General features: G+C 48.8%; 1 long non-coding RNA gene and 1 pseudogene across 2 annotated transcripts; one reads left to right on the forward strand and one right to left on the reverse strand.

Moving 5' to 3' along the window:
* Positions 1 to 21,863: 21,863 nt before the first annotated feature.
* Positions 21,864 to 21,982, reverse strand: LOC134953903 (5S ribosomal RNA; annotated as a pseudogene).
* Positions 21,983 to 24,653: 2,671 nt separating this feature from the next.
* Positions 24,654 to 54,242, forward strand: LOC134947848 (uncharacterized). Of its 2 annotated transcripts, none has more exons than XR_010182815.1 (2): positions 24,654 to 24,743; positions 54,014 to 54,242. It is a non-coding gene; the product is annotated as an uncharacterized LOC134947848 (long non-coding RNA). The 2 variants fall into 2 exon arrangements; XR_010182814.1 differs by lacking the exon at positions 24,654 to 24,743 and adding an exon at positions 26,975 to 27,247.
* The last annotated feature ends 17,847 nt before the right edge of the window (positions 54,243 to 72,089 follow it).

Raw genomic sequence — 72,089 nt, forward strand, 5'->3', positions numbered from 1 at the left:
TACAAACAAGTACATATTTCAAATTTCGACAAGGGGGTAATTGAATGAAGTCAATCTGTATTACTTGGAAAGGGCCGCCTGCAGGTGGGATATGAGATGGTTCTGTTGGTATTGCCTTTCCGATGTTCTTTCTCAAACAGGTAAGGCATGACATTGCTCTCTTACTTGCATGAGATGAAAATCCTGGGGCGCACCAATATGCTCTTACCAACTTGCACATTCCTTCCTTGCCCAGATGAGTCAGCCCGTGTGCTGCCTCAGCTAAACATGGAAGATATGCTCTGGGGGCCACCGGTTTACCTTGTCCATCCGTCCAGAGTCCTGAGGACTCCTGGCCATATCCCTTTGCCTTCCAGACTGCCTTTTCCTGTGTGGAACACAAATTTTGCATTTCACACAACTTCTGTGTGTTGATGGTATTAAATACCATCAGTTGCGTGGTGTCTGTCTGTCTGGGGGTACCAGCTGCTAACTTAGCTGCTTCATCTGCTCGGCTGTTACCAAGTGATACTGGGTCCTGGCTATATGTGTGTGCTTTACACTTGATAACAGCCACTCTGTCGGGTTCCTGTATCGCTGTTAGAAGCCTTTTGATGTGAGCTGCATGCGCTATCGGTGTACCAGCTGCCGTCATGAAATTTCTGAGGTGCCATAGGGCTCCGAAATCATGGACTACCCCGAATGCGTATCTAGAATCGGTGTAGATATTGGCTGATTTGCCCTTAGCCAATTCACATGCTCTGGTTAGGGCGACCAGTTCAGCAACCTGGGCTGAGTGAGGTGGGCCTAGCGGTTCCGCTTCTATGGTGCCTTGGTCATCTACGACTGCGTATCCAGTACACAAGTCTCCCGAGTCTGACTGTCTGTGACAACTACCGTCCGTGTAGAAAGTTAGATCTACATCTTCCAGTGGGTTGTCACTGATGTCAGGCCTTGCGGTAAAATTTTGGGTCAAATATTCCATACAATCATGTGTGTCTTCCTTTGTGTTAAATTCTCCTTCCCCACCACTCTCATCCTCCACCCTTTGTGCCTGTCCAGGCACACCTGGGAGATATGTTGCAGGATTTAATGCACTGCATCTCCTTATGGTGATGTTTACGGGGGCCATTAGTGCCAATTCCCATCTTGTAAACCGCGCTGATGAGACGTGCCTGGTTTGGGCAGAATTTAGCAAGGCTGACACTGCATGAGGTGTATGAATTGTGAGGTTGTGGCCTAGCACTACATCTTCGCTTTTCGTTACTAGCAATGCTATCGCAGCAACGCTTCGCAAGCATGTGGGGAGGGATCGCGCTACCGTGTCTAGCTGAGCGCTGTAGTATGCTACTGGCCTGCTGGCATCACCGTGCTTTTGGGTTAAGACGCCTGCCGCGCAACCAGCACTTTCTGTTCCGTACAGCTCAAAGGGTTTCCCATAGTCTGGCATACCTAATGCTGGTGCCTGCGTTAGGCACTGTTTAAGTCTCTCAAATGCCATCTCGGACACGTCTGTATGCGAAATCCGATCAGGTTTGTTTGAGGAGACCATCTCCTGCAAAGGTAACGCTAGAATGGAAAATCCTGGGATCCAGTTACGGCAATACCCACACATTCCTAAAAATGTTCTGATCTGTTGCTGGGTTTTTGGCAGAGTCATGTCTCTAATTGCTTGAATTCTATCAGCGGTCAGGTGTCTCAGTCCTTGTGTTAGACAGTGTCCCAAATATTTTACCTTAGTTTGGCATAATTGCAACTTGTCTTTGGAAACCTTGTGTCCTGTGTCTGAAAGATGAAACAGGAGCTGTTTCGTATCCTTCAGGGATGCTTCCAATGAATCAGAACACAGTAGTAGATCATCCACGTACTGTATTAATACTGATCCACTCTCTGGTTGGAAAGACTGTAAACAATCATGCAAAGCCTGGGAAAAGATACTTGGACTGTCTATGAACCCTTGTGGTAATCGAGTCCATGTGTATTGGACTCCTCTGTATGTGAATGCAAACAAATATTGGCTGTCAGGGTGCAGAGGTACCGAAAAGAAAGCGGAGCAGAGGTCAATAACAGTGAAAAATTTCGCAGTGGGAGGGATTTGCATAAGGATGACAGCTGGATTTGGCACTACGGGGAACTGACTCTCAACTATTTTGTTAATCCCCCTTAGATCCTGCACTAGCCGGTAACCCCTCCCCCCACTCTTTTTAACAGGGAAGATGGGACTATTGGCAGTGCTGGACGTTCTTACCAGAATGCCCTGTTGTAGCAAGCGCTCTATTACGGGATACACTCCTAACCCCACCTCTGGCTTCAGAGGGTACTGTGGGATTTTTGGAGCTATCCTACCATCTTTTACTTGTACAACTACCGGAGCTACGTTTGCCATTAATCCAGTGTCCTGTCCATCTTTAGTCCAAAGTGACTCTGGTATCTGGGATGTCATTTCCTCTACTTGGGATGGAGTCCTATTTGTCATAATGGTATGTGACATTAATTTTGACGGGGAGTCTAACATGTCTCGCACTTCCTGAGCGTGATTCTCAGGTATGTCCAAGAATACACCTTCAGGAGTACAATAAATGACGCACCCCATTTTGCACAATAAGTCTCTTCCCAGGAGATTAGTCGGTGCCGATGCAGCCAGCAAAAAGGAATGCTTGGTATGTAACGGCCCTACTGTAATCTCGGCTGGTTTGCTAACAGGGTAGTGCTGGACTACTCCTGTTACTCCTATGGCTGGAATTGTCTTACCAGTGGTTCTCATGCCCACTGTCGAATTTATCACTGATTTGGCCGCCCCTGTGTCTACAAGAAAGTTTAACGATTTACCAGCTACATTGATTGCAATTTCTGGTTCACTCCCAAGACTTGCAATCAATTTTACTGGCTGCAGATTACAGGTATGGCCACACCCCTATTGGGTATGGTGACCTCCCTGAATCCCGCTGGCAGCAACTACTTGTGAAGGGGTGAAATGGGAACTACCAGTGGCTTGCCAGTCTCTGTTCGGGGGGTATCTTTTTGTTTCCCCTGTATGTGGCTCATAACTCCGTCTCTGCGGACCTTGCTCCCAATGTCGTGTGTCGTGTCGTTGTCTAGGGGGTTGGTATGATCTTTGCAAATTTTTCGCTCTACAGTCTCGTGCTATGTGTCCCTGTTTATGACAAAAATAACATGTTACCACCTTTGACTTACCCACAGGGTTTGGTGATATAAACACAGGCTGTTTTGTGGTCAGGGCCTGTATACTTACTGACATTAACTTATCACCTTGCGACTCCCTGTGTCTGGTGATATTCCGGTCGTGATCAATAGCAGCCTCTCTCAAAGTAGCCACCGACAGACCTCGCCAACATGGTTGTGTGGTCTGTACCCTGGTCTTTAATGCCTCTTTTAAACCATCCATTAGCACAGATACTGCTACTTCTTGATGATTTGCATTGGTCCTAATGTCCTCTATGCCAGTGTACTTTGCCATTTCTAACAATGCCCGGTGAAAATAATCAGCAGCTCTTTCTGACTCTTTTTGTTTAATGGAAAAAATTCTATTCCATTTGGCTACAGCTGGGAAATACTCCTTTAACTGTGAATTTATTCTTTTTACGTTATCTTTTTTGTACACATCTGTAAGAGGTACATCCTGATCCAGTCCACAGTCAGCTAAAAATTGAGCTGCGTCGACATTGGAGGGTAAACATGCCCTCAGCAATACCTGCCAATCTTTGTTATTGGGCTCTAAAGTGTTTCCTAGGTCTCTGATGTATTTTTGGCTAGCAACTAAGTCTTTTCTGGGGTCAGGGAATTCAGACACTATGGTCCTTAATTCCATTCGGGAAAACGGGCTGTACATGGCAATGTTCCTAACAGGAGTGACTCCTGAAGTGTCCGTTTTCCCATTTGGCACTACTATTACCTTAACAGGATTAATTCTAACAACATCATTCTGTGTAGATTCTACAGCCTGTGGTGAAATAGTTTCAGCATAGTGTATGGTGCCGTACTTACCCGTTGATACGACCTCACCTGTCCCTCCGCTAGGGGGCTTTGTTACTAATCTTATGGGTTGGGCCGTGCCTACTGTCGTTTCTGATATGGTGGCTGCTAGAGAGAGCGCCGATATTGTTGCCGATTCGTCTTCCTGATCACACTCCTGGGGAAAGTTCAAAACAGGGTACAACTTGCACGGGTTAATACTTGCATGGGTTAACTTATTAACATTATCCTTAACATTTATACAGTTGCTAAGTGCCTGTTTGTTACCCCCTGATGCGTCATTCTCCGCAACCAATTTCTCTCCTGATATGTATGGTGGCGGCGGGGCCGTGGCTATCAGTTTTCTGATAGGGCCAGATCCCGCCGCCTGAGCCAATCCTCTCTGTATTTCACCCTCCTGTTGCCATAGCTGCAAATAATCATAATGTTGGATTCGTCTCTTTGCTGATTTAATGAGACATATCCTTCTCCTTAAATTCATTAACACTTCTGGGCTGAAGCTACCTACTCTTGGGAATTTCTCCCCGTCATGTACAGTCATTTTCTCCCATTCATCACATAAAATTTCTGTGTGCCTTCCGTATTTTTCACACATTACGTACCTTGCCGACCCGACTGGTCGGTTTACAGAATCAACCCGAACCGAGGTTGATCGCCCCCTTCTTGAACAACTGGCCCCCATAATTTGCAGGTGTTGCTAACCCTTAAAAAACCAAAATATTCAAAGATAGGTTGACGGTGAAGTTTACCGAGCACCTCACTCACTCGCCCATGCCGACCAATATGCCCACACACTGATATAGTGCTGGCGTACTCGACCCAGGGCCCCTATTAACCTGAGTTTACTGGAACATGTGGGTGTGATCCGAAGAGCATTAACCCTTTCCAGTAAAGGTGGGGTTGTCGGATAATTCCCGAGTGACCAGAGAATTTCCCTTTTTGGTTAAAATAAAAAATTACACAAATCACGTTAGAATGTACAAATAGCGTTTATGACCGGGTTTGTACACAAATGGTACTGGTCAGGTTACTAACTAATGCACACAATTACGTGCGGTACAATCGTTCAGTACATAAGCAACTAATCTTATGTACGGAGCGACCAGTGGAATCGACATTCAGCAGCTGCGAATTCCTTCTGCCTGAGCTTTATTTTCCTATATGGGTGTCGCACCAACCCTTCTTTGGTGTTGTGCCTTGTCTCTATAGCGGACTTCCTTGTCTGCTGTACCTGGACCTCCTGGTCTGTTATGCGACCTCCTGGTCTGACCTCCTGGTCTGTTACAGTATGACCTCCTGGTCTGCTACACTCTAATGCTCAAATTTTTATATATGTTTAACCAGAGATGCCTCCCTAGCCACCATGTATGTCACTTACACGTATGTACCTTCACGAGAACTCGATGATTTCTGTGGTTCAATCCCCAAAATTGTAAAACTTAAAAACACTCACTCATCACATACACACTTTTGTTTCTATTTCTATTTCTGCGCAGAAATTTTTCTTTAGACCAGATGTGTTGTAAATTTGGAGAAGGATCTGTTAATTTAAATTTCGGATTTAAAATAGATTTGCGCTACTTATCGCCTGATGCGCTACTTATCGCCTTTTTGCGCTACTTATCGCCTGTTGCGCTACTTATCGCGCCTGTTGCGCTATTTAAAAATCAACACTATCGTGTGACTTGAGTTACGTGGGCGTACCCAGACGCTCCGTTGCGTAATTTACGCTGCGTGCGTCGGCCTTTGCGTACGCGAGTCTCAGTCCTTTGTTAGAGACACGTGTACACAAAACCAATGTCCACCGTAACACAACTAACACGTTTATCAATGTAGATTATCCTCGATCGTCTACCGCGCAACACACCAATCTCTCCTTTTACCTTTAGGTAGAGCTGTGTGTGCTTTACACTTTATCCCTTAACGCATTACTTTTACACTTTAACTATGAAATAGCGACAAATCTCTCTTAGCACGTTTTATCAATTATAAAATGGCAAACAGGAGAGTGATATATGAAAATACACGAATGAAAAAGAAATGCAGATATGTGCGTGTGTACGCAAGACAGAAATAAACAGTTTTAAAAGACACTATGTTGTTCTTACCTCCGGTTCCGGATTCCTTCAGCACCCTTTACTAAGCGAAGCAGACGCTTATCCCGTCAGCACTGCGAAGAATATGATCTCCCGCCCTTTGCTGATGGATAATGTCTGCTGAAATTACCTAGCAGAGATATGTGAAGGACAGGACGAGCCGCCAATTGATAAAGCTAAATATTTATCTTATATAAAACCCTTTATGAGGTCTAAGAACACTGTACGCTATTTACGTATGGAGTACCGTAAAGGTACGCTCGTTGCGTAACAATCGCTTAGCCGTGGTCGAGACGCTCAAGCGTCACGTTCGCTCACGGCCAAGAGATCACAGGCAGGCACGCTATTGGCTGCCGACTAACGTAATGGTTCACTATAGCGTAACGGACGCTGTATCGGGAGCGGGCTGCTCGAGCGATACAGACGCTCACGAGAATACGCTGTTGGTATCGGGCACACTTATAGGTGAGCGACTACCGTAATGCTACGCTATCAGCGTAGCGGACGCTCGAGACCACGAGGAGATCACGAGCGGCGCAGACGCTCACAATGTTAAACTTTTATATCTAAACCATAAACAATGTAATATGCTGTAAAACCTTAGTGTAGAGATAGGGTGTAGATGCAACACAGTGTAACCTTATTAACTTAAAAGCTGTTTGAGCGTCACCGACGCTCTGAGAATACTTAACACTATAAGAAATACACAGATACCGTGCTTAGGGTCCAACGCCTAATATATATATTATGAATGTTATACTTGCAAAAGAATTAATACAATACAAGTCATACACTACAATATAACATAGACTACCTAACCAGATAACTACACATGAAATACAATACAATACTATTACGTTTAAGAGAATACGAGAGAAAGAGAAGAGAGAGAGATATGGCCCACAACAACAAGAAAGACAATATGATTGCGGAGAAAACTTACGCACAAAGGAAACGATCGCATGCGCCTCTGGACATCCAGCTCCCGATTTTCAGCAATGATAACCGTTGAAGAGTGAGAGCTGGATGTGATCGGCTTGTCTATTTATGCCCCACACACAATACAATTCAATGGTCCCTACAATCTCATTGTTCATTGGACACAGGAATTCCTCCTCGCATTATAACAAAAGGTCATAGGTTGATTCATACAGGTGGGCTGTGACGATTTCCAACTGCTCAGGTGGGTGGGAAACTGGGTTTCCCGCCGCATGGATAATTAAGTGCAAATAATAGTAAATGGACATAAACTTCTTATGTCCATAATTATTCGCACAAGCGATTAATCCGCTTCAAACCAACACCGGAATATTGCTAATTAAATACTCTTCCGATGGATACTAAACACCACTGTATTACTCCTGTCTGACCCTTCGTATCAAACAAAGGGGGATTTCTCTGTTCATGAACATTCTACATTAACCAAACTTTCAGATTCTATCAAAGGGACTATGATCTACAAAATACATTATATAGTGGAAATATGTAACGATTGAGTCGCACGCTACGAACACATGAACTCTACCGTAAATGCACATACCGCGCGCCCGCGGGTGCCCGCAACAGCGAGTATGTGCACGCACGGGAGAGCGCACGCATGCGCAGCGCAGACCTGTGTGAGGTGCAAATATGGCAGTGTGCATCGTGATATTTTTCTGACTTTGACACATACAATGCATCCAGTACAATATACAGTTAGTAATTCCACTCCTGTATCAGTGCAATAATAAGGGTGTAGTGTGTTATGCCGGCGGACGGCTCCTGGCGGGCAACATACTGGCGCCGGAATCCCGACTGCTGGCATACCGACAGCTGGGTGAGTGAAAATGAGCCTCTTGCGTGCTCGCTGCGCTCGCCATGCTGCGGGCATGGTGGAGCGCTATGCGTGCCACGCTATCGATTCTCCCTCCAGGGGGGTCGTGGACCCCCAAGAGGGAGAAAAGCTGTTGGTATGCTGGCGGTTGGGATTCCGGCACTGGTATGCTGGTCGTCGGGAGCCCGGCCGCCGGCAAACTGAAGACCACCCCAATAATAAGAACCCATAAATTTGTGTATAGCATCAAAAAAGTATATAAACGTTTTTATACCAATCCATCGGATATATGAGCAGTAATATAAAAACCTAATTTGCATATGACTCAATCTTCATTGCAATCGAATGTCTGAGATAATTTGCATATAATTCAGTTTGGTGTCTGAGCAAAAAGATTTTTTTAAATAATTGCATACATTTGCTTAGTAAAGTGCCGTGCAAGACAGTCACTTGTTACTCTGTAAAATACTATGGGAACATACACAATTATAGAGCTGCGGCATATAGTAAATTGTGACAGTATCTGCATATATCTTATAACAGTGCCATTTATAACAGGACTTACCTGGTGTGGTTAGTGAGGCAGTGACATTGTCCCTGTTTGCTGGTGTAATAACAGCGGCTGTGTGTACTCAGCGCGGCACCCTGCATGATGTCTGTTAGTGGGAGGCAGCATCTAGGTTCCCGGTCTCAGTAACGGTGGTGGCGTGCACGAGCGCAATCTGACGTGCATGTTTTGCATGGGCGGCCTTGGGGGTCATTCCGAGTTGATCGTAGCTGTGCTAAATTTAGCACAGCTACGATCATGTTCCCAGACATGCGGGTGTACACCCAGCACAGGGCTAGCCTGCCCCGCATGTCTCTCCGCCCCCCCCCCCCCACACACACAAGTACAAAAGCATCGCACAGCGGTGATGCTTTTGTACTTTTTGAGTAACTCCCGGCCAACGCAGCTCCTGCGGCTGGCCGGGAGTTGCTCGTCGCTGCCCCTGGTCGCAGCGGCTGCGTGTGACGTCATGCAGCTGCTGCGGTCCTCCCTCCACGCGGTCCGGCCACGCCTATGTTGGCCAGACCACGCCCCCATAATGGCAGCCAAACGCCACCGTGCTGCCCCCTCCCGCCCAGCGACCACCTCTGCCTGTCAATCAGGCAGAGGCGATCGCTAGGGAACAACGGCCTTCGGCCGCCCGGCATGCGCCAGCGCACTGCGGCACCGGCGCATGCGCCAGCGCATTGCGGCACCGGCGCATGCGCAGTTCCGACCTGATCGCTGCGCTGCGATAAACTGCAGCAAGCGATCGGGTCGGAATGACCCCCTTTGTCTGGGACTGTGATGTTTGTAATAGAGGAAACGTACTTGGTAACAAATGTTTATGTCTATCGGTTTACATTTGTAACAATAGCCATTTGGATCTTACACAGCTGCCTAGTAAAGCAATATATTGATATATTGTAACCATTCACAGATACAACAACAAGTATATGGAGAGTATAATTCCATATGTCCCAGGTTTTTAGACCCTAAGATATATATATATATATATATATATATGTTAGCCACAATAGATTCAATACTGTTTATTGGAGTAAAATTAGCATTGAAACGTACATTTACATCAGGGAGTACCAGAGGCACACCAGTATATAATAACTAGGTGATTCATCGCGCCCTACGGGCGCTCTTCACACCGTCGTTAGGGGCTACGCCCCGTTAACCTCTGCACGCCTTTGAACATACGCAGGGCGGTAGATAACAGAATCAGAAACGCAGGGCAGTATAGAGCGCATATAGAAATGGTGTCCGGTTGAGATAAGATAGAGATGCGTAGGGGGAGAGAAAGGGAATGTACAGAAACGCTGTGCGATCGGTAAAGGATAGGGAGAGGCAGGGTGGTAGGGAGAGGATAAAGAGAGGGAAGGTGTTAGACAGAAAATACCGTTGCAAGGGGCTACGATCCATTATCCCCTGCACGGGCTTCAGCTGTGCTATAATTGTTATTATATGGAGTATTACCTGGTTTTTTTTTATGGCAGTGGGTAAATATTGTAAGGGGGGAGGGCGTGCGATTGTCAAGGGGGCGTAGGCCTTTGTGAGGGCGTGCAGAGTGGCCGCAGGGCACAATGAATAACATAGTGTAGAGTGTAGTATATATTGCTAGTGTCTGCATTATGAAGTACCAGATGAGTAACAGCAATGCACTGTAGATAAGATACGAAGGTGCTCTGGCCACAGGTAGCAGAGCCGCTTATACACACAATGGCCACAGGTAGCTGAGCCGCTTATACACTCAATACCCACAGGTAGCAGAACCGCTTATACACACAATGGCCACAGGTAGCAGAGCCGCTTATACACACAGTGGCCACAGGTAGCAGAGCCGCTTATACACACAATACCCACAGGGGGCAAAGGCGCTTATACACACAGTGCCCACAGATAGCAGAGCCGCTTATACACACAATACCCACAGGTAGCAGAACCGCTTATACACACAATACCCACAGGTAGCAGAACCGCTTATACACACAATACCCACAGGGGGCAGAGGCGCTTATACACACAGTGCCCACAGATAGCAGAGCCGCTTATACACACAATACCCACAGGTAGCAGAACCGCTTATACACACAATACCCACAGGTAGCAGAACCGCTTATACACACAATACCCACAGGGGGCAGAGGCGCTTATACACACAGTGCCCACAGGTAGCAGAGCCGCTTATACACACAATACCCACAGGAGGCAGAGGCGCTTATACACACAGTGCCCACAGGTAGCAGAAGGGCTTATACACACAGTGCCCAGAGGTAACAGAGGCGCTTATACACACAATACCCACAGGTAGCAGAGCCGCTTATACACACAATGGCCACAGGTAGCAGAGCCGCTTATACACACAATACCCACAGGTAGCAGAGGCGCCTATACACACAGTGGCCACAGGTAGCAGAGCCGCTTATACACACAATGCCCACAGGTAGCAGAGCCGCTTATACACACAATACCCACAGGTAGCAGAGCCACTTATACACACATTACCCACAGGTAGCAGAACCGATTATACACACAATACCCACAGGGGCAGAGGCGCTTATACACACAGTGACCACAGGTAGCAGAGGGGCTTATACACACAATGGGCACAGGTAGCAGAGCCACATGTACACACATTACCCACAGGTAGCAGAACCGCTTATACACACAATACCCACAGGGGGCAGAGACGCTTATACACACAGTGTCCACAGCTAGCTGAGCCGCTTATACACACAATACCCCCAGGTAGCAGAGGCGCTTATACACAGTGCCCACAGGTAGCAGAGGTGCTTATACACACAATGGGCACAGGTAGCAGAGCCACGTGTACACACAATACCCACAGGTAGCAGAGCGGCATATACACACAATACCCACAGGTAGCAAAGCCGCTTATACACACAGTGACCACAGGTAGCAGAGCCGCTTATACACACAGTGTGCACAGGTAGCAGCGCCACTTATACACAATGGGCACAGGTAGCAGTCTTGCTTATACACATAATGGCCACAGTATTAGTGTTTCTAATTAATCCAATGTCCATTGGTAGCAACTATACTCACAAAAGTTTGGGGGGTTTGGAAAGGGGGTGGGTTCAGTGAGGTTCCTATCCATGGGAATCACTTGTAGCGGCTGTGGATGGTGATTCAAGGTGCTACGTGTGGTGGAGGGTTGGGTGTGGGAGGGGGTCCAGAGGTGTTGTGGGTGGCGGAGGGGTGGGTGCAGGGGCATGGATGGCGTAAAGGGTGCAGAGGTCCTGTGGGTGGGGGAGGGGGAGGTGTAGAGGGGGCACGGATGGGGAGTGTAGTTGCTGTTGGTGGGGGAGGGGGACTGTGGATGAAGGAGGGGGTATGGAGGTGATGTGTGCGGGAGGGGCGATGTAGGGGTGTGCGTTTGGAGGTGCAGGGGGGGTGAGCTTAGGTGATGGGTTTCAGAAGTGCTGTGGGTGGGGGAGGTGTGGGATGGCACGGATGGGGGATGTAGATGTTGTGGATGGGTGGATGCGGGGGAGCTGTGGATGGGGGAGGGAGTCCAGAGGTGGTTCGGGTGGTGGTCCAGAGGTGTTGCGGGTGGGGGAGGGGCAGGTGTGGGAGGTCCGCAGATGTGGAGGGTGCCTGTAGATAATGCGGGCGGGTAGGTGCTGTGGTTGTGGGAGTGGAAGGGGTGTTGCGGGTGGGGTACGTGATCTGGATGGGGTAGGTGATGTGGATGTGCGTTAGCTAGGGGAGGTGGCGGGTGCGGGGATGGCACGGATGGGGGAGGGGGTCCGTGGGCGCTGTGGATGATTGAGTGGTGGGTGTGGGGTTACGGCGGTTGTGGTGGGCCAGGTGTGCTGCTGCAGTGGGTGGGGGAGGGTGCCGGTGCAGGGATACCGCAGTTGGGGTAGGGCGGTTGGTGCAGCTGCGGCGGGTAGGGGAGGGGCAGGGGAGGGGGTGCGGCGGTGGGGAAGGGGCGGGTGTGAGGATGCTGCGGGTGGGGTGGGGTGGGGCGGGAGGGGGTGTGGATGGGGTCTGTAGATGCTGGTGGTGAAGGGGCAGGTGCAGGAGGCTGTGGATGAAGGAGGGGGTCTGGAGGTGCTGTGTGTGGGGTAGGGGCGATGTAGGGGGAGGTGGGGTTGCAGAGGGGGAGGTTGGGTGATGGTTTGTGGAAGTGCTGGGGGTGGGGGAGGTGTCTGTAGATGATGGGGGTGGGGGAGGTGCTGTGGGTGGGGGAGTGGTGGCTGTGGGGGTGTGGTGGTGGTCCGGATGTGCCACGGGCAGGGGAGAGGCGGGTGCGGGGATGGGGCGGATGGGGGAGGGGATCAGAGGGTGCTGTGGGTGGGTGAGGGGCTGGTGCGGGGTTAACGCAGTTGGGGAGGGCCGGCTGTGGTGGTGTTGCGGGTGGTGGAGGGGCAGGTGCGTTGGTGTTGGGGAGGGGTGGGTGCAGGGGTGCTGTGGGTTGGGGCCATTTGGCGGGGTGGTGCGGTTGGGTGGGAGGTGGGTGTGAGGGTGCCACGGTTGCGGGGGCGGGTGGTGCTGCAGGAAGGGGAGGGGTGCGTAGGGGAGGGGCGGGGTGCCATGGGTGGAGGGTTGGGAGCAGGGGTGATATGGGTGTGGGAGGGGTTGTGGGAGAAGCTGGTGTGGGAGTGCCGTGGGTGGGGGAGGGGGGGCTGCGGGTGGGAGTGTGGTGCCATGGATGTGGGGACAGGTGCGGGGGGCAGGGACGGGTGCAGTAGTGCTGCGTTTGGGGTGTGGGAAGCGGCTGCGGGGGTTTCCAAGGGTTGGCGCGGGTGGGGGAGGGGGTGCGGGAGCAGGGGTGTTGCGGATGGGGTAGCGGCGGGTGCAGGAGGGGCAGATGCGGTGGTGGTGCGGGTGGGGTGGAGGGGTGTAGCGGGGGAGAGGTGGGTATAGGGGTGGAGTGGTGGAGGGGTGGGGGTGCCGCGGGTGGGGGAGGGGGCAGTTTGCCGGGGTGGTGCGGTTGGGGGTGGGTGGGTGTGAGGGTGCTATGGTTGCAGGGGCGGGTGGGGGGGTGCTGCAGGTAGGGGAGGGGTGGGGGCGCAGGAGCAGGGGTGCTGTGCGTAGTGAAGGGTCGGGGTGCCATTGGTGGGGAGTTGGGAGCAGGGGTGATGTGGGTTTGGGAGGGTTGGGGGGTCTGTGGGAGAAGCTGGTGTGGGAGTGCCGTGGGTAGGGGAGGGGGAGGGTTCTGGGCGTGGGGGCGTTGTGCCATGGGTGGTGGACAGGTGTGGGGGGGCAGTGGCGGGTGCAGTGGTGGTGCGGATGGAGGGTGGAAGGCGGCTGCGGGGGTTCCGAGGGTTGGGGGTGTGGCGTGGGTGGGGGAGGGGGTGCAGGAGCAGGGGTGTTGCGTATGGGGGAGGGGTGGGTGCAGGAGGGGCAGATGCGGTGGTGGTGCGGGTGGAGGATGCAGGGGTGTAGCGGGGGGAGAGGTGGGTATGGGGGTGGAGTGGGGGGGGTGTCACGGGTGGGGGAGGGGGCGGTTTGCCGGTGTGGTGCATTTGGACGGGTGGTGGGTTTGAGGGTGCCACGGTTGCAGGGGCAGGTGCTACAGGTAGGGGAGGGGTGGGGGTGCGGGAGCAGGGGTACTGTGCGTAGGAGAGGGGCGGGGGTGCCATGGGTGGGGGGTTGGGAGCAGGGGTGATGTGGGTGTGGGAGGGCTGTGGGAGAAGCTGGTGTGGTAGTGCTGTGGATGGGGGGGGGTGCTGGGGGTGGAGGGACAGGTGCGGAGGGGGGGCAGGGGCTGGAGCAGTGGTGGTGCAGGTGGGAGGCAGCTGCTGGGGTTCCGAGGGTTGGGGCGGTGGTGCGGGTGGGGGAGGGGTGGGTGCAGGAGGGGTGGGTGCAGGATGGGGCAGTTGCGGTGGTGGTGCGGGTTGGGTGAAGGGTGCAGCAGGGGGGAGAGGTGGGTATGGGGGAGGGGCAGGGTTGCAGCGGGTGGGGGAGGGGCGGGGGGTGCTGTAGGTGTGGGAGCTAAGGGTGGGGGCGTGAGTGCCGCGGGTGGGAGCGGATGTGGGGGATGCGTTGGGTGCCGCAGGGGGGGCCAGCGGGTGTTGGTGCTGTGGGTGGGGGAGGGGGCAGAATGCCACGGGTGGTGCGGGTGTTGGTGCTGCGGGTGGGGGAGGGGGTGGAGTGCCACGGGTGGTGGGTGGATGCGGTGGGTGTCACGGGTAGGTGGCGCGGGTGTTGGTGCCGCGGGTGGGAGTGCCGCGGGTGGGGGGCGAATGCGGTTGGTTGCCTAGGGTGTTGGTGCTACGGGTGGGGGAGGGGGCGGGAGTTCCGCGGGTGGGTGGCGCGGGTGTTTGTGCTCTGGGTGGGGGAGGGGACGGGAGTGCCGCGGGTGGTGGGTGGATGCGGCGGGTGTTTGTGCTACGGGTGGGGGCGGGAGCAGTGGCGCCACAACGTGGGTGCGGCCCGCACCCGGGTGTTACCCTCTAAGGGGTGACACCAAAGTGCCGGCTCCTGTCACAGTGCAGAAGCCAGCACTGCAGATTCAGCAGTGTCCGAGTGAAGGCCGTATGCCCCGACCCACAATGTGCCGAAAACGGGGTCGGGACGCGAAGCCACGCCCCCTTCCGCAAAACCACGCCCTCTTTTCACCCGTGACCGCGGGTAAGTGACGGGTGGATGCCGCGGGTGGGGGGCAGATGCGGGTGGGAGGGGGGGCGAGTTGTGCCGAAAACGGGGGGTCGGGACGTGAAGCCACGCCCCCTTTTCACCCGCGACCGCGGGTAAGTGACGGGTGGATGCCGCGGGTGGGAGAGGGAGCGAGAGCAGCTGCCAGTGTCAGCATGTCCCCCTGAACTCTGCAGCAGCCGCTAGTCTGTGAGGCGGGTAGTGTGAGTTCCGCTCACAGTCAGCGGCTGCGGTGTCACCAGAGAGAGTGTAAGGGGAGAAGGGAGACAGGGGACTGGGCGGAGATGGGGAGGGGACTGGGCGGAGAGAGGGAGGGGACTGTTCCTGGCCAGATCTGTGCCTGTGACTCCGCCCAGCGTTACGGGCACAGAGTCACAGATTTAGGCAAATATATAGGAGATATCTGTTTCATTATTATTGAATGTTGTATGTTATGTCATTATAAGTAATTTTTGGAAGTCATAATAAAAGTTATGTTTTAACTTCATTTTAAAGAGTGCCCCAGCAAAATAGAGTTGTCTTTCTCCTTTTGTAATTTTTGTGATAAAAGATAGGCAGGGCTCAGCTTCCTTGTCAGTTATATCTGCATGCCCTGGCATTTAGCTTGCTGTTCCTAGTACCTGATGATAACTCTCTGCTGCTGCAGTCCTGGTTTCACTTTGCCCTTCTAGTTTGGTCTACAGTCTCCTGTATCTCCTGTTCTGTCCAAGTATTGCCTTCAGCGCTGTATCCAAGTCCTGCCAGTAATTCTGCTGTTACCATTGCCTGTTATCTGCAAAATACAACAGCTCCAGTCCAGCTTCATGTTACACTGCATTTGTATTACATCTACTACAGCCTACTTCCTGTGGTTACCTGGTTACTTGTGTACTTACTACCGTGAGATACGACCTGGCAGCATCTTAGTACCGGTGAGAACCCAGTGTCGGACTGGGGCATAAAGAGCCCACCAGGAAAATGCAGTGTAGTGCATGGTCTGTGCACCTTTATAAATATATTCAATGCATGATAATTTACCAGGTTAATGCAATGTAGAAAATACACCATAGCCCTGTGCAGTATAAAGTAACATATGTATTATGCGTAATTTAAATGCACAGCCTAGAACCTGATCCTCAGTGGAGATGCCCCCCCCCCCCCAGGCAACGGGGCCCACCGGGGGTTTCACCTGTACCCCTGTGGGCCAGTCCAACTCTGTGAGAGCCTCTATATATGGAGAAATGGTGGCTTTAATAGGCGAAGACTTCTGTAGTGTGGTTCTAAGGGGGAAATTTACTAAGCTCCCGATTTTGACCGAGATGCCGTTTTTTCATCAAAGTGTCATCTCGGTAATTTACTAAGCACTAATCACGGCAGTGATGAGGGCATTCGTAATTTTTTGCAAGTTCAGGTAAAAAATTACGAATGAATACACCATCGGTCAAAACGCGGCTGTTTAAGTATGAATCTCGGTCATTTACTAAGAAGTGCAAAGCAAAAAAAGAACAAACACTGCCGTGAAAAATTACAACTCGTAAAAAAGTACTAAAAAAAAACAGACCTGCTTTTTTTATTCGTGATTGGATAGGCATGCACGGATCCATGAGATCCGTGCATGTATATCAGTGGGAAGGGGTGGGAAAGTGCTTATTTTTTCAAAAAAAATTGCGTGGGGTCCCCCCTCCTAAGCATAACCAGCCTCGGGCTCTTTGAGCCGATCCTGGTTGCAGAAATATGGGGAAAAAAATGACAGGGGTTCCCCCATATTTAAGCAACCAGCATCGGGCTCTGCGCCTGGTCCTGGTCCCAAAAATACGGGGGACAAAAAGAGTAGGGGTCCCCCGTATTTTTAAAACCAGCACCGGGCTCCACTAGCTGGACAGATAATGCCACAGCCGGGGGTCACTTTTATATAGTGCCCTGCGGCCGTGGCATCAAAAATCCAACTAGTCACTCCTGGCCGGGGTACCCTGGGGGGGTGGGGACCCCTTCAATCAAGGGGTCCCCCCCCCCCAGCCACCCAAGGGCCAGGGGTGAAGCCCGAGGCTGTCCCCCCCCATCCAATGGGCTGCGGATGGGGAGGCTGATAGCCTTTGTTGTAAAAGAAAAGATATTGTTTTTAGTAGCAGTACTACAAGGCCCAGCAAGCCTCCCCCGCATGCTGGTACTTGGAGAACCACAAGTACCAGCATGCGACGGAAAAACGGGCCCGCTGGTACCTGTAGTACTACTACTAAAAAAATACCCAAAAAAAGACAAGACACACACACCGTGAAAGTATAATTTTATTACATACATACACACATACATACATACTTACCTTAAGTTCCCACGCAGGTCGGTCCTCTTCTCCAGTAGAATCCAAGGGGTACCTGTTGAAGAAATTATACTCACGAGATCCAGGGGTCCAGGCTCCTCGGAACTGGGAACTTTCTGCTCAGCGGTGACGTCACTTTAGGTCAACCGCAGGGCAGAAAGTTCCCATCATTGGTTACAATGTAGCGCATAGGCGCTACATTGTAACACTGCCGTGTGCTGCCTGTCAGTGAGGACAAGAGCACACAGCTGATCAGGAGAGTGCTACAACGTGGCACTCCCTGATTGGCTGAAGAAACCCACTTAGACATCAGTCAGAGTGGGTTTCTGGCATTCGTGGAAAGGAGTCCCATGTGAAAACATGGGGCCCCTTTCAGTTCGTGGCTCGGCTTTCCGTTTTCTTATTTTATGCAAGTACGTGGATTACCCCTGGATTTCCCGAGGAGCCTGGACCCCTGGATCTCGTGAGTATAATTTCTTCAACAGGTACCCCTTGGATTCTACTGGAGAAGAGGACCGACCTGCGTGGGAACTTAAGGTAAGTATGTATGTATGTGTGTATGTATGTAATAAAATTATACTTTCACGGTGTGTGTGTGTCTTGTCTTTTTTTGGGTATTTTTTTAGTAGTAGTACTACAGGTACCAGCGGGCCCGTTTTTCCGTCGCATGCTGGTACTTGTGGTTCTCCAAGTACCAGCATGTGGGGGAGGCTTGCTGGGCCTTGTAGTACTGCTACTAAAAACAATATATTTTCTTTTACAACAAAGGCTATCAGCCTCCCCATCCGCAGCCCATTGGATGGGGGGGGACAGCCTCAGGCTTCACCCCTGGCCCTTGGGTGGCTGGGGGGGGGGACCCCTTGATTGAAGGGGTCCCCACTCCCCCAGGGTACCCCGGCCAGGGGTGACTAGTTGGATTTTTGATGCCACGGCCGCAGGGCACTATATAAAAGTGACCCCCGGCTGTGGCATTATCTGTCCAGCTAGTGGAGCCCGGTGCTGGTTTTAAAAATACGGGGGACCCCTACTCTTTTTGTCCCCCGTATTTTTGGGACCAGGACCAGGCGCAGAGCCCGATGCTGGTTGCTTAAATATGGGGGAACCCCTGTCATTTTTCCCCCCATATTTTTGCAACCAGGATCGGCTCAAAGAGCCCGAGGCTGGTTATGCTTAGGAGGGGGGACCCCACGCATTTTTTTTAATGATTTTACAGTGTTTAATTTAAAAAAAATAAAAAAAATAAACACCAGCACGGATCACACAGATCCGGCCGAGATTGATTGTAAAAAAAGTCGGCAGTGTTTTGCTAATCACTGCCGTAAAAATAGGTAAAAAAAAACGAATGACATCGACATCGGAAGAAAAGAAAAACCCGAATACGACAGCTTAGTAAATCCATCGTAATCAATTCAAAAAGTTGCAGTTTTACACTGTCGATGTCATTCGTGATTGAACTTTGACCTTTTTTCGGAAATTACGAATCTTAGTAAATTTACCCCTAAGAGTCTTACCCAGTTTCTCGGGTCTACCTGTCACTACTCTGTCATTATATTATTTCTGGTCTGTAGTACCGCATACCTCCCAACATTTCTTCTTTATAAAGTGGGGGACACGCGCGGCGAAGCCGCGTGCGCTCCCGAAAAGGGGCGTGGCCTACTGGAAAGGGGGCGTGGCTTCGTTGGAGGACCCGCGATCGCGGAGCGACGCCACGTTTTCGTCACTGAGGGGGCATGCCCAGCGCTCTGTGAGCCGCTGGCATGCCCCCTCTCCCTCTGACTTCAGTGAATAGACGCTGTGCGCATGCGCACAGCGTCTATTCACCGCTGCTCTGCTAAGCAGGGCAGCGGGTGACAGAGCCTCCCAACTGACCCCACCGCGGGACACTGTGGCCCGCGGGTGGGACAGCGGGACAGTCCCCAAAAAACGGGACTGTCCCGCGAAAATCGGGACAGTTGGGAGGTATGGTACCGGTGAACTACCAGAGGTGCTGCTGTGACATTTGGACATTCTCTCCACTCATGTAGGAGTTAATCTGGTTTCCGATGTAATTATCTGCACATGTCCCACTGCTATATAGAGACAGGGTCTCACCATGGACTTTGCTGGTAATTAATGTTTCCTGCTCTCTGATGGGATTAGGTTGTGGTCCTGGTCCTGTCTGCTGTTCATGTTTTCTGGATTTCCTAAGTCATGTTTCCTGTCATGTTTACTGCTGCAGTCAGTGAGAGTGCTTCAAGTACGTTCTGATTCACTGTACCTGGAACCTACCATTATCTGCTAAAACTTTTTTGGGATCCCTGCTTCTGCATATTCCTCTGTTTTGGACATTGGGGGTCATTCCGAGTTGATCGTAGCTGTGCTAAATTTAGCACAGCTACAATCTCCTTCCCTGATATGCGGGGGGACGCCCAGCACAGGGCTAGCCTGTCCCGCATGTCAGTCCAGCTCCCCTCGCAGAAGTGTAAAGGCATCGCACAGCGGCGATGCCTTTGCACTTCAAGAGTAGCTCCCGACCAGTGCAGCTTTAGCGTGCTGGCTGGGAGCTAGTCATCGCTCCCCGGCCCGCAGCGGCTGCGTGTGACATCACGCAGCCGTTGCGGGCTACTCCCCGCACAGTCCGGCCATGCCTGCGTTGGCCGGACCGTGCCCACAAAACGGCGGGCAAACGCCACCATTTCGCCCCCTCCTGCCCATCGACCGCAGGCAGAGGCGATCATAGCGCAGCGACGGGTGGCCATGCGCCGGCGCACTGCGGCGCCAGCGCGTTTCTGACCCGATTGCTACACTGCGAAAAACTGCAGCATGCGATCGGGTCAGAATGACCCCCATTGTGTTAAACTACAGTACATTGGGGTGGATTTATTAAGCCTGGTGAAGTGATAAAGTGGAAGGAAATAAAGCACCAGCCAATCAGCTCCTAACTGTCATTTTTCAAACCCAGCCTGTGACATGGCAGTTAGGAGCTGATTGGCTGCTACTTTATCACCATCCACTTTATCACTTCACCAGGCTTAATAAATGTGCCCCATTGTGCCCTAGTGTGTGCCTATCCTAGAGAACTCTGCAGCTCACCTATCTACCATCCACTGATTTTCATTAATTCTGGTACATTTTGCTAAACTCTAATCCAGCCTCCTCAATGCGTCTGCTATACTGAATATTTGCCTTGTCAAGTGTTTGTCAGCATCATCCAAGTGTCTGCAAACAGTGTCAGACTGGGGCATGAAGGGCCCACCGAGGGAACGCAGTGGTAGGGGGCCCCATCTTTAGTGGTATGGTCAGTCTCCAGAGGGAGTGTGGTCAGCCACCACATTGGTTTTCCTAATCATTAGAGAGTGAATGGGCTGGGTCCCTTGATAAATACTTCTAGTGCCTGCATGATAATGTACCAGATTAATTACTGCAATGCACTGTAGAAGATAAACCATAGTCCTGTGCAGTATAATGTAATATATGCATAATGTAAAGTTCAAGAACATAGTCTGGAACTTGATTCCTAGAAGAGGAGGTGGGCCACCAGGTAGTAGGGCCTACCGGGATTTCCCTTGTTCCCCTGTGGGCTTGTCCAACCCTGTCTGTAAATCGTTTTTTCTACACCTGTGAATATCTGCCTTGTCAAGTTCTATTTTGTATCTTACCTTTTACTGCATGCCCAGCCACAGTTGGCTTCATTACTGAGAACTAAGTGGTCTATTTACTAAGTTTTGGAGAGAGTGAAAGTGGATGGAGATAAAGTACCAGCCAATCATCTCCTAACTGTCATTTTTCAAACACATCCTGTAACATGGCAGTTAGGAGCTGGTTGGCTGGTACTTTATCTCCAGGCTTATGTATTGAGCCTGGAGAAGTGATAAAGTGGAAGGTGATAACACGCCAGCCAATCAACCCCTAACTGTCAAGTTACAGGCTGGGTTTGAAAAATGTGTCAACAAAGGGAGAAGAAAGGAAGGCTCTTGTGTGGGCGCACTCTTAAATAGTTGAAATAAAGTTCAAATAGTTTTAATTATACATAGTGGTTAATAAAATATAACTTTTAATGGATATACATTATAAAGAATATCTCATGATTACCCATTAAGCAACATAGGATCCAAAAAATGAATGTGATTTAAAATACATATTAAATTGAAAAATTTGAAAGAAATTGTTTTAAAAAATGAAGGAATGTTCTGGTCCTGTCTCACAGGATGTGATAAGAAAGGCTGTAGACATTTTGTTGTTCTACATCCGTTTCAGCCCGACCAGTACAGAAAATCTGTATTGTTGAGACCAAAATATGGTCAATTGTCAAATATGAGAAAGCTGGACAGGTCCGGCAATGGATAGTGAGACATTACCCACTTCCCACCAGTCACCAACCAAATGCACTGTATAATTTATTTATAAATAAAGAGCTCAGAGGGTCTTGAGCAATTGTATAAACAGAGTATGCATACGAAGGGTAGAGATATTTTAGAAAAGAATGAAATCAAGTGGTGATACTGCTGTTGGTGTCAGATAACGCACATCACAAGGATAAAGAGTCTACTACACTGGGTATTCCCTGTGAGTCTCCCCCTCAGGTACTGACACAGCCCAACACTGTATAGCTTCCAAGATCGGACGAGATTGGGCACTGGCAGTGTGGTATGGTAGTAGACAGATGGGTGGGTTAGACGCCAATGAGAGTGCACCTATATAAAAGAAGATGTGACAATTGGTCACAAAAGGTGTGGATCTGCTTTCTACGTTAGGCTGGATGCAGTAGGTCCCATATAGGTGGTATTACGCATCCAGGATCATAGATGAGAGTCCATGGAAAGAAGAAAAAGAGTCAAGAATGGAAGCAGAAGGCATCAATAATTATGTGCAAAGTACCCTGCTAACCAACATTTGCTGACATCAAGAATAGATGCAAAAAATAATACATATTGAATATAAACATTGATAATACCGCTTAGATGTCAAATAGATGAAATGACTCAATGTAACTCAGAAATAAAGGATTATGCCGTATTCCTAGATTATATAGCAATAATAATAATAATAATAACCAAGAGAGCTGGTTGAAATATCCCCTAAGTAATTATATGCATACAAGGTAATGCTGCTGACACAGGAGGAACAATGAATAGCATATATGTACCAATAAATTGAACATGTCTTATCACATTTGTCAGTGAAAAGGAATACACCAGTAGAATTAGGACGCTGGTGCATTTACTGATTAAAAGTGATTAATGCATCTTATTGACGTCAGTAGCCTAGACCCCCTTCTTGAAATGACGTCACTACCTGGCCCGTGATGTCAACGCCGAAGCCGCTTACTCACGTGGCGAAGAACAATCTACCGACCGGCAACCAGAAGCAGCCCAGGCAACTCGCTCCCTTCCAGTTTTTAAAACAATTTCTTTCAAATTTTTCAATTTAATATGTATTTTAAATCACATTCATTTTTTGGATCCTATGTTGCTTAATGGGTAATCATGAGATATTCTTGATAATGTATATCCATTAAAAGTTATATTTTATTAACCACTATGTATAATTAAAACTATTTGAACTTTATTTCAACTATTTAAGAGTGCGCCCACACAAGAGCCTTCCTTTCTTCTCCCTTTGTTGACACATGTTCCTTCTGGCTCTGGGCGCACCACCATACTGGACAGAGATTTGATAATTTATGCAAATATATCTTAATTGTGCGGATTCTGGTTTGTTCATCATTTGTTATTACATTTACATTGAGACCAGTGCCGGGTCTCCCCTTTTCTTTTCTTTTTCTGGGTTTGAAAAATAACAGGAGCTGACTGGCTGGTGTGTAAGGCGACATCCGATAGTCAGAATCCCGACAGGGAAGAAAAGTATACTTATCTCCCCACCCTCTGGCCACCTAAATCTGACCCACCCTCCCTGCAGCCTAAACCTAACCCAGCCTCCCCACAGCCTAACCCTAACCTTCGACTGTGGTCCCTAACCCACCCTCCGTGCAGCTTAAACCTAACCCTACCCCCCCCCCCTCACAGCCTAACCATAACCCTCCCTGGGGGGTGCCTAATCCTAGCTCCCGCATCCTAAACCTAACCCACCTGGGTTGCAGCCTAAACCTAACCTCCCTCCTCCGCAGTTTACCTTTACAGCACAGCTTTGTCATCTCGATCGGCATTCCGGCGCCGGGATGATGAACCTATTTGGGATGCCAATGTTGGCATTCTAGATAGTGTCGGGATTCCGACGTTGGGATTCTGACTACCGGGATCCCAACAGCCAGGATCCTGACCGGAACCCACAAGGATATCTACTGATCTTGCTCATGGATTTAGACTTTGAGCATTATTCCTCTTATACATATTGGGGGTCATTCCGAGTTGATCGCTAGCTGAAAAAGTTTGATGTGCTGCGATGATGCAACAAAACCCGGCACTTCTGCGCATGCGTATGCAGAACAATGCAGACGCACGACGTACTTTCACAACGGCCGATGTATTTTTACACAAGGTCAAGATAAGCTTTTCAGTCGCACTGCTGGCCGCAGAGTGATTGACATGAAGTGGGCATTTCTGGGTGTCAATTGACCGTTTTCAGGGAGTGTTCGAAAAAACGCAGGCGTGCCAGGAAAAACGCAGGCGTGGCTGGGAGAACGCAGGGCGTGTTTGTGACGTCAAATCCGGAACTGAACAGTCTGAAGTGATCGCAAGCGCTGAGTAGGTCTAGAGCTACTCTAAACCTGCACAATTTTTTTTTGTACTCGCTCTGCGATCCTTTCATTTGCACTTCTGCTAAGCTAAAATACACTCCCAGGGGGCGGCGGCTTAGCGTTTGCACGACTGCTAAAAACTGCTAGCGAGCGATCAACTCGGAATGGCCCCCCTTAAGCAGACTTCTGCAAAGACTTTTTGCAGAAGCTATGAATCCTTAGTGCATACTTGACTTCTAGTTTACCTTTAATTTGTAACTGGATTTTTTCCCACTTGTGTGGAGTAGGGCTGAATTACTCCTCAAACTGAGTATAGAGGAAGTCATAAAAATGAGTCCGCTTTTCCTCAAGAAAGCAATTACTCTCAACATTTAAAATATCTTTAATATGTGATAATCTAGAAACTGTGAGCAGCACATATATTATCCCAAGCGACATATATCATGTCAGGAGATATGTTTATAATGTAGACTTCTTTTTTTTAGTCTACTACTTTATCTTATCATTTTCTTAAATATTATAGCTCGCACACAGACGTTACATAACATTTGTTGCCTATGGAGATGAGCCAAACCAAATTTGGATTAGGAAATACTTGGCATTTCATGTATCATATGACATTGCAGCATCAGGGCTTGTGACTCTAATTTCTTATGACTGTTTACATGAAACCACTCAGAAATAACTGTAGCCAGAAATCCGTAGTTTTAAATCTGCGTTGTAAGGTAAGTAATATGTTTTTCAAGTTTTTCCTTTATCAAGCTAGGAAAGGGCAGAAACTCTGTATTGTGATCTCTTATTGTGAAGTGATACTTAGCTGCTCATAGCCGTGGTGCTCTACAGCACAGTATGTTGTATATATGGATATCGTGCACATGGCTGTGGGTGTGGTGTGGGGAGTATCAGGAGGTGCCGGAGTGTGATGGCTAGACTGTTGCTATATGGGTCCATTCAGGGTTGGACTGGCCCACAGGGGTACAGGGGGAACCCCTCCACAACCTCCAGGGATCAGGTTCCAGCACTAATTGTACATTATACATATGTTAGATTATACTGGCCAGGACTATGGTGTATTTTCTACAGTACATTGCTGTTATTAATCTGGTACATTATCATGTACAGTATGTGCTAGAAGTAATTACTGTGATATTTATCAACGGGTTCAAACCATGAACTCACTAATGGTTAGCCAAGGCTCTGTGGTGAGTGGCCACACCCCCTCTGGAGACTGGCCACACCACTAAACACGGGCCCCTACCACTGCATTCCCCCGGTGGGCTCTTCATGCCCCAGTCCGAGACTGATCCCATTTAACAATTAATTTTAGCTATTTAAAACTCATTGTATATGGTAAATGGTGCTCCAACCAATTAGCTCCTAACTGTCTTTTTTCAAAAGCATGACAGTTAGGAGCTGATTGGCTGGAATACCATTTATCATATGCAACAAGTTTAAAATAGCTAAAACTCATTGATAAATGGGCCCCTTAATGTGCAATTGTGACGTAGATAATGCAGTTTGAACGAGCGAGAGAAAAAAAGGAGAGTGAGTAGGACTGGGTGACAGGGTGGTGTGGAATGTGGACTTAAGTGAGATTGCTAAGTTTGATGAAGAGGAAGAATGAAGAGGCAGAGGATAGTTAGAGGAAGCACATACAGATGTGTTCTCATACAGTATGGCTTCAGTCGCAACAAACAGCCCCTCTCGCTGCTTTAGGTCCTGGGTGTCTTTCTAGCTGAAAATGTGCACTTTATTTGCAGTGGTGCAAGTAGAAAAAATGTCTTACAGGTACTGTGTGCGCGCGCCTTCGGCGCGCGCGCCAAAATATGGGTGTGACCAAATGCCATATGGGGCATGGCCAATGAAAATGTGGGCGTGATACACATATGGGGGAGGGGCAGATACACATATGACCCCCACAGTGCCAGATACACGTTGCCCCACAGTGCCAGATACACAAATGCCCCACAGTGCCAGATACACGAATGCCCCCCACAGTGCCAGATACACGAATACCCCCCACAGTGCCAGATACACGAATGCCCCCCACAGTGCCAGATATACATTGCCCCCCACAGTGCCAGATATACATTGCCCCCCACAGTGCCAGATATAAATTGCCCCACACAGTGCCAGATATACATTGCCCCCCACAGTGCCAGGTATACATTGCCCACAACAGTGCCAGATATACATTGCCCGCCACAGTGCCAGGTATACATTGCCCCCCACAGTGCCAGGTATACATTGCCCCCCACAGTGCCAGGTATACATTGCCCCCCACAGTGCCAGGTATACATTGCCCCCCACAGTGCCAGGTATACATTGCCCCCAACAGTGCCAGATATACATTGCCCCCCACAGTGCCAGATATACATTGCCCCCAACAGTGCTAGATATACATTGCCCCCCACAGTGCTGCCTCCCCCCCCTTCCCCAGCTCACCGCTGCTGCTGTTGTGTTGTCTCCCGTGTGTGAGGGGAGGAGAGCGCAGCTTGCGCCTCTCCTTCCCCTCAGTCTCCGGCGGGTGAGTTCAATATTCAGCACCGATCCGTGAGCCAATCAAAGCTCCGCGAGCTCTGATTGGCTCACGGGCGGCGCTGATTTGAACGAAGACTCTGAGGGCAGGAGAGGCGCAGGCTGCGCTCTCCTCCCCTCACATCAGCGGTAGCAAGCGGCGGCCCGTCGGTGTGGGTACGGCGTACCCACGGCGAAATTCTTAAGGGTACGCCGTACCCACCCGTACCCGCATACTTGCACCACTGTTTATTTGCATAAATAAAATAACCTGAAGTGACAACTTCTCTGCTAGACTGCACTAATCAATTTGATATGTGACCACAAGGGTTAAAGTGGGGGGAACGAGGTGGAACTGAGTTTCACCACCTGTAATGGTAGGGGGAACCAGTTCCACCACCTCCATTGCCCTGCACAGTAATTCCAACAGAAAAGCTAGTTTTACTTATGAGCTGCAGCCACCTCCTCCTTCCTCAGGTCCTGGTGGCTCTGTGGTCCTCCTCCATTTATAGTTCACCCCTTCTGGTACTCACAAACACTGTGTCTGTTGGACAGTATTCATCCCCTCCTCAGCTCCAAGTGACTTCCTTTTCTGGCACGGTATATGTAATGTCATGCTGTCACCGCTGCTGAAGTGAAGAAGAGCCATGAAGAGGAGCAGGCTCTGTGCATCTTGAAGACAAGATGAAAGGGGGCTGGAGGGACAAGAGAGGTGAGGAAGCTGCTGGAGGGATACAGGGCATGGAGCTGCTGGAGGAACACAGGTGGTGAGCTGCTGGAGTGACAGAGGCAGATATGTGTATAAGAGGCACTACTGTGGGCATTATGTTTATAAGCGGCACTTCTGTGGTCATTATGTGTAAGGGGCACTACTATTGTGGGCATTTTGTGTAAGGGGCACTACTACTGTGGGCATTTTGTGTAAGGGCACTACAACTGTGGGTATTCTGTATATAAGCGGCACTACTACTGTGAGCATTTTGTGTATAAGTGGCACTACTGTGGTCATTATGTTTTACGGGGCACTACAACTGTGGGCATTATGTGTAAGGGGCACTTTTTCTGTGGGAATTGTGTATAAGGGTCACTACTGTGAGCACTGTACATAAGGGGCACTACTATGTGGCATAACATGTATAGAGGGTACCATTGTGTAGTGCAATGTGAGTATAGGGCACTACTGAGTGACATAACCTGAATAAGGGGCATTACCAGACCCTCCAACATGACCCACCCCACTAGATACAAAATGCTCTGTTTCTGGACTTCCCTCTTAATTTATGATTCCCATCACCTGTGTTGAACTAGTTAAATGATAAATAAACTGTTTCTTCACAGGTGATGGCAATAATAAATTAAGAGGGAAGTCCAGAAACAGAGCATTTTGTACCTAGTGGGGCGGGTCATGTTGGAGGGTATGCATTACTATGTGGTGTAATATGAATCAGGGGCACTACATGCAGTGTAATGTGAATAAGATTGTGCTACTGTGTAGTGTCATTTGAATTGGGGATACTATTATGTGACCATGCTGCTTCTTTGTGAGATCAATGTCCCTTTATAAAGTATGGGAACTAATTTATAGGTTGCAGGGGGGTGTCAAAAACTTTAGCACTGGTCCCGGCTCCACTTAATGGCCCTCATTCCGAGTTTGCATTTTGGTTCGCACGCAAACAGCGTTTGCACAGCAGCCAACACATAGCACGAATGCAAACAAACGCCCACCATGCACTACTGCAAATGACCAGAACCGGCCTTAGGCATAGGCAAACTAGGCAAATGCCTAGGGCATTTGGTATGCTTAGGGGCACCAGCCGCTTCTGCTGATTAAAATGATATGCGGCATGCCTATATTCTGTGTGTGACTGTGGCTGTATCTGCATACGAAATGCTACATTGCGTGTATTCCTGGAAATCACTGTAATGTAGCATTTCGTATGCAGATACAGCCGCAGTCACACACAGAATACAGGCATGCTGCATATCATTTTAATCAGCAGAAGCTGCTTGTGCATCCTAGCCACTTAGTAATACAAATAAGACGCATTTTCATAAAGAAAAGGCACCCAACGTTAGAAGAACTGCCAGCTGACTCATGCCAGGCATCTGCTGCAGAACTAGCGGCGGTGCTAGGGGGCACCAGACAATATCTTGCTTAGGGCATCATATTGGTTAGGGCCGGCTCTGCAAACGACCATGCAACAATGCACAAAGTAGGTGTGTATTATGTATCATCGCATGGTAGTCACTGCTCAACACAAGCACTTGCAGCTCGCTATTGCCAGGGCAAACAACATGCAGTCCCGTCCTTCTTTCCACTGCTTGGCAGTGCCACCTGAAGCCAGGGGGAAGAATAACACTTGGAAGTGAGGCCAGGGAGAAGAATCACACCTGGAAGTGGCGCAGACCTTCATACACCCCGGGCAGAGGCGTCTCATACCTCCCAACATGACCCTCTCCAGGAGGGACACAATGCTCTGCTCCTGGACTTCCCTCTTAATTTCTGATAGCCATCACCTGTGCTGAAACACCTTTCTTATCCATTAACCTGTTTAACACAGGTGCCGACAATCGTACATTAAAAGGGAAGTCCAGGAGCAGAACATTGTGTCCCTCCTGGAGAGGGTCATGTTGGGAGGTAAGCGTCGTAACATGTATAAGGGGTACTACTACGACCCTTCCCCACAGGCCCATGTCCCTTTTTCAGTCCCTATTTAAAATATGGGGGGAGCACCAATGTCTCATCTGGCACAGGGCACCAAAATGTGTGTGTAGGGTGGGCAGGGCCGGATTAACAATGGGGCAGGTGGAGCTGCAGCTCCAGGCCCACCCATGAAAATAGGCCCACAGCCTCCCCTGCAGTGCTGTGCAGTCAGTGTTAATGGGTGAAAAAAAAATCCAGACACTGACTCACCACTAACAGGCCAGAGCTCCCCTCCCGGTCAGCCCCCCCCCCCCCCCCCTGCTCACGCCGCGATCAGCAGCAGATATCCCGATTTCCGTCCACCCACAAAGCATCCTGAAGCTTCGCCTGCGGGCCGTTCGAAGCTCTGCCCCAAGCCACTTGAAGCTTCACCCCCAGCCTTCTGAAGCTCCGCCCCCAGGTCGTCAGAAGCTCCGCCCCTTCTCTCTCTGCACCGAATCGCCTTTCTCTACCCTGGAGGCCACAGCCATGGACGATATAACCTCGCCTACAGAGCTAGGACCGCAGAAGATGCGGGGGAGCGGAGAGAGGATCTGCAGGCTCAGTGGTCCTGTAGCAGTCACAACCACAGTAATGTGATAACTGGCTGCAGCCAGGAGACAGCAGCCCTGGAGTCAGCCACAACTTCGCTCTGCTGTGTTGGCTCCACCTTGTAAAAGGGACCTCTGCTTCCTCAGTGCGGATCCCACCCACACTACAACTTAGGTAAGTGTGCACAGTAGCTTACACTTTTTATCCCCCCACTTACCCCCCCTCCCCCCACTGCAGTTTGTATGTTTTGTGTCCATTCCTCTATGTTTTACTTCACCCAGTGCTGCTCTTACCCCCTCCTCACTCTCTATTCCCTATCCCACCCCCCTCTCTATTCACTATACCTCCCCCCTCTCTATTCCCTATCCCTCCCCCCTCCTCTCTCTCTCTATTCCCTATCCCTCCCTCCTCCTCTCTCTTTCTATTCCCTATCCTTTCCCTCACCTCTTACTCTCTCTCTATTCCCTATCCTTTCCCTCCTCTCTTTCGCTCTCTATTCCCTAAGTTCCCTCCTCTCTTTCGCTCTCTATTCCCTATCCCTCCTCCTCCTCTCACTCTCTCCCTGTTCCCTATCCCTCTCCACTCCTCTCGCTCTCTCTATTCCCTATCCCTCCTCTCTCTCTCTATTCCATATTCCTCCCCCTCCTCTCCCTCGCTCTCTCTATTCCCTATCCTTCCTCCCTTCTCTCGCCCTCTCTATTCCCTATCCCTTCCCCCTCTTCTCGCTTGCTCTCTCTATTCCCAATCCCTCCTCCCTCTTCTCACTCTCTCTCTATTCCCTGTCCCTCCTCTCGCTCTCTATTCCCTACCCCCTCCTCTTTCTCTCTCTATTCCCTATCACTCTCCCTCCTCTCGCTCTCTCTCTATTCCCTATCCCTCCCCTCCCCCTCCTCTTTGTCAGGTCCGGGTGTTTTTGTGAATCCGTTAACCCGGGACCAACCACAGGTGTAGGTGCTGGGGTATGAAGAAAGCAGGGAGGACGAAGAAAGTTCCGTTTCATATATTTATTGAAAATAACAATTCAGTAAAGTGGTAAATGGCAAGTTATTAATCACCATAGTATACTGACGTATTGCATGAATAATAGAAATAATATGCAGGATATATCGTAAAGAAAAAATAAAAGAAATGTTCATGGAATTGCGTTTAAAACAGGCTGGAGAATAAATGTTAAATTGTCCAAATATAAAGAAGCTTTGATGCTGAACTGTAGAATGTGTTTAACTGGGTAATGCAGACATGAAGAAATAACTGTGAGGATTTGCAATGAAGTTTTGAGAGGTAACTGAGAGACTGTGAAGAATTATCCTTGTAATGGCAACATAGAAAGTAAAAGTATTAAATTGGGTTACTTGCGAGTTCCGGAGATCACTGTGAGACTGTAGCAGATGATATAAGTGATGAACGGGTTAAATGCAGAGCAGAACAAACGAACAGCTGAAGTTAGTGGAATCCTCCAAACTCTGTATGGTTGAAAGCAGGCAGACAGGGTTTCCTCATGCAAGACTCTGGGAATCCAATTGTTACCAGTAGGTGCGTGATTAACTGACAGCACAGCGGGGAGCCGGTGGATCTTTAGCAGTGAAGGCTGCAGATGGGCCTCTGGGAACGGAGGCGATATCTGGACCACGGGAATCACACAGGAATGCACGGAGAGAGCTCAGAGCTAGAGCACAGCGTTGATACAACAAAGCACTGGCCCAGAGTAACATAATCCCAGCCTACTTAAAGGCAGCACAAGCACGGGATTGGCTTACACCTGCCCACAGGTGTTTTTACAAGTGCTCTGTATTACCTATTTGGTCTCCAACATGGCCACCTCCTATACAGCAGACACATCGCAGTGCCTTAGGCCATTTGGTCCCCGCACTCCCAGTTCCCAGACTCTACATTACCTGTGCCACTGATCACGCTGCGTCCCCACACGAGCGCACAGCACCGCGAGCAACTGCACTGGCAACGGATGAACCCCAGAACCCGCAAAGGTGAGAGACCGGTTCGTGACACTCTTGCTCTCTCTATTCCCTATCCCTCCCCTCCTCTTGCTCTCTCTATTCCCTATCCCTCCCACCTCCTCTTGCTCTCTCTCTATTCCCTATCCCCAGGGCTTAAAGTGGTCCTGGAGAGGTGGGGAAACTCACCTCCTCCATGACCCCCTCCTGCTTAGTGCGCGCCACAGAAAGGGGTGTGGCCTCACATGGAAGGGGCGTGGCCACACAAAAGTACCCCAATTCAAAATAATGTCTCACAGTAGCACAATTTTCTTCACATTGCCCGTCCCACATACTAGTGCCCTTTACACACACAATGCCCACAATATCAGAGCCACTTACACACAACCGCTGGCAAGTATCCCCCCACACAGAACATTCCCTTCACTTTTTAGAAACAGGGGCCTCATGCGATAAGTGTAGCAATAATGTGTCTAATAATTAGATATATTTTGCATTAGTGCATATCCTATATGTTTTAGGACACTGCAGCTTCCATGGGCCTGGGTGCAATGAGGTGGGAGGTGGCAGCTGGCTCTCTCTGATGTCACTAAAGTACTTACTCAGATAGGGAGGCTTGAGAGCAAGCCAACCAGCTCTCTCCCTTCTCCGCACCCTTTACCCACTTCTGCCAGACCCTGTAGCTCCATCTCTTTCCCGAAGGTGGAAAAGGATTTCTCCCCTCCTGGAGTCACCTTGGGAGTTTTGAACAACTAAGTGTCCAAACAGACAGTCACTAGTGTCACTGTAGCGGACTTTGGTTGTCAAGAGGAGAAATGTGGAAGTCAGCCATGCAGGGTGACCGTGAGAGGCTCCCACTGAATGCAGCTTCCACCCATGCACTGTCAGCCTGCACCCACCAGATAACACAGCTATCTGCCCCAATCCCACACGACTGTGCAGTGTCTATGAACAGCCGAGCAGAGTTCTAGTCATTGCTGCGGGCATACAGAGCCCGGAGTCACTTGGCAACCTATTGGCAAAATGAAGGGACCTGAATGAGGAAATTGACAGTAGCAGGGAGGTTGTGTGCTTGTCGCATGGTAACAGACAAAGATGCGGGGTACCTGAAGGCTGGGACACCTGAAGGCTGCTGCGTTAATCCGCCGTCTGGCTGTTGGGTCACTAGCCGCAATTTGCTCGCAGCTGGCGCCACAAAAATGCTGCCGCTGTCTCTCCATTGCCGGTCCATGAGCTGCCCGGCATCAAATCCTCGCCCCTGTCATTGCTGCTCCTCAGTCCAGCAGCACTCTCCTCAGTGTGGCTGTGTGCTTCAGTGGCTGTGGGCTGGAGCATCAGGTCCCCGGCTGCGGGGGAAAGCTAGCAGCGGCCACCAGACAGTCCTGGCTCACGGACCGGCTGCTATTGCAAAGCAGCGAGGCCGCACTTTGAATCTGGTGCCAATTGTGCGCCATTCACTGCTCCCGGACCGCCAGCTAATGAGAAGCTGCCAAATGGCAGCTTCTCATTGGCTGGCGGTCCGTGAGCCGTGATTGGTTCATGCCAGATTTTAAAAAAGCCGCCCCTTTTTTTGATTGGTGCTGCAGCCGGTCTGCGAGCCGGGATTGGCTGGCGGCCGCCGCCACCTTTGCAATGCAGCAGGGACCTGATGCTGTGGCCGGGCGGAGGCGGAACTAGTTCCGCCTGCAATTAGAGGTGACGGAACGCAGTTCCGCCCCGTTCCGCCCCACTTTAACCACTGCCTATCCCTCTCCCCTCTCTCTCTATTTCCTATCCCTCCCTCCCCCTCTCTATCCTTCTCTTTTCCGCTCTCTCTGTTTTGTTTTTATCTAGGGCTATTTTTGGGCCGGAAAACCTCAGAACGCCGTTCCTGAAGGTCTCTTCTAAAGTGACATCATCAGAAACGGCGTTGCGGGACGGTTGTGGCCTACCCTGCTGCTGCAGCCACTTCCCGTGTCTGAAGGGAGGAGAGCACAGCACGCATCTCTCCTGTGTGCATGCAGTAGCTTGCGCTTTTCCGGCCATTTAAAATATAGCTCAACCGTCAGCCAATCAGAACTCGCAGACCGCAGCGGTAGCTCATGATTGGCTGCTACCCCGCAAGCTTTGATTGGCACACAAGCCGGCGCCATATTTAAAATGGCTGACGGAAATGTGACAGACTGACACGGTGAGGGACAGGAGAGACACGCGCTGCGCTCTCCTCCCCTCCCTTCAGACACAGGAATCGGCAGCAGGAGCAGCAGCAGCAGAGGTGAGCACTATAGTAGGGGCATTGTGTATCTGGCATTACTGGGGGCATTGTGTAACTGGCACTACTGGGGCATTGCATAATTGGCACTACTGGGGGCACTCTATATCTGGTACTGCTGGGGGCATTGTGTATCTAGTACTACTGGGGGCATTGTGCAACTGGCACTACTGGGGGCATTGTGTAACTGGCACTACTGGGGGCATTGTGTAACTGGCACTGCTGGGAAGTTGTGTAACTGGTACTGCTGGGGACATTGTGTAACTGGCACTGCTGAGGGCATTGTGTAACTGGCACTACTGGGGGCATTGTGTAACTGGTACTGCTGGGGACATTGTGTAACTGGCACTGCTGAGGGCATTGTGTAACTGGCACTGTTGATGGGCATTGTGTATCTGGCACTACTGGGGGCAGTATGTCACTGACCTGGGTTGGGAGTGTTGAGAACTCGGGGGTTCTTCCTATGATAGGGAAGAGGAACCACAGCTGGGCCGGAGCAGGGATGGCCGGATGTAGGTTTTCCTCATGCAGAACTAGCCGTAGTAACTGGCGTGTAATGCTAAAGAATTAGCTGTGGCCAAGGCTTGGGGGCGATGCTGAAGAAATGAATGAAGATTTGAGAACGTTGTTGTAGCACACAGAAGAATGAAGAACTTGTGAGCAATGTTGAAGAAGTGAATGAGGATTTGAGAACGATGTTGAAGTACACAGAAGAATGAAGAACTAGTGAGCGATGTTGAAGAAATGAATGAGGATTTGAGAACGATGGGGAAGCACACAGAAGAATGAAGAACTTGTGAGTGATGCTGAAGAAATGAATGAGGATTTGAGAACGATGGTGAAGCACACAGAAGAATGAAGAACTTGTGAGCGATGTTGAAGAAATGAATGAGGATTTGAGAACGATGTTGAAGTACACAGAAGAATGAAGAACTTGTGAGCGATGCTGAAGAAATGAATGAGGATTTGAGAATGATGGTGAAGCACACAGAAGAATGAAGAACTTGTGAGCGATGCTGAAGAAATGAATGAGAAGAATGAAGAACTTGTGAGCGATGTTGAAGAAATGAATGAGGATTTGAGAACGATGTTGAAGTACACAGAAGAATGAAGAACTTGTGAGCGATGTTGAAGAAATGAATGAGGATTTGAGAACGATGGTGAAGCACACAGCAGAATGAAGAACTTGTGAGCGATGCTGAAGAAATGAATGAGGATTTAAGATTCAGTGTAACTCTGGAAGTATGGGAGGCGTTCCACTTAGGGATATCATGTAATACTGGAAGCACAGGAGGTGTCCCTCTAAGAGATACACTGTAACGCAGAGAATGTCCCACTGAGTGATACACTGTAACGCTGGTAGCACAGTGAATGTTCCACTGAGTGATACACTGTAACGCTGGTAGCACAGTGAATGTTCCACTGAGTGACACACTGTAACGCTGGTACAGAGCCGGCCCTAACCAATATGATGCCCTAGGCAAGATTTTGGCTGGTGTCCCCTAGCACCGCCACTAGTTCTGCAGGAGATGCCTGGCATGTGTCAGCTGGCAGCTCTGCTAACGTCGGGCGTTTTTGTTTATGAAAATGCTACTTATTTGCATTACTATGTGGCTAGAGTGCACAAGCAGCTTCTGCTGATTAAAATGATATGCTGCATGCCTATATTCTGTGTTCAACTGCGGCTGTATCTGCATACTAAATGCTACATTACAGTGATTTCCAGGAATACACTGCAACGTAGCATTTCGTATGCAGATACAGCCAGAGTCACACACAGAATATAGGCATGCCACATATCATTTTAATCAGCAGAAGCTGCTGGTGCCCCTAAGATACCAAATGCCCTAGGCAATTGCCTAGTTTGCCTATGCCTAAGGCCGGCTCTGCGCTGGTAGCACAGTGAATGTTCCACTGAGTGATACACTGTAACGCTGGTAGCACAGTGAATGTTCCACTGAAAGATACTCTGCAACGCTGGTAGCACAGGGAATGTCCCACTGAAAAATACTCTGCAACGCTGGTAGCACAGGGAATGTCCCACTGAAAGATACTCTGCAACGCTGGTAGCACAGGGAATGTCCCACTGAAAGATACTCTGCAACACTGGAACACAGGAGACGTTCAGTTTGACAACACACTGAACGCTGCTAGCACTGGTGATCATTGAAGAGACGATACTCAGGAGCCGGGGCTCTGTACGGCGTCTTCCTTTGAACTTCCCGCTCTCTCCCGATTGGCAGAAGGGGCCGATGACGTCACCCGCCCACCACGCTCCCGTGGACGCCGGCGCCCACATCCCGGGAACCCGCCGGAGGCAGCGCCAGCAAGACGCGACAACCCGGAGCCCACCGGGGGGCGACGACCGCCGGGAGACCCAGCGCACCCGGAGCGGTAAGCGCGGCAGCCGCAGCGCCGCGAGTGTGACACAGTATGTGTATATATTGACCTACTCGGGGTATTATGTGTTTAAAAAAAAATATATAGTACAGGTTGAGTATCCCATATCCAAATATTCAGAAATACGGAATATTCCAAAATACGGACTTTTTTGAGTGAGATAGTGAAATCTTTGTTTTCTGATGGCTCAATGTACTCAAACCTTGTTTAATACACAAAGTTATTAAAAATATTGTATTAAATTACCATCAGGCTGTGTGTATAAGGTGTATATGAAACATAAATGTATTCTGTGCTTAGACTTGGGTCCCATCACCATGATATCTCATTATGGTAGGCAATTATTCCAAAATACGGAAAAATCCGATATCCAAAATACCTCTGGTCCCAAGTGTTTTGGATAAGGGATACTCAACCTGTATATAATGGACACTATTGTGCAGTGCAATGTGAATTAGTGCTATTCTGAGACCACGTCCCTTCCCCACAAAGTAACGGCCCTTTATTTTTGGTGGGCTATCCCTGTTTGAATACATCAGTCTTGAGTGGTGCCATGAATTCCAATAACTACTGATTATAGATAGATACCACAGATATACCTACTTGTTGTCTGATTTATTTAATTCCACAGGCCATGGTGTGTGGCTGTGATGTCTTCTGTATTTTATGGTGGTAGTTGGAGTTGTCTATTTTATATGGGTTTACAATGTTCTTTGTATTGTGTGGTGGTCAATTGGATGCTTGGTGTATAACATGACGGGCACTATGGTACTCTCTGTTTTATCAATGGCCACTAATGCTATCTGTATAATATGAATGTCACTGTAATGCTCTTTGTATTATCTAGCAGTCACTGTAATGCACTCTGTATTATGTGGCATTCACTTCAATGCTTTCTGTATTATATGGCTGCCAGTGCTGTGCTTTCTGTATTATATGGTGGTCACTGTAATGAGCTCTGCTTTATTCATTTAATTTACTGCAATGGCTAGGTTTGCAGGATGAACACTAATAAAAATATGGAGAAACAATGACACAGGCCATACCCCGTATATAGACCACGCCCACACATCACTAGTCATACCGACACAGCGCTTGTCATAACCCCTGCATCAGCACACAATAGGCCTTTCCTGATTTTCAGCTCCATGCACATGTGGACCTTAATCTGGCACTGAGGGTGGGGGTTTCAGTCTCTTACTTTGCCAGGGGCGCTCAGACCACTAGATAAACCCCTGGTCAAGAGGACATACAGTATTTGTAGGAGGGCGCAAATTTATAGTTTGCAGGAGGGCACTGAACAGCCTTGCACTGGCCCTGCCTGTGGCCCCAACTAAGGGTATAATACAAACTGACCAGTAATAAAAAAAAATGTAAAAAAAAATTCCTTTGTTCTATAAAAAAAAGCTATGCCAAAACTCACCAACCTTTCCAACTAGTGTAATTACACAAGACCTGCTGTTGCTGTAATTTGTGTGGAAACCCCCCTGGCTAGCATTTAGCTTGCTTCTCTGCAAGACTCTGGGGGTCATTCCACACTGCCATTTTTCGCAGCGCAGCGATCAGGTCACTACTGCGCATGCGTATGCTCCACAATGCGCAGGCCCCTCGTACGGGTACAAAGCGGATCGTTGCTGTGCGATGGATTTAACAAAGAATCCATTTGCACAGCCGATCACAAGAAGATTGACAGAAAGAGGGCGTTTTCAGGGAGTGGTTGGAAAAACGCAGGCCCGTCCAAGCGTTTGCAGGGCGGATGTCTGACGTCAATTCCGGCCCCGGACAGGCTGAAGTGATCGCAGCGGCTGCGTATGTTCAGACCTACTCAGAAACTGCACAAACTGTTTTTGTACTGCTCGGCTGCACAGGCGTTCGCACACTTGCAAAACTAAAATACACTCCCCAGTGGGCAGCGACTATGCATTCGCATGGCTGCTAAAAACAGCTAGCGAACGATCAACTCGGAATGACACCCTAAGTTACTGGCTCTCAAACAGGGTCCTCAAGGCACCCCAGCGGTCCAGGTTTTAGGTATATCCATCGCTCAGCACAGATGGTTAAATCACATTAACTGAGATGTTAATTAAGTCACCTGTGGCCAAGCATGGATTAACTTAAAACAGAGGGGGTCATTCCGAGTTGATCGCTCGCTAGCTACTTTTAGCAGCCGTGCAAACGCATTGTCGCCGCCCACCGGGGAGTGTATTTTCGCTTTGCAGAAGTGCGAATGCTTGTGCAGCAGAGCAACTGCAAAATAATTTTGTGCAAACCACGACCAGCCCTGTAGTTACTTATCCTGTGCGATGATTCTAACGACGGAGGGACGGCTTTTGACGTCACACACCCGCCCTGCTTTCACTCAGCAACGCCTGCGTTTTTCTAAGCACTCCTTAAAAACGGTTGGTTGACACCCAGAAACGCCCACTTCATGTCAATCTTCCTGCGTTCGGTCGTGCGACTGAAAGCTTCGCTAGAACCTGTGCAAAACCACGATACTTTTTGTACCTGTACATCGCGCGTGCGCATTGCGGTGCATACGCATGCGCAGATTAGCTGTTTTTTTCACTGATCGCTGCGCTGCGAACAGCAGCAGCTAGAAATTAACTCGGAATGACCCCCATAGACCGTTGGGGTGCCTTGAGGACCGTGTTTGAGAACCCGTGCTCTAAGCTATGAAATACAGTAACATGCTTCACTCACACACAATCGCCACAGGTAATATAGCTATTCCCCATATTCCCTCAATTGTATGATTAATTTAAGCCATAAGTGAGGCTAAATCCTGCAGTATTTTTGGAAGAAAATGAAAAAAGTTTATTTTATTTAAAGAAGTTTTACTAATGTTGTAGGAAGCCGGACTTTAAAGTGACACTATATTTTTTGCACCTTTTTCCACCAGAGATTTTTCTCCCACTCCATTCCCTTAGGGAAATGTTTACTAAAGTATGTGTTTCTAGAAGTAGAGATGTTGCCTATAGCCATACCTCCCAACATGACCCTCTCAAGGAGGGACAGAATGCTCTGCTCCTGGACTCCCCTATTAATGTATGATTGCCGGCACCTGTGCTGAAACACCTTTCTTATCCATTACCTGTTCAACACAGGTGCGAGCAATCATACATTAAGCGGAAAGTCCAGGAGCAGAGCAATTTGTCCCTCCTGGAGAGGGTCATGTTGGGAGGTATGCTATAGCAACCAATCCGACTTCAGCCATACCTCCCAACATGACCCTCTCCAGGAGGGACACAATGCTCTGCTTCTGGACTTCCATTTTAATGTATGATTGCCATCATCTGTGCTGTAACACCTTTCTTATCCATTAACCTGTTCAAAACAGGTGCAGACAATCATACATTAAGAGAAAAGTCCAGAAGCAGAGCATTCTGTCCCTCCTGGAGAGGGTCATGTTGAGAGGTATGTGTTAATAATCTGTTGTCTTATGAAAGAAGCAAGTTGTGCAAGCAGATCCTTTATTGATCTCCTGCTGTATATGTTTATTTTATTTTATTTATTAACCTGTATTTATATAGAGCCAGCATACATGGCAGAGCTTTTCAATTGGCAGCAAACACAGTAATAAAACAAGACTGTAGCAGCAGACAGACAGAGAGATAAAAGCTTGCAAGTGTATTATTTAAAGTACAGTAGGACCAGCAGTGCAAGTGGACGGGTACGGGTGGGTACGGCATACCCTTAAGAATTTAGCCGTGGGTATGCCGTACCCATGCCGACGGGCCGCCGCTCCTCGCCGCTCGGACCCCTCCCTCCGCTGATCACCACCGCTGCATGAGGGGAGGAGAGCACAGTGTTCGCTCTCCTGCCCCTCAGTGTTTTTCTTCAATTCAGCGCCGGCCTGGCTTTGATTGGCTCACGTATCGGCGCTGAATTGAAGAAAGACACCCGCACCGACTGAGGGGCAGGAGAGGCGCACGCTGCGCTCTCCTCCCCTCACACACACAGGACGGCAGCAGCGGTGAGCGCGGGGGGGGGGGGGGGGGATGGGGACGGAGAGGCATGTATACCTGGCACTGGGGGCATATCTGGCACTGGGGGGACATGTGTATCTTTCACTGGGGGCATATCTGGCACTGGGGCATAACTGGCACTGAGGGCATATCTGGCACTGGGGAACATGTATACCAGGCACTGGGGGCATATCTGGCACTGCGGAGGACATGTGTATCTGGCACTGGGGGCATATCTGGCACTGCGGGGGACATGTGTATCTGGCACTGGGAGCATATCTGGCACTGCGGGGGGCATATCTGGTACTGCGGGGACATGTGTATCTGGCACTGGGGGCATTTCTGTATCTGGCACTGGGGGCATAGCTGGCACTGTGGGGGCATTTCTGTATCTGGCACTGGGGGCAATGTATATCTGACACAGTGGGGGCAGTTGTGTATCTGGCACTGTGGGGCAATGTATATCTGGCACTCTGGGGGCATTTGTGTATCTGGCACTGTGAGGCAATGTATATCTGGCACTCTGGGGGCATTTGTGTATCTGGCACTGTGGGGCAATGTGTATCTGGCACCTGTGAGGCAATGTATATCTGGCACTCTGGGGGCATTTGTGTATCTGGCACAGTGAGGCAATGTGTATCTGGCACTGCGGGGCAATGTATATCTAGCACTGTGGGGTAACGTGTATCTGGCACTATTGGGGTCATATGTGTATCTTCCCCTCCCCCATATGTGTATCACGCCCCCATTTTCATTGGCCACGCCCCATGTGGCATTTGGCCACACCCATTTTTTGTGGCGCACACAAAGTACCTATAAGACATTTTTTCTACTTGCACCACTGAGTAGGACAAGTTGAGTGCGGTGATATCTTGAATTAAGTTTGTGGTGCAGTTTTGCAGACTTGTGTGTTAGTAGAAGTACAGTATGTTATATTACATTTGGCAAAATAAGGGCAACTCATGTAGAGATTGATGGAGCAAAGCAGCAGTAGAAGAATATGTTGCAAAGTAAATTAGTTCTAGACACTGCATTCATAGAAGATACTGTAGTATAGAACTAAACCTTTTATGGCAACATTAATGGGTATGTAGCAGCGGCGGCTCCTAAATGGATGGAGGAGAGAGGCTGCCCCTGGACGTGCTGCCGGCCCCTGATGCCTTGTTCCTGCCGCCTGCTCCTGCCACCGGCCAGGTCCCGACACCTCTACAATGTAGCTGACAGGTGCCGCTGGTGCGCATGTGCAAAACCCCGGCTTTTAGGGACTGCAGCGGCTGCAGCCCATAGAAACTGGCTAGGGCTGCCCGAAAGGCAGAGAGTGGCTTCCTACAGGAAGCCAGCTCTCTGGTAATCGCAGACCGGTCTGGCTGTTCCAGAGGGAGAAAACACCTCCCAGTGGAACTGCTTGTTCTACGGGTGACTGGCGAGTATCGCTTCCACTAGGAAGTTACTTCCAGTCACAGTGTAACCAGTGCAGTCTCACGGACTGCATCTAGCAGTCCCTTCCCCCCCAGTTAAAGCCACCACATACTGTAGGTAAAATCCACCACTGGTATGTAGTCACATTGAGGGGCAGGCATACTAAGCTTTGGAGAGTGATAACGTGGAGAGAAAAAAGTGTGGGAGAGAAGACAGCTGCTGCTCAGCGGCAGCCGCCTTCCTGGTCCACCATAGCCCAGCACACAGCAGTGTGTGCTGGGTAGGGGGGAGAGACTGCTGCCGCTGACAGGTAGGAAGTTTTGGGCAGGGGAGGTGGACCAGGGCCCTTCCAAAAAGCCCATGCCCAGAGATGTAATTCCCTCACCCCCTTTTTTGGTGCCCCTAGACATTCAACATGTCTATGTTAACAAAACGGTTCAACTGAAGACATTGTGCAGGTCTACATTAGGGTAAAATAGTACTTTTCACATTCACAATGCCGACATGCAAAATGCTGACATGTTGAAGAAGGAACTTGTTTCAACTGTATCTCTGAGTTTATATTTAACATGTATTAATGATCATAATGTATTTGTTTCAAATTGCTTAAGAAATTGTTTACAGGTTGTTGATCTTCTTTTGCCTAAAGGGAAAAACAGAAATCCTCCTGATAAAGTTTACATAACTGCTTTAAATGTGTGGTTACCATGTATTGTACTGCCAAAATGCAACAAGAAAAGAAGGCTAGCTGGCAGAGGGCACACAAGGTAATAGTTACATAACCAATCTTGAACATTCAATTTAATTATTTACCCTGAAGACATTCCCAAGTGAGGTAAGGCTGCGGTGGAGTCACTGATTAAACACAGATAGCGTACCGTTGGGTCTTACAGTGTTACCCCAGCTTACAACTAAAATAAGACTCTGGAAATGGCACTGTTGTGTTTGTGTGAGAACTGGGTGGTGAACAGTGTCTAATGCTGCAGGGAGGTTGATGAAAAATTAGATTTGAGTACAGGAGTGTCTTTCAGATTTAGCAGTGGTTAAATCTGAAGTGAGTCCAGCAAGTAGTGTGAAGCCACTGTACTCAAGCCTCTGAAGATGCTTGGAGGAGGTAAGGGAGTAAAGAGGTCCGATAGTAAAATTGGTTCAGAATTACCTTCTTCAAAAAAGGAGTAATACATACTAAGCAATTGCAAAAAAATAATTCCTAGTGTCCCATAAGTGATACACAAAAGCGGACACTCTACACCTTGTAGATAATCACTTACTCTATAAGATATCTTCTGTAGAAGCTCTACTGATCTCTCAGCTTACGGGCAGTTTATTTGTGTGTTCCATGCCCATTTTAATAGGCATAGGAGCACTGCACTAGTTACGATGGACTTGAAGTTGGACTTGACACTAGTTATACTAGTTACTACTTAGACTGCATTGAGCTCAGACTACTTAAACCTCTCAAAACTTCTGGAGCCTTTTAAAAGATGGGGGCATTTTTAATTCAATAATATCTACTCTCGATCTCCTTCCCAGGTTAGTTTTGTAAATTGTATTACACTTAGTTGGAATTATCCATTAATCTGTATTTATTACGTTTTTTAAAACCTGTCCTACATTGTCATGTATTGTAAGCGGGGCTGACCTGACCATTACACGGGGTACGCGGCCGGATAGAGCGCCACACGGTGGGTGGCACCACCATGCTGCAGCCCAACAGTGACGGTATTCTCTGCAACTGGCGCTCACTCCTAAACTCCGCCTTTCAGTTCCCACATTGTATGAAGGGAGACGTCGCAATGTCATGACATCTCTCCCATAGCGCCAAGCACGGGAGCAGTCACACGCAGCGGGTGCAGGAGCGGGGCTTAAGGTAAGTACAGTGCTCTGTCTGGACTGTGGTCATAATGTGAAAGGGGCACCACTACTGTGGGCATTGTGTAAGGGACACTACTACTGTGGGCATTGTGTGTGTAAGCAGCTACTGTGGGCATTATGTCTGTAAGGGGCACAACTACTGTAGGCATTATGTGTGTAAGGAGTACAGCGACTGTGGACATTATGTGTGTAAGCGGCACAACTACTGTGGGCATTATGTAAGGGGCACAACTACTGTGGGCATTGTGTAAGGGGCACTACTAATGTGCAGTGACGCATGCAGGGGGTGTTTCCGAGCATCCAGAAACCCCCCCTCCACAAAAAAAAATAAAATTTTTTGTTTTGCTGTATGAGTATTATTAATGGCTTCTAGCATCCTCTGTAGCCTGCTGTCTTCCTGGTGGCACTTGTAAGTGCTTAATAAAAGTTTACTTTATTTTAGTTATAGTACATATATATCCATGTGCATACATAAATACACAAGTATATACATACATATAAACACACACACATATGATATATATACATGTGTATATATACGTGTATACTATATGTGTGGGCATTGTGTTTGTAAGTGGCATTACTACATTATTGCTCATGGAGCTTATCGCCTAGTGTGTACCAACTTTTTGTCGTTGTATTCTTGTCTTGATCATTTGTTTATCTACTTTGTTAGGCGCTGCAGAACCCTTGTGGCGCCATATAAATAAAGATAATAATAACAACGAGGCAAAGTTAAAAAACTGACTGAATGATTTGTCCATGTAAAGGTTACTGTCTGCAATAGTATCTCCTATATAATAGCCCTGTGATTCTGTGCCTGGGTTTCTAACGCTGGGCGTGGCTAGGAGCTCTCATTGGGTTAGTGGCAGGTCTATCACACCCAGTCCACAGCTGATTGGGCGAGAAACTCCCTCCCACACAGGTTACATCCAATGGGAGGCTCTGCCCTTTGGCTGCTGTGTTTTCACAGAGCAGGTTGCTAGAGATGAGCGCCTGAAATTTTTCGGGTTTTGTGTTTTGGTTTTGGGTTCGGTTCCGCGGCCGTGTTTTGGGTTCGACCGCGTTTTGGCAAAACCTCACCGAATTTTTTTTGTCGGATTCGGGTGTGTTTTGGATTCGGGTGTTTTTTTCAAAAAACCCTAAAAAACAGCTTAAATCATAGAATTTGGGGGTAATTTTGATCCCAAAGTATTATTAACCTCAAAAAACATAATTTACACTCATTTTCAGCCTATTCTGAACACATCACACCTCACAATATTATTTTTAGTCCTAAAATTTGCACCGAGGTCGCTGTGTGAGTAAGATAAGCGACCCTAGTGGCCGACACAAACACCGGGCCCATCTAGGAGTGGCACTGCAGTGTCACGCAGGATGTCCCTTCCAAAAAACCCTCCCCAAACAGCACATGACGCAAAGAAAAAAAGAGGCGCAATGAGGTAGCTGACTGTGTGAGAAAGATAAGCGACCCTAGTGGCCGACACAAACACCGGGCCCATCTAGGAGTGGCACTGCAGTGTCACGCAGGATGTCCCTTCCAAAAAACCCTCCCCAATCAGCACATGATGCAAAGAAAAAGAAAAGAAAAAAGAGGTGCAAGATGGAATTATCCTTGGGCCCTCCCACCCACCCTTATGTTGTATAAACAAAACAGGACATGCACACTTTAACCAACCCATCATTTCAGTGACAGGGTCTGCCACACGACTGTGACTGATATGACGGGTTGGTTTGGACCCCCCCCAAAAAAGAAGCAATTAATCTCTCCTTGCACAAACTGGCTCTACAGAGGCAAGATGTCCACCTCATCTTCACCCTCCGATATATCACCGTGTACATCCCCCTCCTCACAGATTATCAATTCGTCCCCACTGGAATCCACCATCTCAGCTCCCTGTGTACTTTGTGGAGGCAATTGCTGCTGGTCAATGTCTCCGCGGAGGAATTGATTATAATTCATTTTAATGAACATCATCTTCTCCACATTTTCTGGATGTAACCTCGTACGCCGATTGCTGACAAGGTGAGCGGCGGCACTAAACACTCTTTCGGAGTACACACTTGTGGGAGGGCAACTTAGGTAGAATAAAGCCAGTTTGTGCAAGGGCCTCCAAATTGCCTCTTTTTCCTGCCAGTATAAGTACGGACTGTGTGACGTGCCTACTTGGATGCGGTCACTCATATAATCCTCCACCATTCTATCAATGTTGAGAGAATCATATGCAGTGACAGTAGACGACATGTCCGTAATCGTTGTCAGGTCCTTCAGTCCGGACCAGATGTCAGCATCAGCAGTCGCTCCAGACTGCCCTGCATCACCGCCAGCGGGTGGGCTCGGAATTCTGAGCCTTTTCCTCGCACCCCCAGTTGCGGGAGAATGTGAAGGAGGAGATGTTGACAGGTCGCGTTCCGCTTGACTTGACAATTTTGTCACCAGCAGGTCTTTCAACCCCAGCAGACCTGTGTCTGCCGGAAAGAGAGATCCAAGGTAGGCTTTAAATCTAGGATCGAGCACGGTGGCCAAAATGTAGTGCTCTGATTTCAACAGATTGACCACCCGTGAATCCTTGTTAAGCGAATTAAGGGCTGCATCCACAAGTCCCACATGCCTAGCGGAATCGCTCCGTGTTAGCTCCTTCTTCAATGCCTCCAGCTTCTTCTGCAAAAGCCTGATGAGGGGAATGACCTGACTCAGGCTGGCAGTGTCTGAACTGACTTCACGTGTGGCAAGTTCAAAGGGCATCAGAACCTTGCACAACGTTGAAATCATTCTCCACTGCACTTGAGACAGGTGCATTCCATCTCCTATATCGTGCTCAATTGTATAGGCTTGAATGGCCTTTTGCTGCTCCTCCAACCTCTGAAGCATATAGAGGGTTGAATTCCACCTCGTTACCACTTCTTGCTTCAGATGATGGCAGGGCAGGTTCAGTAGTTTTTGGTGGTGCTCCAGTCTTCTGTACGTGGTGCCTGTACGCCGAAAGTGTCCCGCAATTTTTCTGGCCACCGACAGCATCTCTTGCACGCCCCTGTCGTTTTTTAAAAAATTCTGCACCACCAAATTCAAGGTATGTGCAAAACATGGGACGTGCTGGAATTTGCCCATATTTAATGCACACACAATATTGCTGGCGTTGTCCGATGCCACAAATCCACAGGAGAGTCCAATTGGGGTAAGCCATTCCGCGATGATCTTCCTCAGTTGCCGTAAGAGGTTTTCAGCTGTGTGCGTATTCTGGAAAGCGGTGATACAAAGCGTAGCCTGCCTAGGAAAGAGTTGGCGTTTGCGAGATGCTGCTACTGGTGCCGCCGCTGCTGTTCTTGCGGCGGGAGTCCATACATCTACCCAGTGGGCTGTCACAGTCATATAGTCCTGACCCTGCCCTGCTCCACTTGTCCACATGTCCGTGGTTAAGTGGACATTGGGTACAACTGCATTTTTTAGGACACTGGTGAGTCTTTTTCTGACGTCCGTGTACATTCTCGGTATCGCCTGCCTAGAGAAGTGGAACCTAGATGGTATTTGGTAACGGGGGCACACTGCCTCAATAAATTGTCTAGTTCCCTGTGAACTAACGGCGGATACCGGACGCACGTCTAACACCAACATAGTTGTCAAGGACTCAGTTATCCGCTTTGCAGTAGGATGACTGCTGTGATATTTCATCTTCCTCGCAAAGGACTGTTGAACAGTCAATTGCTTACTGGAAGTAGTACAAGTGGGCTTACGACTTCCCCTCTGGGATGACCATCGACTCCCAGCGGCAACAACAGCAGCGCCAGCAGCAGTAGGCGTTACACGCAAGGATGCATCGGAGGAATCACAGGCAGGAGAGGACTCGTCAGACTTGCCAGTGACATGGCCTGCAGGACTATTGGCATTCCTGGGGAAGGAGGAAATTGACACTGAGGGAGTTGGTGGGGTGGTTTGCGTGAGCTTGGTTACAAGAGGAAGGGATTTACTGGTCAGTGGACTGCTTCCGCTGTCGCCCAAAGTTTTTGAACTTGTCACTGACTTATTATGAATGCGCTGCAGGTGACGTATAAGGGAGGATGTTCCGAGGTGGTTAACGTCCTTACCCCTACTTATTACAGCTTGACAAAGGGAACACACGGCTTGACACCTGTTGTCCGCATTTCTGGTGAAATACCTCCACACCGAAGAGCTGATTTTTTTGGTATTTTCACCTGGCATGTCAACGGCCATATTCCTCCCACGGACAACAGGTGTCTCCCCGGGTGCCTGACTTAAACAAACCACCTCACCATCAGAATCCTCCTGGTCAATTTCCTCCCCAGCACCAGCAACACCCATATCCTCCTCATCCTGGTGTACTTCAACACTGACATCTTCAATCTGACTATCAGGAACTGGACTGCGGGTGCTCCTTCCAGCACTTGCAGGGGGCATGCAAATAGTGGAAGGCGCATGCTCTTCACGTCCAGTGTTGGGAAGGTCAGGCATCGCAAACGACACAATTGGACTCTCCTTGTGGATTTGGGATTTCAAAGAACGCACAGTTCTTTGCGGTGCTTTTGCCAGCTTGAGTCTTTTCAGTTTTCTAGCGAGAGGCTGAGTGCTTCCATCCTCATGTGAAGCTGAACCACTAGCCATGAACATAGGCCAGGGCCTCAGCCGTTCCTTGCCACTCCGTGTGGTAAATGGCATATTGGCAAGTTTACGCTTCTCCTCCGACAATTTTATTTTAGGTTTTGGAGTCCTTTTTTTTCTGATATTTGGTGTTTTGGATTTGACATGCTCTGTACTATGACATTGGGCATCGGCCTTGGCAGACGACGTTGCTGGCATTTCATCGTCTCGGCCATGACTAGTGGCAGCAGCTTCAGCACGAGGTGGAAGTGGATCTTGATCTTTCCCTAATTTTGGAACCTCAACTTTTTTGTTCTCCATATTTTATAGGCAGAACTAAAAGGCACCTCAGGTAAACAATGGAGATGGATGGATTGGATACTAGTATACAATTATGGACGGACTGCCACGGTTAGGTGGTATAAAAAAACCACGGTTAGGTGGTATATATTATAATAATAATACAATTATGGATGGACGGACTGCCTGCCGACTGCCGACACAGAGGTAGCCACAGCCGTGAACTACCGCACTGTACACTGGTTGATAAAGAGATAGTAGTATACTCGTAACAACTAGTATGACACTATGACGACGGTATAAAGAAAGAAAAAAAAATACCACAGTTAGGTGGTATATATTATAATAATAATACAATTATGGATGGACGGACTGCCTGCCGACTGCCGACACAGAGGTAGCCACAGCCGTGAACTACCGCACTGTACACTGGTTGATAAAGAGATAGTAGTATACTCGTAACAACTAGTATGACACTATGACGACGGTATAAAGAATGAAAAAAAAACCACGGTTAGGTGGTATATATTATAATAATAATACAATTATGGATGGACGGACTGCCTGCCGAGTGCCGACACAGAGGTAGCCACAGCCGTGAACTACCGCACTGTACACTGGTTGATAAAGAGATAGTAGTATACTCGTAACAACTAGTATGACACTATGACGACGGTATAAAGAATGAAAAAAAAACCACGGTTAGGTGGTATATATTATAATAATAATACAATTATGGATGGACGGACTGCCTGCCGACTGCCGACACAGAGGTAGCCACAGCCGTGAACTACCGCACTGTACACTGGTTGATAAAGAGATAGTAGTATACTCGTAACAACTAGTATGACACTATGACGGTATAAAGAATGAAAAAAAAACCACGGTTAGGTGGTATATATTATAATAATAATACAATTATGGATGGACGGACTGCCTGCCGACTGCCGACACAGAGGTAGCCACAGCCGTGAACTACCGCACTGTACACTGGTTGATAAAGAGATAGTAGTATACTCGTAACAACTAGTATGACACTATGACGACGGTATAAAGAATGAAAAAAAAACCACGGTTAGGTGGTATATATTATAATAATAATACAATTATGGATGGACGGACTGCCTGCCGACTGCCGACACAGAGGTAGCCACAGCCGTGAACTACCGCACTGTACACTGGTTGATAAAGAGATAGTAGTATACTCGTAACAACTAGTATGACACTATGACGACGGTATAAAGAAAGAAAAAAAAATACCACAGTTAGGTGGTATATATTATAATAATAATACAATTATGGATGGACGGACTGCCTGCCGACTGCCGACACAGAGGTAGCCACAGCCGTGAACTACCGCACTGTACACTGGTTGATAAAGAGATAGTAGTATACTCGTAACAACTAGTATGACACTATGACGACGGTATAAAGAAAGAAAAAAAAATACCACGGTTAGGTGGTATATATTGTAATACAATTATGGATGGACGGACTGCCTGCCGAGTTCCGACTGCCGACACAGAGGTAGCCACAGCCGTGAACTACCGCACTGTACTGTGTCTGCTGCTAATATAGACTGGTTGATAAAGAGATAGTATACAATACATACAACAATATACTACTATACTGGTGGTCAGGCACTGGTCACCACTAGTCACACTGGCAGTGGCACTCCTGCAGCAAAAGTGTGCACTGTTTAATTTTAAATTAATATAATATTATGTACTCCTGGGGGCTCCTGCTATAACAACCTGCAGTGCTCCCCAGTCTCCCCCACAATTATTATAAGCTTTGCCTTTTATACATTGATGTGCAGCACACTGGGCTGAGCTGAGTGCACACAGACTGAGTCACACTGTGTGACTGGCTGCTGCTGTGTATCGTTTTTTTTCAGGCAGAGAACGGATATAGCAGAGAACGGATATATTATATTAAAATAAATAAAAGTTAACTAACAACAACTGCACTGGTCACTGTGGTAAACTCTGTCTGACTCTGCACAATCTCTCTCTCTCTTCTAATCTAATTTCTAATGGAGAGGACGCCAGCCACGTCCTCTCCCTATCAATCTCAATGCACGTGTGAAAATGGCGGCGACGCGCGGCTCCTTATATAGAATCCGAGTCTCGCGAGAATCCGACAGCGTCATGATGACGTTCGGGCGCGCTCGGGTTAACCGAGCAAGGCGGGAGGATCCGAGTCTGCTCGGACCCGTAAAAAAAACATGAAGTTCGTGCGGGTTCGGTTTCAGAGAAACCGAACCCGCTCATCTCTAATTAGCAATGGAGCTGATGGAGTTGCAGCTCCAGCCCCACACCCCAAAATAGTCCCCCTGCATCTGCAGCAACATACCCTCCAACACTTTACACATAAACATTGATGCACATTCGAAAAGGGGGCGTGGCCACGGGTACAGCGGCGTGACCACGCCCCCTTTTCTGTACTTTCCATGGAAGCTTGGATAGTCAAAAATCGGTACAGACCATAAAAAAAGGGACTGTACCTGCCAAAAAGGTGCAGCTGGAGGGTATGCCACTGCATCTGCAGCAAGTCTCTGCACTGTAGATAGGGAAAAAACATCCTTTTACTGCAGCGTCCTATGGGGGTCATTCCAAGTTGATCGCTAGGTGCATTCGTTCGCTGTGCAGCAATCAGACAAAAACTCTGCACTTCTGCGAACGATGTAGTTTTACATAGGGTCTAGCGATGCTTTTCAGTCGCACTGTCAGGCAGCCGCAGAGTGATTAACAGGAAGAGGGCGTTTATGGGTGTCAACTGACCGTTTTCAGGGAGTGTTCGGAAAAACCTAGCAGTGGCTGGGCAAACGCAGGGCGTGTTCATGACGTCAAGTCAGGAACTGAATGGTCTGAAGTGATCGCAAGCGCTGAGTAGGTCTGAAGCTACTCTGAAACTGCACAAAATATTTTTGTACCCAGTCTCCGATCCCTTCGTTCGCACTTCTGCTAAGCTAAAATACACTCCCAGTGGGCAGCGGTATAGCGTTTGCACGGCTGCTAAAAACTGCTAGCGAGCGATCAACTCGGAATGACCACCAATGTCTTGCTGCCAGTCCATCTGCCCCCTCCGGCATCAACAATCCCCTCTCCCTAGCCGCAGCGCAGGTGGAACAAAAGCTGCTGCAGCCACCGGCATAGATGTGTATGAAAGCGGTGCAGCGGAAAGGCTTTCATAGCCCTCCCTGCGCCGCATACTCTCTGAGCCCCAGAGCCTCCTCTGCGTGTGATGTCACAGAAGTGCATCCCCACCACAGCTGCACCCAGATCCCCAGAGGCCCTGACTCCGCAACACAACACAGCACCTGGGCTGCCGGCCTGGAAGCCCAGAGATGGCTAATGTAGCAGATAGAGAGTGTGATATCGCGGAGGGTAATGTATGGACGCTGAATCAATGTAAAAGGTGACAGTGCTGTGCAGTGCAGTGGGTGTGCAGTCAGGGCCGGTGCTAGAGTGTTCGCCACCCCCCTGCAAACTATAAATTTGGACCCTCGCATACTTTACAAACGCACAGCGCACATAATGACCCCTGTAGTAGAGACACTTACACATGTAATGCCCCCTGTACCAGAGACGCTTACACATGTAATGCCCCCTGAACCAGTGACGCTTACACAAGTAACACCCCCTGTAGCAGTGATGCTTACACACGTAATGCCCCCTGTAGCAGTGACGCTTACACACGTAACGCCCCCTGTACCAGTGCCGCTTACACACGTAACGCTCCCTGTACCAGTGACGCTTACACACTTAACGCCCCCTGTACCAGTGACGCTTACACACGTAACGCCCCCTGTACCAGTGACGCTTACAAACGTAATGCCCCCTATAGCAGTGCCGCTTACACACGTAACGCCCTCTGTACCAGTGCCGCTTACACACGTAACGTCCCCTGTACCAGTGCCGCTTACACACATAATGCCCCCTGTACCAGTGACGCTTACACACATTATGCAGCAGTCACACATACACACACACACACACAACAGACACATATATATACAAACAGACACACATACATATTGTACATACATTACACACATACACAGTCACACATATATACAGTATACACAGACGATGTATATACACAAACACACACACTCACGCTCTTTCCAGACACTTATCTAATGAAGTCTGGCTGGCCGAAGCTGTAGCAGCTCATTCTCCTACTGCAGCATGGTCCCGCGTAGCTCCGCCCCTTACTCCCATCTAGCTCCGCCCAATTTGCCTCCCTCCCGGCAACTGAATGTCACACAGGGGAGGGGAGGGGGGAGAGGAGGCTTTGTGCTGCCGGCACCGAGGGGGAGAAAAGGTTTTGTGCTTCCGGCGCCGCTGCATGTGTGACAGCAGCCGGCAGCAGCAGCAGGGATAGCAGCAGAAGCTCAGCACAGGGATGCAGAGCAGGGAGAACATCTCTCCTTCCTGGTGCCTCCCTGCACTGCATCCCTTTGCTGAGCGGCTAGCGCCGGCCCTGTGTGCAATGTCACTGACACTGCACAGCACTCTCACCTTTTACATTGATTCAGCCAGTCAGTCAGTTCTGCCAGCCAGTATCTATTGTTTGCACCAGTGTCCCAACGCGCCGCATTACAGGGAAGTAGACGCACTAAATAAACTACAGCTCCCAGCAGCCCTTAGCGCCAAAGCATTCCGGCCCTTAGGGCTGCTGGGAGCTGTAGTTTATTGAGTGCATCTTCTTCCCTGTAATGCGGCGCATTGGGACACCGACGCTAACAATAGTGACTGGCTGCTGTGCGAGTCTCCGGAAGAGCCACTGCCAAAGGGAGGACAGCAGCTTAGCTGCTGACATGAGGAGAAGCAGGAGAAGCATTACTCACCCCTCCCCCACTCACAGTACCTCCGGTCCCATCCTTGGCAACCCCACACCGCCCTCCAGCACCCGTGGTAGCTCTGGGCCCCCTCCCCCACCTGCAGCAACCCGGCACCCGCCCCTCCCGCCGCACCACAACATCTGCCCCTCCCCCACCCGAGGCACCCCCGCAACTGCTCCTCCCCCACCCGCAGTGGCTCCGGACCACCACCCGTGGCACCCACGCACCCTCCCCCACCTGTGGCACCACCGCTCCAGCCCCTCCCCCACCTGCGGCACCACCGCAACCGCTCCTCCCGTGGCACCCCAGAGTCCCATCCGCATCTTCCCCGCACCTGCCACTCCCCCAACCACAGCACCTACTAGGTGATTCACCAGGCCCTGCGTGTGCTGTTACACCGTTGCAAGGGGCTTCGACCCCTTTACCATTGCACGCCCTTTGTCCATGCAATATTTAACCACTGAGACAATTATGATTGGATGTAATACCCCATATAATAAAAATATTGCACGCCACAAGGGTGTGCAAGGGTTAAGGGGACGTAGCCCGTAGGGCGCAATGAATCACCTAGTATAATATATCTGTGGGTTGCTGTAGGTCTATGTGTATCATCTTTTTTCTCCTGCTTATTTTTTCAGGAAAGAGAATTTGTCCTGGAATGAGCCTGGCAGATATGGAAATTTTCTTGTATGTCACCACACTGATGCAAAACTTTACCATCAAGTCACCGGTCCCCCCTGAAGAGATCTCAGTGGCACCAGTGGGAGTGGGACTTGCACACATCCCTCCCAACTATGAATTTTGCCTTTTACCTCGTTCATGTTTTCACTAAAAGGATTAAAGAATAATTGTTTTTAAATCTGAGAATGTGGTTTGCCCCATGACTTGTTAGAGTAAGCCAAGTTCATTGAACCTTTCATGACTGCAGGAGGCCAGTAAAGTAGTACAAGAGGTGGGCTACACTGGTGTCTATTTTCCTTGATTACAGAAAATAGCAACAGTGAAGGGGTTAATGTATGATAAGAAATGTTCTCCATACTTGCAAACGTTCCATGAATGTCAGGGAGACCTAGTCTTGGCCACAGGGAAGAATTATGATAGATTACACCCCAAAACTCCACTCCAATTATGATAGTTTAATTTATTGCGAAATATATATTCTTTGTTTTGTTTATGAAACTAGGAGCCTGCCAAGTCATTTGTCAAAGAAATGAATTGCCCAACTTTGTAACAAAAAGATCTAAGCTCCTGGAGGGAGAAAAGGGATAACCTATTAGATTGTAAAATTAAGAATAAATATATAGGGTTTCTGCTCCTTTTTAAAAAAAAATATTTTATATTGAGGTGTTGCAAAATAATTTACCATTCGACAATGCAAAGCAAACATTGTGGACACGTCTAAACATAAATAACAAATGCACAATTCATTACAACAGAAACTAATAAGGCCACGCGAAGACCAGGAGGACACAAAAATATAACTTGACCATAAATATGACCATAAAAACAGTCAAGATGTGCTATTAGATCGCAAATTCACAGCTCACTATCAAAAACTGCATGGTATATATCAGGGGCGTTTTAAGAGAGGAGGGCACCTCATCCTCTCCGGCCGCAGTAGACCTCTGGCATAAAGCCAGAGTCTACTGTGCATGCGCAGGTCTCCGGGAACATGGCGTCTGCACCTTGTTCCCAAGGACACCTCCAATGCGCAAGGCCACAGCGGCCATTTTTCGAGTGATTTGTGCCTGCACAGCAGGGCTGCCATCGTGGGACTCCAGAAGGGTAAGTATAATATACTGTATGGGTGCAGTATGGAGGTCATTCCGAGTTGTTCGCTCGCAAGGCGATTTTAGCAGAGTTGCTCACGCTAAGCCGCCGCCTACTGGGAGTGAATCTTAGCATCTTAAAATTGCGAACGAAGTAATTGCAATATTGCGATTACACACCTCGTAGCAGTTTCTGAGTAGCTTCAGACTTACTCGGCATCTGCGATCAGTTCACTGCTTGTCGTTCCTGGTTTGACGTCACAAACACTCCCTGCGTTCGCCCAGACACTCCTCCGTTCCTCCGGCCACTCCTGCGTTTTTCCGGAAACGGTAGCGTTTTTTCCCACACGCCCATAAAATGGCCTGTTTCCGCCCAGTAACACCCATTTCCTGTCAATCACATTACGATCGCCAGACCGATGAAAAAGCTGTGAGTAAAATTCCTAAGTGCATAGCACATTTACTTGGCGCAGTCGCAGTGCGAACATTGCGCATGCGCATTAAGCGGAAAATCGCTGCGATGCGAAGATTTTTACCGAGCGAACAACTCGGAATGAGGGCCTATGTGCGGTGTGGGCCACACCCTGGACTCAAGGGTCCGTGTGCACCACACAAACTGCATCCTTTACAGAAACGCCTATAGTATATGTCCCGAATGGCAGAGGGTGATCCTCCTATTGTTTTATAATTTTTTTAATGGGGGTATGAGAAGGGGCAAGCACAGATGATTTCCTTTTTGGTTGTTTTTTATTAATAACTGTAAATGTTTTTTGAACTTACAGTGTCACATATCATGTCTTATGTTCCTCGTGAAATTATATGGTACGAAAATTATGCTCTGTCTATGAACTGTTTTGTTTCTATGGGTCCTACTGTAACAAAAGACTCTTGCTAGATTTCAGTTTGAAAACACTTATTTACCCCACCCCAATTTAACTCTCTCTGCAAATGTTATATCTGCCCGCCCCCCCCCCTGCAGTGCACATGCTTTTGCCCATTAGCTAACAAATTTGCTGCCGCGATCAGATCTGAAAATTGCCTCCTTAATGTACTTTCTTTATTTGTAGGTATATACACATCTTTTTTATTTTATTTTTATTGTATTTTTATTGACGCAATGAGTATAATAATATTGTTGTACAAATAAAAGACGTGTTATAATTTGTTAGAGCAATAAAACAGAAGTAATTACACAATGCCATCTTCGCAAGAGCCTTTTGTTACAGTAGGACCCATAGAAACAAAACAGTTCATAGACAGAGCATAATTTTCGTACCATAGAATTTCACAAGGAACATAAGGCATGATATGTGACACTGTAAGTTCAAAAAACATTTACAGTTATTAATAAACACACCCCACCCAAATCTAACTCTCTCTGCCCATGTTATATCTGCCCCCCCGTAGTGCACATGGGGGGTAATTCAGACCTGATCACTAGACTGCGTTTTTGCACAGTGGGCGATGAGGTCTAAACTGCGTATGCACCCTTTTTCAGGGAGTGGTTAGAAAAAAACAGGCATGTCCAAGCGTTTGCAGGGAGGATTCCTGACGTCAATTCCGGTCCAGGCTGAAGTGATCGCAGCGGCTGAGTAAGTCCTGGGCTGCGCAGAGACTGCACAAGATCTGTTTGTACAGCTCTGCTACACATGCGTTCACACACAGCTAAAATACACTCCTCCTGTAGGCGGCGACTATCTGATCGCAGCAGTGCAAAAATTGCTTGCTAGCGATCAGGTCTGAATTACCCCCATAGTTTTGTCCACCTGCTAACAAATTTGCTGCTACGATCACGTCTGAATTAGGCCCATGGTTTTGCCCATTATCTAACAAATTTGCTGCTGCGATTCGACCTGAATTACCTCCTATATCCAGTAGCAGCAGTGGCGTCATGAGGCGGGTGCGGGGGGTGCGGCCCGCACCCGGGTGTCACCCTTCAATGGGGTGACACCAAATTAAGCTGCACACTCACACCTGCTGCATCCCCTGCTTCATGACACTGTCACACAGCACGGACCCGGCGGAGTCTTCCAGGCGGGGTGTGTGACTTTCAGTCAGCGGGGCGGGGGAGGCATTGGGGGAGCAATTGTAACTGTGCCGCTGCGGAGTCTTCCAGCCGGGAGGGGGTGGATGGGATGCGATTATAACTGTGCCGTAGTGGAGTCTTCTTGTTGCAGGCGGGGGTGTAGGATTTTGAGTCGACGGGGGTACGATCGTAACTGTAGTGCTCTGTTTGCCGTCTGGCACCAAGCACAACAGTTACGATCGCGCCCCCATCAACTCAAAATCCTACATCCCCGCCTGCAACAAGAAGACTCCACTACAGCACAATTATGATTGCATACCTTCCTCCCGGCTGGGAGACTCCGCCGCGGCCGGGTCCATACACATGATCACGTCTTCATCATGCAAGTCCTGTGATGTCATCACGCCGCCGCTCGCCCGCTTGCACTGCTGGGAGGGAGAAGTGGGAGGAGGTTAGTGCTGCGGTTACTACAGGGAGCCTAGGGTCCTAGGGTCTGCCTTGAAGTTGGTTGCGCACCTCAGGCTCATTCTCAACCTCCTGCTGTCACTCCTTGGCTGGCTGCAATTCGTTTGTGGAAACTTCATTAATAAGTTAGTATTTACAGTAAAAAAAAATATTATATAGTCAATTAATTAAATTTTTTTCCTGAAGTAAACATGGATTTTATTGAAATTAGTACCATTTGTTTGTGCAAACAAATGGTTAATTTCAATATAATCCAGTATTATTATTTTTTTTAAAGTGTGTGTATGTATAATATTACACATTATTATTTTTTACACATGCGACAGGTAGATCACGTTATACACACTGCGCCAGATAGAGCACATTATATACAATGCAGCAGGTAGAGCACGTTATACACATTGCGCCAGATAGAGCACGTTATACACAATGCGCCAGATAGAGCACGTTATACACAATGCGCCAGATAGAGCACGTTATACACAATGCGCCAGGTAGAGCACATTAAACACATTGAGCCAAGTAGAGCACCTTATACACATTGCGCCAGGTAGAGCATGTTATACACATTGCGCCAGGTAGAGCATGTTATACACATTGCACCAGGTAGAGCACGTTATACACAATGCGCCAGGTAGAGCACATTAAACACACTGCGCCAAGTAGAGCATGTTATACACATTGCGCCAGGTAGAGCATGTTATACACATTGCACCAGGTAGAGCACGTTATACACATTGCGCCAGATAGAGCACGTTATACACAATGCGCCAGGTAGAGCACGTTATACACAATGCGCCAGGTAGAGCACGTTATACACAATGCGCCAGGTAGAGCACGTTATACACATTGCGCCAGGTAGAGCACGTTATAAATGTTGCGCCAGGTAGAGCACGTTATACACATTGCGCCAGGTAGAGCACGTTATAAATGTTGCGCCAGTTAGAGCACGGAATATATACACGGGAATTATGATTTACAAGTAAAACTAGTACAAAAACATTACTAAGGGTTCTGTGTGGTGTGATACAGAAGGAGGTCCATGGGGGTGACACCATGAGTTACCATACCGGGTGACACCAACCCTAGTGACGCCTCTGAGTAGCAGTTAAAAAAATGTGACTGTAAGAACCTGGGAGGGAGACGCCGGTCAGTATAATACCTATCAACTCAAGGAAATACTATAGGAGGGTCCAGTGCAGCCATCCTGGTAAGATACCAGGTGGTATTAGGTAAGCTATGGTGAATTTGCTCTCTAGTTGTTAATGGGAGGTTATCAATATATGATTACCAGAATATAAAAGAGCGATCCACATGTTTCTCCTTGTTTAAGAGTGTTTCCATTCAATCCATTGTAAATAAAAAGTGGAGTTTAGATAAAAAGAGGGGTATTTGAGGAGGTGCACTATCGATCCAGCCCACAGTACTTAATGCTATTAAAATCTTTTTTGTTCTCTTGGGTCATACGTTGTTTTGGGTCAAAGATACCCAATATCGCCCCTCAGGATTGAAAGGGTCATGGTTGATAAGTTTAGCCTCCTCATATTGACAGACAAGATGCCAAAAGTATTTAACAATGAGGAATTCCCAAAGACAATAGTAAGTATTAATTTCCTCCTGATGACATTTTGGGCAGCAGTGACCCTCAGAGGGTCCCCATATGAAAACATCTGATCAGGTATAAATAGGCATTATGGTATCAATTTTACAAAAGCTCAGTGCACATACTGGCTGGTAATGTTTCATAAGAATCTGTTACGCAATATGACACCATAAATAATTTGTTAGGAAGTGTCACCTTGAAACTCTATTTCTCAGATTATATCAGGTCGATATACTGTATTATTGACATTATAAGTTTGTTACTCAAACATGTAAAGGTTAACGGATAATCGCAGTGCCTTTTGATGTAAAGAATATAAGAATTCCATAGATATCAATTATAATGAGATTTATACTCCTTTGTTCTAGAGGGATTCGGTATGTAATACCGATAGACGGGATTCCGGCTGTCAGTGCCGTAACTAGACATTTTAGCGCTGTGTGCAAGAAATGGCATCGGTGTCCTTCCGATATACAAAACATGGCCAGTGCGCACCGTAGCTGTGCCTAAAATATATAGAGGCGTGGCTTCATGGGAAAGGATGCGTGGCCACAACATAATACAAATTCATATTACGCTGTACAGTAGTCTCCATTATTCAAATTAGCGCCACTTACACACATTACACCAGGTAGAGACCATTTTACACATTACAGCCGGTAGAGTCCACTTTTACACATTATGGCAGCAGAGTCCTCCTTTTTACACATTAGGCTGGCAGAGACCCCATTTTTACACATTAGGCTGGCAGAGACCCCCTTTTTACACATTAGGCTAGCAGAGACCCACTTTTTACACATTACACTGGCAGAGTACCCTTTTTACAGATTTGGCTGACAGAGACCCCCTTTTTACATATTTGGCCAACAGAGACCACATTTTACAAAAAGATAGAGAGATAGAGAGAGATAAGACAGAAACATCCACACTCACCGGGGGTGAGTGCTGAGGCTGGCCGAGTGCTGTGCTGCTGCCGAGATCCCGGGCTGCGTGGGTGGCAGCCATCAGGACTTCTCCTCAGTGGCGGGGGCTCGGCAGGCTGCAGATGGGTGCCTGGCTGGTGCTTGTGGGTTGGTAGAACACCACGCGCAGTCACTCCCACCACCGCGTCCGCTCTCGGAAGAATGCCGTGCACAAAGACCTCATGCCCACACCAGCATTCTGGGAAGGTGGGGCATTCTGCAGAGGGGTAACTAGAAGCTATCAGGTGCATTGGGACTGGTACTGGGAGTGTCGAGTGGGAGGCGGAGCTGCTCGGGCAGGCAGGGGGACAGCCCCGGAGCTGTCCTGCTTGCTTGTTCCTCAATTAGGTGTCCTGGCTCCCAGCTGACCCCTCAGCACAGCGATGCACTTCTTCCACAAATGCGCTGTGTGCAAGGCACACTCCGCACACACCTAGTTACGGCCCTGCCGCATGTATAGTACATCCTATCTGCCAAAATCCCAGTTACGAGTCTCCTCGCAGGCTCGCTGCGATTGAAACAGCTTCGGGCCCTGTGACTCACCACGCTTTGGGCCCTGTGACTCACCACGCTTTGGGCCCTGTGACTCACCACGCTTTGGGCCCTGTGACTCACCACGCTTTGGGCCCTGTGACTCACCATGCTTTGGGCCCTGTGACTCACCACGCTTTGGGCCCTGTGACTCACCACGCTTCGGGCCCTGTGACTTACCACGCTTTGGGCCCTGTGACTCTCCTCGCTCGTCACAGGTTATATTCCCACTTGGTTGTTGGCGTGGACCCACCAACCGAGTGGGAATAACGGGGATTCTGGGCATCAGTATTTTACCGGCTGTCGGGATTTTGGCGTCAGTCTCCTGAACGCCAGGATCCCGGCAGCTGGCATTGTAACTGCACTTCATTTTAGATATATATACTGACTATATTTCTAATAGTATTACTGCAGGTATACGTATATTGGACCTGATTCAGAGATGGACGCAGATCGCTGCATAAGCAGCAAGATCTGCGTCTATCTCCTCACATGCTGTATAAAAGTATCTGGATCATAGCCCAGTCATTGTGCTAAAGGGGTCTATCGTGTGTTAACTATATGAATTGCTACATTAAATGAAGCACTAGACTGCAACAATTATCATCTCATCAGGTTCTGGGGAGTGCTAAATAAAGTTTCTCATACGTCCTAGAGGATGCTGGGGAAGCTTCAAGAACCATGGGGTATAGATGGGATCCGCAGGAGACATGGGCACTTTAAGACTTTAAAGGGGGTGTGAACTGGCTCCTCCCTCTATGCCCCTCCTCCAGACTCCAGTTAGATTCTGTGCCCAGTGAGACTGGATGCACACTGAGGAGCTCTCCAGAGTTTCTCAGAAAAAGACTTTGTTAGGTTTATTATTTTCAGGGAGACCTGCTGGCTACAGGCTCCCTGCATCGTGGGACTGAGGGGAGAGAAGCAGACCTACTTCTGTGAGTTCAAGGGCTCTGCTTCTTAGGCTACTGGACACCATTAGCTCCAGAGAATCTGATCGCTAGGTACGCCTAGATGCTTGTTCCCGGAGCAGCGCCGTCACCCCCCTTGGAGCCAGAAGTCAGAAGACGGGTGAGTAAAGAAGATCAGAAGACTTCAGTGACGGCTTGAGGTACCGCGCAGCGATCGCGCTGCGCGCCATGCTCCCACACACAGCGGCACTTCAGGGTGTAGGGCGCGGGGGGCGGGCGCCCTGGGCAGCATAAATCCTCTATAACACACTAGCAGAAGTGGCTTACGGTGCCTAGGCACAATAACCGGACCCCCGCCAGTATAAATATTTAAATAAATAGCGGGACTGCAGCACGCCGTTAAGGGGGCGTGGCTTAGCCCGCACAGCTCCACTCAGCGCCATTTTCTCCTCACGCTGCAGAGACGCTGGTCCTGGCATCCTACACTGCTGTACAGTAACAGGGTGCAAAACGGGGGGGGGGGGAGACATCAATTTGGTGCTGTAATTCATATTATAAAAGCGCTGGCAGGTCCGAGACATTATTTTATTTGTCCAGTACCGGGATGGGCGCTGGGGTGTGAGCTGGCATAAATTCCCTCTGTGTTTCTCTAACAGGCTTGGCTGTGGGTCTGTCCCCTATAGCCCCAGTGTGGTTGTGTCGGTACGAGTGTGTCGACATGTCTGAGGCTGAGTGCTCTTCCCAGGAGGAAGCTGGTACGGGGACTGAGAAGAATGTGGGAGTGACCGTGTCGGCACTGCCGACGGCTGATTGGGTAAATGTGTTAAGTGTTCTGAATGCTAATGTGGCTTGACTACATAAAAGATTAGATAAATCAGAATCTCATGCCCAGACATGGAGACAGTCCATGGAGGTTGCATTATCACAAGTTCAGACCCCCTCGGGGTCACAGAAACGTACATTTACCCAGATAGCGGATCCACAGGGCCGGTGCAAGGTTTCCCGGGACCCTAGGCAAAACTTCTGCCTACTGCCCCTTCCCCATACCCACCCTTCAGGTGAAAGGCATGCTGCTGCTCTCCCCCAACCCCAGTCTGTTGCATGGTTGCTCTCTTTTCCCCATCTCCCCAGTCTGTGTGGGTGCCTGCTGCTCTCACCACACCCTCTCCCCCCACTCTGTTAAATGTCTGCTATACTATTCCCCCCAACATCTGTGTGCATGCTGGTGCTCATCCCCCCAGACTGTGTGCATGCCTGCTGCTCATCTCTGCGCCCCCCCCCCCCCTTCCTGACTGCTGCTCTCCCCCTCTTTCCTTATCAAATGCAGAGAGTGCACTGTGCAGCCACCTTACCTGCAGGCTGCGATGTAGAGTTGGGGCTGAGTAGACTGTGAAAGAACCTGGAATGAAGAGCAGCACCGCATGTCACCCCTGGCCAAGACTCCAGGAGCTGTCAAAGTTACTGCCTGTGCCGGAGCTGGAGGCTGCAATACAGGAGCGTGGCAGTCGCTGCTACTGTAAGATATGAGTGCCGGGGGTATTGCAGCACCTGTGGGAGGTAGGACCATGCTACATTTTTCAGGCATCTGCAGCAGGCCGCCCCCTTAGGTCCCGGCGCCCCTATGCAGCTGCCTAAAGCTGCCTAGTGGAAGCTCCGGCCCTGCGGATACAGGTACTGACACGGATTCTGATTCCAGTGTCGACTATAGTGATGCCAGATTGAATCCTAAACTGGCTAAGAGCATTCAGTACATGATTGTGGCTATCAAAGAGGTGTTACATATCACGGAAGACCCTACTGTTCCTGATACTAGGGTCTTTATGTTTAAAGGAAAGAAACCTGAGGTAATGTTTCCTCCCTCTCATGAACTGAACGCTCTTTTTGAAAAGGCTTGGGAAAACCCTGATAAGAAATTCCAGGTCCCCAGGAGAATTCCGGTGGCATATCCGTTCCCCTCTGGGAACAGGGAAAAGTGGGAGTCAACCCCCACGGTGGACAAAGCTCTGTCGCGACTGTCCAAAAAGGTTGCGCTTCCGTCTCCGGACACGGCAGCCCTGAAGGATCCTGCAGATCGTAAGCAGGAAAATACGCTAAAAGCCATTTATGTCACTATGGGTACGCTGCTCAGGCCTGCCGTTGCATCGGCATGGGTGGGTAGCGCTATAGAAAAGTGGGCAGATAACTTGTCATCTGAATTAGATACCCTGGACAGGGATAGCATTCTTTTGACGCTGGGTCATATAAAGGATGCTGCAGCCTATCTAAAGGAAGCTGCGAGGGATATTGGCCTTTTGGATTCAAGGGCCAATGCCATGGCAGTCTCGGCTAGAAGGGCATTGTGGATTCATCAATGGAATGCTGATGCCGATTCTAAGAAGTCTATGGAGTCTCTACCGTATAACGGTAGTGTCTTGTTTGGTGATGGCCTCACTGACCTGGTATCTACGGCTACCGTGGGTAAGTCATCATTTTTGCCTTATGTTCCTGCGCAACAAAAGAAAATGCCCCACTATCAGATGCAGTCCTTTCGGTCCAATAAATACAAGAAGGGACAAGGGTCCTCCTTCCTTGCTACGAGAGGAAGGGGAAGGGGAAAAAGGTCACAGGCCGTGCCAGGTTCCCAAGAGCAGAAGTCCTCCCCGGCTTCTACCAAATCCACCGCATGACGTTGGGGCTCCTCTGCGTGAATCCGCACCAGTGGCGGCACGCCTCCAACTCTTCAGTCAGGTCTGGGTTCACTCAGACCTGTACCCTTGGATATTAGAAATAGTGGCCCAAGGGTACAAATTGGAGTTTCAAGACGTGCCCCCTCACCGATTTTTCAAATCGGCCTTACCAGCTTCTCTTCCAGAAAGGGAGGTAGTATGCGCTGCAATACTAAAGCTGTGTCAAAATCAAGTCATTGTCACGGTACCCCCGTCACAACAGGGGGAAGGCTTTTATTCGAGCCTGTTCGTGGTCCCGAAGCCGGATGGCTCAGTCGGACCGATTCTGAACCTAAAAAAACTCAATTTCTATTTAAAGAAGTTCAAATTCAAGATGGAATCTCTCCGGGCAGTGATCTCCAGTCTGGAGAAAGGGGATTTCATGGTGTCGGTCGACATAAAGGATGCCTACTTACACGTCCCCATTTATACTCCACATCAGGCTTACCTGAGGTTTGCGGTTCAGGATTCTCATTACCAATTTCAGACGTTGCCGTTTGGTCTATCCACGGCTCCGAGAATTTTCACCAAGGTTATGGCGGAAATAATGGTTCTCCTGCTCCAGCAGGGTGTCACAATTTTCCCGTACTTGGATGATCTACTCATAAAGGCGAGATCCAAGGAGCAATAACTGAAAAATGTTGCACTCTCACTGACGATTCTGCAACAGCATGGTTGGCTCCTAAACTTACTAAAATCACAGCTGGTTCCGACGACACGGCTGTCGTTCCTCGGTATGATTCTGGATACACAATTACAAAGAGTTTTTCTTCCAGAGGAAAAAGCTCTGGAAATACAGAACATGGTGAAACAGGTTCTGAAACCAGCAAGAGTGTCAATTCTTCAATGCACTCGGTTGCTAGGCAAGATGGTGGCGGCCTACGAGGCCATACAGTTTGGCAGGTTCCATGCCAGAGTTTTTCAGTGGGACCTGTTGGACAAGTGGTCCAGGTCTCACCTGGACATGAACCGGAAGATAGCCCTATCGTCCAGGACCAGAATCTCTCTCCTGTGGTGGCTGCACAGTTCTCACCTCCTAGAGGGATGCAGGTTCGGGATTCAGGATTGGATCCTCGTAACCACGGATGCAAGTCTCCGAGGCTGGGGAGCAGTCACACAGGGAAGAAATTTCCAGGGAAAATGGTCAAGCCAGGAAGCTTGTCTGCACATAAACATTCTGGAATTGAGGGCCATTTACAACGGCCTTCTGCAAGCGGAATATCTTCTTTGCGGTCTGCCCGTCATGATTCAGTCGGACAACATAACAGCAGTGGCGTACGTAAACCGCCAGGGCGGAACAAAGAGCAGAGCGGCGATGGCGGAGGCCACAAAAATAGGATTTTGGTACTTACCAGGTAAATCCTTTTCTTTGAATCCATAGGGGGCACTGGAGTACTCTTGGGATATGGACGGCTTCCACGGGAAGAAGGCACTGAATAAATTAATTTTGGAACTACTCCTCCCCTCCATATCCCAGAGTACCTCAGTGTTTTTTACTGAGCTGAACAGGAGCTATAGAGAGGTTGACAATGGAGAATTACATATAACATAACGGACAACAATAAAGTTGACACAACATTACTGACAACTAAACAGTTGACACCATAACCGATTAGAACTTGTTAATTTGAACCAGTCAGTGAGAATGTGTTACCATAGGTTCTACTGAACTTACCCCAAACCAGGTAAACTGCTCTGGGTGGGCGTCCAGTGCCCCCTATGGATTCAAAGAAAAGGATTTACCTGGTAAGTACCAAAATCCTATTTTCTTTTTCATCCACTAGGGGTCACTGGAGTACTCTTGGGACGTACCAAAGTTTCCCCCGTGGGCGGGAGAGCTGTTTGGCACCTGTAACACTAGGCGGCCAAAGCTAGATGCTGATGCCGCAAACGTATCAAACTTGTAAAAGCACACAAACGTGTGCACTGAAGACCATGTAGCCACTCAGCAAAGCTGTGTCGTAGAAGCTCCACGACTCGCTGCCCATGACGTTCCCACAGCACGTGTGGAATGAGCTGTTACTGATGTAGGCGGCTGTAACCTAGCATGAAGGTAAGTCTGACGTATGGTCAGTTTAATCCATCTGGATAAGGTCTGCTTAGAAGCTGGCCAACCCATCTTGGCAGCATCATAGAGAACAAACAACGTATCCGTCTTACGAACTATCGACGTTCGGGATACATAAACGCGTAATGCGCGTACCACATCCAACGTTCCAGAATCTCCTGTTAACACAGGAACTACTATTGGTTGATTGATGTGAAAAGATGACACTACCTTTGGTAGGAAAGCGGGATTCGTCCGAAGTTCCGCTCTGTCATCATGAAACACCAAATACGGTGGCTTGCACGACAAGGCACCCAAATCTGAAACACGCCTTGCTGAAGCTAAGGCTAAGAGAAAAATTGTTTTCCAAGTGAGAAATTTAATATCCACTTGTTGTAAGGGTTCAAAGTATAAGGACTGTAAGAAATCTAAAACCAGATTCAAGTCCCATGGCGCTGTAGGTGGAATGAATGGAGGCTGTACTCTGAGGACACCCTGCAGAAACGTGTGTACCGACGGCAATAGAGACAATTTTCTTTGAAAGTAAATTGACAATGCAGATATCTGCACTTTTAGTGTGGATAGACGCAGTCCTCTATCTAACCCCATCTGTAGAAATAACAAAAGATGGGATAACTTGAAAGATGATGTCGGAAACTTTCGAGCTTCACACCAACCTATATAGGCACGCCAGATTCTGTAATAATGAGCTGCCGTGACCGGCTTTCTAGCTCGTAACATGGTTGGTATAACCGATTCTGGAATGCCCTCTCTTCTTAAGAGGGCGGTCTCAACAGCCACCCCGTCAAACGCAGCCGCGCTGAATCGAGGTAAAGGAACGGACCCTGTTGTAACAGGTCCGGACGTAGTGGGAGCGGCCAAGGATCGTCTGCAAGTAGTCCGCGGAGATCCGAGAACCAAGCTCTCCGAGGTCAATGAGGCGCCACTAGTATGACTGTGACGGACTCTCTTTTGATCCGTTTTAGCAACAGAGGGAGCAGCGGAAACGGTGGAAACAGATACACGAGGCTGTACGGCCACGCGACTGTGAGAGCATCCACCGCCACTGCCTTTGGATCTCTCGTTCTGGACACATACTGGGGCATTTGGTGATTGTGGTGAGATGCCATCAGATCCACCTGAGGGTAACCCCACCTCTGGACCAACATGTGAAACACTTCTGGATTTAATGCCCATTCTCCTGGATGAAAATCTCGACGACTGAGATAATCCGCCTCCCAGTTGTCCACTCCCAGCTAGGGTATCAAATCTGTAAAACTTCGCAAAGGTGTTTGATCCTGACCAAGTAGCAGCTCGGCAAAGCTGTAATGCCGAGACCCCTCGGGCAGCCGCCCAGGATGAGACCATCTTTCTGGTAGAATGGGCTTTCACCGATTTCAGTAACAGCAATAGAATGCCGTAGAATGAGTCTGCTGAATCGTATTACAGATCCAGCGTGCAAAAGTCTGCTTGGAAGCAGGAGCCCCAATCTTGCTGGAAGCATACAGGACAAACAGAGCATCTGTTTTCCTAACTTGAGCCGTTCTGGCGACATAGATTTTCAAAGCTCTGACCACAGCAAGATACTTTGATTCCGCCAAGGCATCAGTAGCCACTGGCACCACAATAGGCTGATTCACGTGAAACGATGAAACCACCTTTGGCAGAAATTGCTGACGAGTTCTCAACTCCGCTCTATCAGCATGGAAGATTAAATAGCGACTTTTGTGAGACAAAGCCGCCAATTCAGATACTCGCCTTGCGGATGCCAAGGCCAATAGCATGACTACATTCCAAGTAAGGAATTTTAACTCATCCTTACGCAAAGGTTCAAACCAATGAGATTGCAGGAACTGCAACACCACATTAAGATCCCATGGTGCCACTGGGGGCACAAAGGGAGGTTGGATGTGCAGTACTCCTTTCACGAAGGTCTGAACCTCTGGAAGGGAGAACAATTCCTTCTGAAAGAAAATTGACAAGGCCGAAATTTGAACTTTAATGGAAGCCTAACTTTAGGCCCGCATTCACACCTGTTTGCAAAAAATGGAGCAACCGCCCCAGCTGAAATTCCTCCGTAGGAGCCTTCTTGGATTCACACCAAGACACATATTTTCTCCAAATACGGTGGTAATGCTTTGTCGTTACTTCTTTTCTAGCTTGAAGAAGTGTGGGTATGACTGCACTTGGAATATCCTTTCGAGCTAGGATTTGGCGTTCAACCGCCATGCCGTCAAACACAGCCGCGGTAAGTCCTGATACACGCATGGTCCTTGTTGTAGCAGGTCCTCTCATAGAGGAAGAGGCCAGGGATCTTCTATGAGTAACTCCTGAAGATCTGGATACCATACCCTCCTTGGCCAGTCCGGAACAACGAGTATTGCTTGAACTCTTGTTCTTCTTATAATCATTATCACTTTTGGAATGAGCGGAAGTGGAGGGAACACATAGACCGACGGAAACACCCACGGTGTCACCGCTATTGCTTGAGGGTCCCTCGACCTCGAACAATATCTCGGAAGCTTCTTGTTGAGACGAGACGCCATCATGTCTACTTGAGGAATTCCCAAACGACGTGTCACTTCTGCAAAGACCTCTTGATGAAGACCCCACTCTCCTGGATGGAGATTGTGTCTACTGAGGAAGTCTGCTTCCCAGTTGTCCACTCCCGGAATGAATACTGCTGTCAGAGCGCTTACATGTTTCTTCGCCCAGCAAAGAACTTTCTTTTTCATCCACTAGGGGTCACTGGAGTACTCTTGGGATATGGACGGCTTCCACAGGAAGAAGGCACTGAATAAATTAATTTTGGAACTACTCCTCCCCTCCATATCCCAGAGTACCTCAGTGTTTTTTCTGTGCTCGACACAGCAAGAAGGCTTGTGGAGTTTGTCCACATTCATTGGAATTTTTTCTAAGTTTTTCAACAATTTCCACATCCCTTCCCCCCTTCCAATAGGCCTGGGTCCGGAATAGTGGAAGCTGCTACTAGGAGCTGTGGGTGTCGGGCCTCTCTAAAAAGAGCTCCCTCACACCACGTGCAGGACTGCCTGCAGGAAGCTGGACGGAGCTTGAACAAGAAGCCCCGTCATAGCCCTCACTACAGGTATGTTGGGTTGGGGCGGTCAGCTCACGCTGCCACCCCGCTGTGTGGGGAACTGTATTGGGGAGAGCCGCCCGCCGCCACTTCCAAGTCCCCGCCGATACCCGGAGCCGCGCGTGCATAGGCCGCTCCACGGCTCTATGCTGTGCGCTCCCCGGCTCCCGCTAGCCACCTCCCGGCCGCCGCCGCTTCCAAGTCCCCGCCGATACCCAGAGCCGCGCGTGCATAGGCCGCTCCACGACTCTATGCTGTGCGCTCCCCGGCTCCCGCTAGCCGCCTCTTCTCAGCCGCATGTAAGCCCAGCTCCGTGTACAGAGAGCGGTACACGGAGCACGGGGGGGGAGGCACATAGAAAATTCACTTAGCAGCAGCAGCAGCAGCGCTGCAGGGTTTTTTAGTAGGCTATTAAGCCTTGGTATCAGGATATATATATGCAGTTTAGTGGGGATAATCTGCATTTTGTGTTATACTGGAAACTTGGCATATAACCATGATTCCTGTTTTTTTTTTTTTATCCTGTCTGTTTCCAGAGTTCCTATACTACATCTCTACTTCACTAAAGGCGCAGGGGTGTTAGGGGAATTTGGGATCAGGTTTTTCATATTACTGGCGTGCACTGCACTTAGCCAGATATATATATATATACAAGAACCTTAGTGCTATTTACTGAGTCGTGCAAATTGTCTCTGTTTGTAGTTTGTATTGTCTGTCTGCATAATGAGTAAGGCACCAGCAGAGACTAAAAAGCAATTTCCTTGCCATGTCTGTAAAAGTGTGTTGCCTGATGGATCTACCACATGTACAGTATGTTTTGTGAATTCAGCTACAAATACAATTTCCACTCCGGTTTTAAAGCCAGTTTCATCTCCGGACCCTCCATGGGCTATGCTTGCAAATGTCCTGGTTGGATTGCAATCAGAATTGGCCGCCACTCGTCAAGAGCAGGAAGCGGCAAGATCTGAGTCTAAGATGAGACCGCTAGAGTTACCGGAGGGGTCTCAATCTTACCAAAAGTCCAAGTCCACCTTGGGTGGAAAGGATAAGTTTCTTTTGTCTTATGATTTGCCAGTTTCTGCTATGCTAGACCTCACTGCGAATGAGGGTGAGGAGGGCGAAATAGACCAGCAGTCAGATAGTGACGATTTTGACAGCCCAGGCATTGATAATCTCATCAGAGCGGTGCGTCAGTCTCTGAAGTTTACAGAAACTGAGGAGCCTCTGACAAATGATGAAGTCGTATTTACTAAACGACAGAGATCTCCGATGTGTTTTCCTGTTTCGGAATCTCTTAATAAAATGTTACTAGAAACACGAAAGAATCCGGATAAACAGTTTTCTATACCTCGCAGATTTAAGTCGAGTTACCCGTTTCCAGAGTCCATGACAGCTACATGGGAGAATCCGCCATTGGTGGATTCGTCCGTATCTAAACTTACAAAGAAATTAACCATACCAGTACCAACTGCTACTACGCTTAAAGACCCTTCAGACCGTAAAATAGAAGCTATGCTAAAGTCCATGTATATAGCAGCAGGAGTGCTGCTGAGACCTGGGTTGGTTGGCATTTGGGTAACTAAGGCGCTAATGGTATGGATAAAAGAGCTCAAGTCTGCTCTACAGGACGATCATCTTATACTTCTCGCTGATCAAATCTGGGAAGCTGCTGACTATCTATGTACAGCTTCTACTGACGTCTGTCAGCTCACTTCTCGCCTTTCATCATCGCTAGTTACAGCACAACGAGCACTCTGGCTACGTTCTTGGCAAGCGGAGGCGGAGGTCAAAAAAGGTATAGAGGCGTTACCTTACGGTGGCGAGAAGCTGTTCGGTCCTGAATTGGACAGATGGATTTCTGAGGCCACGGGAGGAAAGTCTGTTTTCTTACCATTTCCTCCAACGGTACCTAGACGCAAATACTCTGGTCCGGCGTTCAAATCCTCTAGAGCTCAGTCCTTTCGTGGGCGCGGCAGAGGAGCGGCCACACTTGGTAGAAGAGGTCGGGGACGTGGTTTCCAACAAACCAACACAAGTCGTCAGGACGCTAAGGTCGCCAACAAGCCAGTGGCATGATGGGCTCCCAGCCCATCTCGGATCTCCAATTGTGGGAGCACGCCTTCAGACGTTCCAGGGGGCGTGGCTTCAGACGTTTACAGATGGGTGGATCCGCAATTTAGTGTTAAAGGGTTACAAAATAGAGTTCGATTGTCTTCCGCCAATGCGGTTTTTCAAGACAGGTCTGCCTGTGTCGGACGACAAGAAGGTGGTTCTGCAGATTGCCATTCAGTCTCTGCTGAATGCAGCAGTTTTGATTCCGGTCCCTGTACAACAACAGGGGCAGGGTTATTATTCCAGTCTGTTTGTGTTACCAAAGCCGGATGGCTCGGTTAGGCCAATATTGAACTTAAAAGGTCTCAATCAGTACGTCACTTACTACAGATTCAAGATGGAATCTCTGCGGTCAGTAATTGCAGGTTTAGAGCCACAGGAATGCATGATTGCACTGGATCTCAAAGATGCGTACCTACACATTCCGATTTGGCCACCTCATCAGAGGTTCTTGCGGTTTGCAATACGGCAAGACCATTACCAGTTTCA

Source organism: Pseudophryne corroboree, chromosome 8 (genome assembly GCF_028390025.1).
Source record: "Pseudophryne corroboree isolate aPseCor3 chromosome 8, aPseCor3.hap2, whole genome shotgun sequence".
In the NCBI taxonomy this organism is placed as follows: domain Eukaryota; kingdom Metazoa; phylum Chordata; class Amphibia; order Anura; family Myobatrachidae; genus Pseudophryne; species Pseudophryne corroboree.